At 39.3% G+C, this 72,089-nt stretch overlaps 1 protein-coding gene and 1 long non-coding RNA gene across 2 annotated transcripts; both read right to left on the bottom strand.

Moving 5' to 3' along the window:
• Nucleotides 1-21,631: 21,631 nt before the first annotated feature.
• On the bottom strand, nucleotides 21,632-33,522 carry LOC133592318 (uncharacterized). Its single transcript, XR_009814535.1, has 3 exons — nucleotides 33,472-33,522; nucleotides 33,299-33,384; nucleotides 21,632-22,445 (listed from the first exon to the last, which is right to left on the bottom strand). It is a non-coding gene; the product is annotated as an uncharacterized lncRNA (long non-coding RNA).
• Nucleotides 33,523-44,330: 10,808 nt separating this feature from the next.
• Nucleotides 44,331-69,425, bottom strand: LOC133592313 (basic helix-loop-helix transcription factor scleraxis). Its single transcript, XM_061944903.1, has 3 exons — nucleotides 68,724-69,425; nucleotides 68,422-68,638; nucleotides 44,331-44,882 (listed from the first exon to the last, which is right to left on the bottom strand). Exons 1-3 carry the CDS (start codon nucleotides 69,092-69,094, stop codon nucleotides 44,844-44,846), a joined length of 627 nt encoding a protein of 208 aa, XP_061800887.1. The 5' UTR covers nucleotides 69,095-69,425; the 3' UTR covers nucleotides 44,331-44,843.
• Between the last annotated feature and the right edge of the window lie 2,664 nt (nucleotides 69,426-72,089).

The following is a 72,089-nucleotide window of genomic DNA, read 5'->3' as shown; positions in this document are numbered from 1 at the left end:
CTCCAAACCCAGACTCGTCCATCAGATTGCCAGATGGAAAAGCGTGATTCATCACTCCAGAGAACGTGTCTCCACTGCTCTAGAGTCGAGTGCCGACGTGCTTTACACCACAGCATCCGATGCTATGCATTGGACTTGGTGATGTATGGCTTATAAGCAGCTGCTTGGCCATGGAAACCCATTCCATGAAGCTGTATGTGGGCTAATTGGAAGGTCACATGAAGTTTAGAGCTATGTAGCAACTGACTGTGCAGAAAGTCAGCGACCTCTTTGCACTATGCGCTTCAGCATCCGCTGCCCCCTCTCTGTCAGTTTACTGTCAGCGCTGCTGTTGTTCCCAAACTCTTCCATTTTCTTATAATAAAGCCAACAGTTGACTTTGGAATATTTAGGAGTGGGGAAATTTCACGACTAGATTTGTTGCACAGGTGGCATCCTATGACAGTTCCACGCAGGAAATCTCTGTGCTCCTGAGAGCGGCCCATTCTATCACAAATGTTTGTAGAAACAGTCTCCATGCCTAAGTGCTTGATTCTATACACCTGTGGCCAGGCCAAGTGATTAGGACACCTGATTCTGATCATTTGTATGGATGGCCAAATACTTTTGGCAATATAGTGTGTATATATATATATATATATATATATATATATATATATATATATATATATATACTGTACATTGATACACACACATCACCCTTCTGGTGATGGAGTATAAATATTTGGGGTTTTGGCATCAGCCGTTTTTTAAGGTAAACCAAACAGTCAAGTTGCAATCGATTGAATGCCCGAGAAAAAAAATTATTAAAACAACTTATCTCCGTGGTCGTGCTGCACCAAGGTGTTGTTGTTCCTCGTTTAGTGACCCCATTAGCGGTGAATCAATGTTTCCGGGATAATGTAACAAGCAAGCTACTTGGATACCAAACAGCCAATCAGAGTGTGCATTTCTCCCAGCTACATTATCGCGTGTTTTTTATGCTGAGTGTAAAGTCAAATATAAGAACTCCATACAGGAAACAGCGAAGAAAAATAGGAGCATGCGACTGTGAATTGTTCTTGTTTGCGGATGACTCGGCCCTGCTGGTATCAGACAAGGACAAGTCACAGGTGGAGAAAATCCTCAGTGCTGAACTCTGTAGTACTTGCACCTGGCTTGCTGACAACAAGCTATCCATACACTTGGGTAAAACACAATCCATCCTGTTTGGGTCCCACATCAGCCTTAAGAAAGTCAATGACTTCACTATAAAGGTGGGTGACATTGTTATCGCCAGGAAGGATGAGGTCACCTACCTAGGTTCCATTCTAGAGGCTAATCTTTCCTGTGATAAAATGGCAACCAAGGTAATCAAAAAGGTCAACCAACGAACTAAATTTCTCTATAGAATCTCCTCTCTGGTCAACAAAAGCACCATGAAGATTCTGGCGGGAACTCTCGTTCAACCCTTTTTCGATTACGCATGCACCTCCTGGTACCCTAGCACCTCCAAAACCCTCAAATCTAGACTCCAAACTAATCCAAGCTAGTCAGATTACTTCTAGACCTCCACCCCAGATCCCACCTCACTCCTACCCACTTCTCCAAAGTGGGCTGGCTCAGGGTGGAGGACAGAGTAAAACAACTTGCACTGAGCCTAGTCTATAAAATCCGCTACACCTCCCTGATACCGAAGTACATGTCAAACTACTTCCTTAACTGCCATAACCACAACAGGGGGAGCTCTACTAACCACGTTAAACCCAGATTCCGATCTAACAAATGTCTTAACTCATTCTCTTTCTATGCCACATCAATGTGGAATGCGCTCCCAACAGGTAAGCAATAAACCGCAATAAAAGTACACCTCCAGGCAACTTCAACCCTAAACTAACACCCTCCCTGGATTGTTGTTAATAATCAAATGCAGATATTTTTCTTATGCCTTCTGATCTCTCTCTATGTCCACTACTTGCTGTACATATCCTACCAAGTCAGACCTATACTGTTTCAATATCCATTTATCTGTTCTCAATTGTTGATGACTGATGATAACTACCAAACCTAACCCCCCCCCCACACCCCGAATTGTAAATAATGTAAATAATTCAGTGTATACACCCTGATGTTATCTTGTGTGATGACTGTATTATGATGATAGTATATATGATAGTATATATCTGTATCATGAATCAATTTAAGTGGACCCCGACTTAAACAAGTTGAACAACTTATTTGGGTGTTACCATTTAGTGGTCAATTGTACGGAATATGTACTTCACTGTGCAACCTACTAATAAAAGTCTCAATCAATCAATCAAAGCGCCAAAACAGAAAATAAAAGGTGAGAAAAGACAATACAACACAACAACACAAAAGACGGATTGTGCGGTATTTTATTCTGAGGCGAAGGGCTATGTTGTTTTTACCCTATCACCCTAAAAGTCAGCTGCGATAGGCTCTAGCTCAACTGTGACCCTAATGAGGACAAGCGGCATAGAGAACAATGAAAGAATGAATGGATTTGTGAGTTCACATTACCTTAATATGTTATATTTTGGAGTGTGTCTGCAAAGCAAAGCAATTTATCAGTTTGGTTCACATGTTGTTGGAAGTAGTCAACAAACACACTTTCAGTAAGTTTCTCTTTCTAATAATCTCTTTCGCACACGCACGCACACCCATGCAAACAAATGAATGACACTAAGGAGGCACACACAGAAGTGGTCAAAAATACACAGCATGCTCCCTCACATTCATAATTCATGATGATATAAATCACCTGCCCAATTTTTGTTTGGAGAGGGACATGGTTTTTTTTTCTCCCTGAAATTCTTTGAAATGATCGTCTGTGATTTATGTCGTGTTTTCCACCGAGGAGACTGATACTGGGGTCTGGACTGTAAACGTTACCTTGCCGTGTTTATTTTCATTTCATTTAGTTCCGCCTCCACTAATACTTTGCCTTGGTGATTTAAGGAGGCTGTGAGTGCTTTTGGAATTAAACCAGCTGGCTGTTTGTGTGTGTGTGTGTGCGTGCACAATTGTGTGTGTGCGTTTTTTGCACGCCTGTCTTGATTCTACTTCAGAAAAACATCAGTAAAAAAACAACTGGAAACAAATTACCTGGCACAGTTATGTCAAACTGTACACCTGCCATGAGAACACGACTAAGGAGAAGTTTTCAATTATTTCATCGAATATTTGGACCCAGTTCATTGCATGACTGGTAGGGATGTAACGGTATCAAAATCTCACAAAACGATATTATCATGGTATTAAGGGCAGGGTACGATATTATTGTGGTATATGTCCAAAAATGAAAAGATGCCGTAATGTGTAAAACAAAGTGGTAGGAATGTTTAGTATCAACTAGGGTTGTACGGTATACCAGTTTTAGTATAGTACCGCGATACTAATGAATCATATTCGGTACTATACCGCCTCTGAAAAGTACCGGTCCGTCACCCTCCCGCGGCCCCGTCGTTGTCACATTGTGTCATTACGAGCATGTTCGGTAGCGCACAATCACGAAGTACTTGCAAGCAGACACAGTGTGGAAACAGAAAAGGGCATTTTGGCTTAAAAACTAAAGATAAAGGTGAAGTTATAACACTGAAACGCCCTCAGGGAGAGGTGCATTAAGACATGGCTAGCTAGCAAGCGGCTAAAGTCCAGTCCCAGTCGACAGTGTTTTAGCTACTTCTAAATCACTAATGGCGACAAATAAAGTAAGTTTCTTACAAGTATCATCCCTGCAGGACGAGGAATAGCTGAACATGTTTCACTACACACCGTAGCTCACCGACGTCAAAATGTAAACAAACGCCATTGATGGATCTACACCTAACATCCACTGTAATGATACCAAGTACAGGATCGTATCTAGTCGATTCTACTATGATTACATCGATATTTTTTCCCATCACAACATCTTCTTTAATTTTTTATTTGTTTATATTATGTTTATAAACTCAGGAAATATGTCCCTGGACACATGGGTGTAGATAGAACATGTTAAAAGAGAAAGTAAGCAGATATGAACAGTAAATTAACAATTAGATTAATAATTAATTTTATACGACTTGTCCTTAATATTTTGACAAAATAATATAATGGAAAATGACAGAATATGTTACTGCATATGTCAGCAGACTAAATTAGGAGCCTTTGTTTGTTTACTTACTAAAAAGGGACAAGTTGTCTTGTATGTTCACTATTTTATTTAAGGACAAACTTGCAATGAAAAACATATGTTTAATGTTCCGTAAGATTTTTTGTTAAAATAAAGCCAATAATGCAATTGTTTGTGGTCCCCTTAATTTAGAAAAGTATCGAAAAGTACTGAAAAGTATCGAAATAATTTTGGTACCGGTACCAAAATATTGGTATCAGCACAACACTAATCCATCTTCTTTTTCACCTTCTTCCTGACAAGACCAATTCTTTATTTTTATTTCTGCCGGTGTTCAATTCTCGGAGACACAGAAAGGCTGCGGGCTGAAAATTGCTCTGCGGTTTGCTTGATACGTGAGAAAGAAGCGCCTCCTACTGACTTGTGATTGGTAAGAATGTGCCGAGCTCAAGCACATGGCTATTTAAATGTGATTTGCTTATGTCAAAGGGGGCGTGGTCTGGGCGGGACCTGGGCGTGTCAAGCCAAGAACAAGTCTGCGGAGGATTCCAATTAGATTGTGATGTAAAAAAGACATCTGCTTAAATGTGTGCCTGCGAACACACTATAACATTAAAAATGTTACTAGCGTACGCCATTTTCTGTATTTGATCGTAGGTCCATATCTGGTAGGAAAGCCTAGTGAACAGTTTTTTTGGCGATTTCCCTGTTTTTGCAGCGCGGTGACCAGCTGGCCGCGTCGGCTTAGAAACGTTTGAGACAAAAGTGGCGTGCTTTGCTTTGGAGACAGCAGACTTTCTTACCTCCGCCAAAAGGTTATGTTTTTGCGTGTTTGTTAACAACATAAGTCAAACAGACGTAGTTAGATGAAATCTCCAGGAAATATCCAAATTCCTTTTACCTTCTACAAACATTCACTTCCTGCTTACGGCATTCTACGCACCCACTTTGCTGCTCTTACACTGCGCAGAGGGTTCTGGGGGATGTAGTTCAATTTCAGGCCCGGCCAATGCTAGAGCACCAGAAAAAACTACACTCACCAAGTTTTTGTTTGATATGTCACACGTAACGGCATTATTGTGAAAACTTTGAAATCGTAATACCCGGGGACGATTACCTCTGTACAGTCCTTACCTTTGGGCTGGTACCGAGGGCGACTGTGTTGACCAGTTTGACGCGTGTAAATCTTAGAATGTCCAGTACTGTAGAACTGTGTTTGGATATGACAATCCGTTTATTACAGCTATCTAAATAAAATCAAATGTAAGTTGTATAACAAAGTATGCTAACCTTGAATGGCACATTATAACAGCATTGTCACCACAAGTCACGACAAGACACCACACGACACGACACGTGGCTACAAGACACCACACGGTCGAAAACTGTTTGTCCTCCAATCGCCCTGCCCATGCTCACACCTGAACCCAATTTAAGGAGGCTGCCATGGTAACCCCACCATAGCAACAGTCCCCTCCCTGTCGACACTTCCTGGTTCTTAACAGGAAGTGGGCGGAGCAATCTGCCAAAGAAGGAAATACATCATGCTGAACCAAACAATCAATTAGAGAAAATAAAATAAAAACAATATAAACAAATAAGGAATTTTGGCTCCAACACTCCGGCCCCCAATTGAGAAGGGCAGGATGCCATTAACAATTCAAAATAAATAACAATGGAGCCATAAATATAAACAAATAATCATCTTTGAGTTAGAGTTTTTCAGTTTTGATTTTAGCAGAACGCACCAATCCTTTTTTATATGGATAAGTCTCCATGACTCTTCCAAGTAACCAAGAGCCACGTGGAGCGGTATTGTCTGCGATGAGTACAATGTCATTTGGGACGAGACTTTTTCTCTGTTTGCTTCACCTTTGCCGCTCCAGTAGCAAAGGTAAGTACTCTCTTAACCAGAGTTTCCAGAATAGGTCAGAGATGTATTGGACTTGTCTCCATCTTTGTTTGAGACTTTGTCTGCAGGATTTTGAGTGGTATTATTGTACCGCCATTGTGTGACATCAGAAATCTTGCATCTTTCCCTCCTTTTCCGGCCAAATATGCGCTGCCTAGTAGCGCACTGATTATTGGGCAGAGACACATCATCCTTTTTAAAGGGAAGTTCCAAAGTGTAGTGTCCATCTTGAAGCTTGCACGTTTTAGTCATGACCTTCATGAACTTCATGTCATCTCTGGAAATGTCTTCTGATGACCTGTCGTGTAAATAATGGTTGTATTGATTGTGCAGTAGCTCCTCTTGCTTTGTTATGGAGATCCTGTTAACAGTAGTAGTGGAGCAGCCAATCTTACTCCTCTTCTTACTGTAATCAGGAAGGCCATTAATGACCCACCCCAATAGGGTCTTAACGGCATACGGTCCATTTCCATGACTGTTGACCACTTCCCAGGGTTCAAGCAATTTAGACGCATTGGTCCCAATCACTAGCTCTACATCGGCTTGAACACGAGGAAGAGTGACGCCATCCAAGTATGGCCATTTAGCCAACTCCTCTTCATTGATGAGGTTGTTTGTAGTTACGGGCATCCTTTTTTGGGTGTAGACCTTTGGAAGGTTGTAGAACTGTTGCCCAGTGAGGTTTGAAATCTTTAAGTCCGTCAGCATGTAACTGGAAACTGATGTTTTTGGGCCCATGGTTAGGAGATTGATTTTAGTTTTTCTTCCTTTCAAGTTGAGCTTTGTCATCAAGCTTTCAGAACAAAATGTATCTGTGCTGCCCGGATCCAGGAATGCATAGGTTTTTATGACTGTGTGTCCTTTGCTGGACTTTATCTGTACAGGCAGAATTGACAGAATTCCATTTCCAGCCCCCGTTTGTCCATATGTTTGCAGAGATACTTGTGCACTGCTCACAGATAGTCCCCTTGCCTTATTTTGGTTTGGAATTATGTTGCTTGCTCTTTCCTTCTGACCAATATGAAGCAGACTTGGATGGTTTTGCTTGCATATCTTGCAGGTCAAGCGCTTATCACAATGCCTGCTAAGATGTCCAACATGAAGACACCCAAAACAGATTCCTTTCTGTCTTATGAAAGTTATCTTTTCCCTGTGGGTCTTCTCCTCCAACTGAGGACACTGGTCAAGAGCATGATTATTGGAGCAACAAACACAGGTATTTGTGGTACGAGTAGATGCACTTTGCTTTGGAGCAGGTTTGTATCTGGTTTTCTCTGCCGCTTGAGGGGTTTCGATATTAATAGTTGTGGCAAAACTGCTACCTTGGAATTTGGGTTTACCTTGTGATTTTGTTGCTTTTACAGATTTACTTCCTGTACTCTGTGGTGCATTCTGGATGTCTCCAAAGACTGGGTCAGAGACAATTTTCACCTGTCGCTCAATAAATGCTACAATGTCTGAGAACCGAGGTCTGCGATGGTGGTTTTCTACTATGTTGCATGCAGAGACTCTCCAGCTTTCTCGCAGCCTGTACGGCAGCTTGGAGATCACAGTTTTCATGTGAGCTGACATATTAAGTTCCTGCATGTACTGCACGTTTTCCATGGCAGTGCAACATTCTCGAAGGTAAAGAGAGTAGGCTTGCAGAGCTCGTACGTCTTCAGACTTTACCAAAGGCCAGTTAAACACTTTCTCCATGTAAGCTGCTGTTATCTGGTACTGGTCACCAAAGTGTTTTTCCAATAAATACTTTGCCATCTCATAGCCTCTTTCTGGGGGCATGTGTTGACAGCTACGCACCAGTTCTTTAGGTTGACCCGTAGTGTACATTTCCAGGTAGTACAAACAGTCTCCTTTGTTGCTTGTGTTCTTCTCAATGCATTGCACAAATGCTCTGACAAAGGTTCTGTACAGTAATGGATCACCGTCAAAACAGGGAATCTCCCTTGGTGGGAGTAGATGAGAAGTTTGCAACGACATTTGCAATGTTGCAATCTCATTTTGCCTGTGCAATAATTCACATAAAGTGGGGGTACCATTGGTTGGAGGGGAAACGTTCGTTTGCCTTGATTGTTGTACAGGGGGGTCCATGTGGGCTTTAGGGCTATGGTACTGCACTGTATTCCAAGAGACCTGCTGCTGTTTTGGTACAGAAGGTGGTGGTTGCAGTGGTACCTGAATGGGTTTAGGGTGTGAAAGCATGGACTGTTGCTCTTGCCAAAAGGTGGGTGGTTGAATGGAAAGTGGTGTCCTATTTTGAAGTTGCCATGCTGTTATTTGTTGTTGCTCAGATGGATGGTGTATAGACTGTGGTGGAGGTGGTGGTGAAGCTTGGCTTGACTGCTGCTGTGTGAGGGGTTGATAGTCTTTAGCCTGGGGGTTGAGAGTGACTGGTGGTTCCTTGGTTCTCTTTAAGTAGGAGCTCATGCCATCAGATGCTGTATGGGAGGAAGCATGAAGGCTGGGAGCTTTTAAAACTGCTAATTTCGCATCAGCAGCTGCCAATTGAGCATCCAGATCCATCATTTCCTTTTTCTTTCTGATTCTTTCCCTCTCCTCTTCCAATTTCTTTTTGATCTTTTCCTCCTCCTCTTCCAATGCATGTTTTTCCTTTAGAGCTGTGTTATGTTGGGTGTGTAGTAGTAACCAACACGAACGCGTTACTTTCCAGTCAGCATCTTTATTCACGTACCTGTATTTACCTCCATTACATTCTTCTTCTCTCCTCACCTCACCGCACCTCCTCCGTCTGACTCACTACGCCATCTAGAGGCTGTACAATGTAACTGAACTAACTATATGGTTAACTCAATGCAGTAGTGAACACAACATCTCCCCCTTTCAATAAAAGTGAATTCCTTCATAACAAAACTTACAATTGCTTTTGAAATTGGATTCAAGTAACACCATGCCTATACTATTTTGGAAGTAATAAAATGACAACCAATCAACCATTACAGCAGCATTTAACCGTATGTAAATTTGCATACTAAACATTTTTCATGCATGCATTATTTATTTTCTTTAACAACCAGCAACATGCATGTTTATGCAACTTCTTTAGTACATGACACAGTCCTTAGTCCAGTTAGGCGGTTGCCTACACCTCTCAGGTCTACTGCTCACATTTGTCTCTTGTTTAGGTTCGGTCTGTTCAGTGTCATTGTCCATAGTGGTCACTTGTGGTAGTACAGAAAGGTGTGATGTATTCCAAACTCTACCATCATCCAACAGGTAGGTGTATGGGCCTTTCTTCCGCACCACAGTTCTTGGCTTTGTGAACTTTTGTTCTCCTTTCTTTACCTTCCATGGCTTCCGAATCCTGACCTGATCACCAGGGTTGAAGAATGTCTTCTTTGCACTCCTCTTCCTGTCTGTGTACTGTTTTGCGTATTCTTGTATCTTTTTAACTCGTTCACGCACCACATTCTCATTTACGTGGACAGGAGTCACATCCATGATTTGGAGTTTTGTTCTCATTTGTCTTCCATGAAGCAGCTGTGAGGGGCTCACCCCAGTGGTTGAGTGTGGAGTAGCTCTGTAGTCCATAAGAAAGGACCTTGTGAATGGCTTCCAGGGTGTCCCTTGTATAGAAGCAGTCTGCAGGCAGTCTTTGAGCACTCGGTTGAACCTCTCAACTTCTCCATTTGCACGGGGATAATATAGAGATGATTTCAGGTGCACAATTCCTCTTTGTTTTAGGAAATTTTCGAATTCAGCTGATGTGAACTGAGTACCATTGTCACTCACTAACTCTTTTGGATTACCTTCCCGTGAAAAGGTTGCTATGAGGAACTGGATGATTGTTACAGTATCAATCTGTGCCACAAAAGCTACTTCCGGCCATTTACTGAAGTAGTCCACAAGCGTTACAGCATATCTGCAGTTTCTTGGTGCAGATTCAAAAGGACCAACGATGTCAATTGACACTTTTTCCCATGCGGCATCAGGCAAAGGCACAGGTTGGAGTGGGGCATTGTAGGTAGTAACTGACTTGTCATTTTGTCTGCATGTAGTACAGTCTTTGATGAGTGATTCAACTTGTGCGTCCATTTTAGGCCACCAGTATAGTTCTCTGATGCGTTGTTTTGTTCTGACAATGCCCTGATGAGTCTCATGTGCAATATCTATGAGCCTTTTCTGTAGTGACCCTGGAACCACGAGACGGTGAGTGCCTCTGACCACGCAGTCATCCAAAACTGCCAGTTCGTCACGTATCAAGTAGTATGGCTGTAGGTCATGGTCAAGCACTTTTTTTTTTGTCTTGGCCAAGGCTTTTGTAGCTGTGCGCGAAGTTTGGTCAGCACAGGGCACAAGTTACTCTCTGCTTTGAAGTCCGCTTGAGTGACTGCTTGAATGTCGTCCAGTATTGTTGCGACTGACTCCACGGTCTCAGTATAATCCTTGTTTGTCGCAGGAAGTGGTAGTCTGGATAAGCAGTCGGCGACGCTGTTCAGTGTTCCAGCTCTGTACTGGACCTCATAGTCAAACTCCATTAAGCGAGCAGACCACCGGGCAACCCGAAGTCCAGCTCGATTATTTCCCTTGGTAGTCAGGAGTGTAGTTAGAGCTTGATGGTCAGTGCGTAACAGGAACTTCCTTCCCCAGAGCCACACACGCGACTTTTCAGCAGCCCAAACGCATGCGAGAGCCTCTTTTTCAACTATAGAGTACTTTCTTTCAGCATCTGATAAACTGCGGGAGGCAAAAGCGATTGTGTCTTCCTCTCCTGCCTCATTCACCTGTGTCAAAACAGCTCCAAGTCCATAATCAGAAGCGTCAGTTGAGACCACTGTTGGTTTGTTTGGGTCAAACAGTGTCAGTGCTGGGCTGTTGACAACCATGTTTTTGACTTGATCAAAGCTCTGTTGTGCTGCATCATTCCACTTGAAAATTGTATTCTTCCGCAACAGAGCTCTCATTGGCTCTACCAGGCTGGCGTAGTTAGATATAAATTTGCTATACCATGCACTTAAGCCCAGGAATGAGCGCAGGGTAGCTGCATCGGTAGGAGCAGGCGCATTCAGGATTGCAGTTACATGGCCATCGCTTGGCTGTAAGCCTTCAGGTGAGAGTCTGTGACCCAGGAATGTCAGTGTAGTCTGACTGAAGAGGCATTTTTCCTTGTTGAGCTGCAGACCCGCTTCCTGAATACAGTTCATTACAGCTTTCAGGTTAGCGTCATGTTCTTCCTGTGAGGGCCCATATATTATGACATCATCTAGGTAACACTTAACCCCCTTTAATCCACTGAGTATTTTTGTCATCATTTTCTGGAATGCTGCAGGAGCTGAACTTAGTCTATAAGGAACTCTGCGGTATCTGTACAATCCTTCGTGTGTAATGAAAGCAGTGAGATTTCTGCTCTCCTCATGCAGTTCCAGTTGATGGTATGCGCTTTTCAGATCCAAGATGGAGTACATCTTTGACCCGCGCAGCTCAGCAAGTACGTCCTCGATCAGTGGTAATGGATGGCTGTCAGGGACCACTGCCTTGTTAGGTTCCCTCATATCCACACACATGCGGATTTTCCCGTTCTTCCTCCGAGTGACTACAATAGGGGAAACCCATTTGGATGAATCAACTCCCTCTATGATTCCCTGCTTTTCCAGTTCATTCAGCTCTGCCGTGACGGTATCACGTACTGAAAGCGGCAGGCGTCTGAGTTTTTGTTGCACTGGTTTAACATCTGTGCGTATCTGCACCTTTTGTAGAAAACCTTTAGCATGTCCAATGTCCAACGTGGTTGTAGTTTCAGGGAGTTTAGGTAACTGTGAAAGCATGGCACAATCCACCGTTGGTTCCACCAACTTTCCTCCTTTAATCTCTATGTTGAGGTCTTCACATAGATCTAGCCCAATGAGGGGTGTACCGGACTTTACAATGTTGAAAAATCCAGTTGCAGTTCTCTGTTGGTATGTTACTGTCGCTTTAAGACGTCCAAAAACTTTTAGGTTCTGTCTTGAGTATGTCAACAGTTTTACTGTAGGTGGGCTAAGTTTACTTGTGCTGAAGTTTTCTCTGTACAGTTTTTCGGGTAGTATTGAAACAGCAGATCCTGTGTCAACTAACATGTCACTTGTATGTGTACTTGTAGGTGATGTAGCCAGAGTGAAAGTTCCAATTAGTTTTCCTTGTATATCAGTCTTCTTGCCAACATTGAGGACAGTCACTTCAGGCAAACTCACTTCATTGACTGATTTAGCAGAGGATTTGCACACTCTGGAATAGTGGCCTATCTTCCCACATGTTTTGCATTTAATTTCTTTAGCTGGGCATGACTGGTCGTTAGCAAGGTGATCAGCAGAGCCACATCTGTAACATTGTTGAATGGCGTCATTCCGTTTTCCCCCTTTGTGCTTATACTTGTCTTTGGGGTGTCCTGCCTTCTTGTTTCCCTGTCTGTAGACTGCAGAGACTAGCTTCGTTCCGCTGTCAGTGAATGTTTTTGCATCAGCAACGGCAATTTCAATTCGTCTGGCTAGTGTAAGTGCCTTGTCAAGAGTTAGCTCGGGTTCTAACAACAGTCTTTCACGTATACGAGGCACACACGTTTTCTCCACTATCTGATCACGTATCATTTCATTTTCCATTGCACTGAAATTGCACGTTTTCACTAGCTCACGCAGCGCTGCCACATAGTGATCCGTTGACTCACCCATAGCTTGAGCGCGCTGCCGAAAACGGTACCTCTTGGCGACCACGTTGACTTTCGGGGTGAAGAATGTTTGCAAAGCCAGTAAACTACCATTGTAGGTATCCTCAGTAAGCGGCAAGGTATTGTACAACCTTTGTCCTTCTGTTCCCAGACAGTGAATCAGCAGGGCTCTTTTCCTCTCCGCGGAAAATTCTTGACCTTCGATTGCTAGCAAGAAGTTGTCGAATAGCTTCCTCCAATCCTCGAACGTAATCTTCGGCTCTCCCGGGCACTCCAGGAACGCAGAGGGCGGTTGTAAACCGAGTAAAGCCATTCTTTTATTTCTTTATCCTCGTCGCCACTTGTTATGTTGGGTGTGTAGTAGTAACCAACACGAACGCGTTACTTTCCAGTCAGCATCTTTATTCACGTACCTGTATTTACCTCCATTACATTCTTCTTCTCTCCTCACCTCACCGCACCTCCTCCGTCTGACTCACTACGCCATCTAGAGGCTGTACAATGTAACTGAACTAACTATATGGTTAACTCAATGCAGTAGTGAACACAACAAGCTGCAGAGAGGACAGCGAGGGCAGCCCTTTCGGCCTCTGCCTGTCTGCGAGCTGAGGAGGTACTTGACCGACTAGAACCAGAGTGTGTGTGACTCCCATATGATTTGTGACTTATAACATTAGAAATGCTGTCATTTGGATTAATTTCGCTTTCTAAATACTCAATACCCTCCAGGATTGGCGCTTTTATCCAGGTGTTAACATGCTCAACAAATTCATGTACATTAATTAATTTGGCTTTGTACCATATGTCATGTTTGATTTGGTCCTCTGTAGGTAGAATTGGTAGGAGGGATTGGTGTGCACTTGCAGTTTCCTTTATAACATTGTGATATTTGGTGAAAGCACATTGCACTTCCATTTTGTCCTCTCCATTTTTCATCATCTCCATGATATGTTTCTGCATGTTGCTTGCCTTGTTTAATTTGGATCTTCTCTCCTTCTGAAGTGTTTCAATTCTCTCCATTAGGGCTTTTGGTGTCATTTTCACTGTGCGTTTTTTAACAACAGATGTTTGATTTGTGTCCACCTGATTTTCCATCTCTGCAGGCTGTGACTGATTTTCAGTCATTTCTGACAATTCAGCCTGTGAGGGTTCCATTTGACCTTTGATTGTGTCACCAATTGAATGCGTTAACTTTAACTCCTCCATTAACGCATGATCATGCATTTCCCAAGCATCATGTTTGCCTTTTCCAGGATCCATGATTGTACACAACCCACAATACATAGTTTTCACGCCCGACTGATTTCCCATGATGCTCCGCGCGATCCGCCATTTTAAAAGGCAAGCGCACCGGTACAACATCAGCAAATTCATCGAACCCGTTCACAAACGTATGCATAATGGCCGAGAAACCAGCAAAAAAGAAGTATAAAGAAGGCTTGGACAACCAGACGTTGGAAAGATACAACCAGAAGACACAATGCATAGGCGTTGACCCGTACGAAGTGCCGAAACAAAGTTTCACGTATGACCACAAATGCCTCCCGGCCATAACGTACATAGACATTTTGAACTACCTCGTCAATTACACCAGTGCCTATACAATGGAGGAATTGAGGGCATTCAAGTCTCTGGAGGCGTACAACCAGTATATTAACGGATGGGTCAGCGACGTTAAAAGCATGACTGCAAACGAGAAAGTGCTTGTAGTGGGCAGGGTATGTATATATAACGTACATTAAAACCATGTGTTTAGCGAGGACACGTCGGACTCCTCTAACTTATGACAAGGTTGATACCTAAATATTTTATCCATTGAGATCTACAACTCATTTCGTGTACAAGCAACCTGGGCTGAGATGGGCGCTATATATCCTGAGGGGGGGGGGCTTTCGCTTTCGTGGTCCATCCCATAAAGGGCTTCGAGAATAGCAAATTGACAAAAAAATAAACAATACATCGTTCTAAAATGTTTAATAAACAGATTGAGACGTAATCCTACCTGTTACAAAGTGATCAGAACATATTTTGGAATGTTGAGATGGCTCCTCTTTCCTGTTGATGCTTGCCAACCACAAGCGTCGTCTCTCCTCGCTGATTTTCCTTGTCTGTTCTCCTTCGTTGTGTCTAATTTTAGGAATACTGAAAAATCCTCGCTGCACTGATCCATCCCGTCGATTTGTACATCCATTCACCCAACAGGAAATAACCATTATGCGCCTTTCACCAGTGTTTGCTCGAAGCTATTGTCAATAATCGTGAAGCGTGTCAACTAGGCCAGGTGTGTTTTGTTTGCCTCCCAAGATGGCGGATGACCCGGGATAACCCGGATGTGTGACGTCACGTAAACACCATGTATTCAAAATCAGATCAAATATATGGAAACCTTGTAAATGTCAGTCAAAACACCAAAAATCAAAACCCGCAATTATTCAAACCAAACCTCACCCACGAACGGGCTTGCACAAGGAATCATAAACACCACCACAATTGAAATGTACCCACGAACGGGTTTGTCATGCACAAAACCTCATAGAAATGTACCCACGAACGGGTTAAATAACAATGAATATTAACCACCAATGCATTGGATTTTTTGTTTTTGTCTTTGTGTGCACACACTATTATATGGCCATACAGTATATTAACCCGTGTAGCGCGCTACATACCTTTATGTTGTTCTTGTCTTCGAAAAGAGTTCAGTATCTTCAAAAAGAGTACACAACTTCAAACAGCGTTGCGCGTCCTAGCGCTGCTCAGCTATTGCTCCAAACGGCGAGGCCCGCGGTGATGCTGTTGTTTGATCAGCGCGACGTCCTACGTTTGCCTGTCGCTGCGTTGCTCCTGGCCCCAAACGACGATCCCGTCTGCTGTCTGGCTCTTCTCCTGGTCCAATCGATGTGAAACAGCCCGGCCTGTGGCTGAACACCGTCCCAGCGTGCGCTCCAGGTGCACACAATGCGCGTTGATGCAATCTAATTACTTCCTGTTCCTAATGAAGTGTCCACTGTGTGTCTTACTGACATTCAAACTTAGTCCTTTTCCAAAACGAAGACTAAAGTTTTCGACTTATTGTACAGCCCTTACCTTTGGGCTGGTACCGAGGGCGACTGTGTTGACCAGTTTGACGCGTGAGAATCTTAGAATGTCCAGTACTGTAGAACTGTGTTTGGATATGACAATCCGTTTATTACAGCTATCTAAATTAAATCAAATGTAAGTTGTATAACAAAGTATGCTAACCTTGAATGGCACATTATAACAGCATTGTCACCACAAGTCACGACACGGTCGAAAACTGTTTGTCCTCCAATCGCCCTGCCCATGCTCACACCTGAACCCAATTTAAGGAGGCTGCCATGGTAACCCCACCATAGCAACAGTCCCCTCCCTGTCGACACTTCCTGGTTCTTAACAGGAAGTGGGCGGAGCAATCTGCCAAAGAAGGAAATACATCATGCTGAACCAAACAATCAATTAGAGAAAATAAAATAAAAACAATATAAACAAATAAGGAATTTTGGCTCCAACAACCTCCTTAATCACAAACTTTTATCGTTATTTAGCGACTCTGACATTTCCACTTAATATTATTGGGTCAGAGGGCACATGTACACAAACCTTTTTGCTTTACATCTGGTTTAAAATGTAGAAAAGATTATCACACCTGCAAGATAAGATATCTCATTAAAATACAAATGGTGTCCCCTCTATTCCAATTAAGTTATTTTCCAGGAACCAGAAAGTAAACTGCTAATTAACAATCAGAAGGACAACAAGAAAATATGGCGCTCCATGATGTATTTATTTAGAGATGCTATTTCAGTAGAAGCATTCAAGTCCAGCCATAAAACACATTTATGTACGCTAGCTTTTAAATAGACCCCTTTTTAGGCCAGCTGCTCTGCCCTTTTTCTGCTCTGTCCCCCTTCTCCTGCTTGGAGAGGATACTAGGTGGCCATGGATAATCCCTTGAGAGGTACCACTCTGGATGAAGTGCTAGCTGACCCGAGTTACCAATCTAACAATTCAATAATTATGCCCACTCGACATCCATTGCAGCCGATCACACCAGAAGGGGGTCCCTACATCTGCAGTCCCTTTTCAAGTTTTCTTCTTTTTCCCCAGCTGTGGTCTTTTAATTTGTTTCCCTGCCCAGATGTGGGTTTAGATCAGGGGATGTCTTTGTGAATTTTTGAAGCCCTTTGAGAGACGTGTGATTAAGGGCTTTATCAATACATTTTGATTGATCTTTTTTTTTTGCCATTTGATTTAACATTGAAACCATTCTTCCCTAATGTTGTTATACTGTCATCAACAATGTTTTTTTTTTTTTTGCTATTTGAGTCCTAAAACCTTTTTTTTTACATCATCAATTTTAAACAAGGAAGCGAGAAATAAATTCAAAAAGCGTTTTTCATGTTAACAGTTGAGCATGTCTCATTACCAGTGGCGTGCGTTACCCACCTGGGCCTTCAGTAATGTCCGACTTCAATGATTACCTCTTAAAATACCATCATTTATGTCACCATTGCTAGAGAAATACTATTCAGAAACACATTTAGGCACTACGCTGTATTGAATCACCTCAACAGTGTACAAAACAGGTTATTTTCTGGCGCATTTAAAAATCAATAAACCCGCATTAGCAATTAAAACATATCTTATGTGGTACTGTCAAAATTAAAACTGAAAAAACGTATTAATTGTGAAAAAATAAATAAATAAAATATCTGAACTCACAATTTGAAGAACCCATTTGAGCTTCTGGGGTTGGCCGACATCGTCTCAAAAGTTTCTCTTTAAATATCCTTCTTGAAAATGGCCTTGCTAATATATGTGTTGTCTTGTCTGATTATAAAATATGCAGAAGAGGCGTGTTGAGGCTGAGTTCTTAAAGTTTACTCCACAGCGTGCTCATCAAAAACACCGGCATGGCTACATTCAACGTAAACGGGCATACTGCGCATGCTCTTCATTACTGTGGCATGCTGGGTAATGGAGTTCTTTTGTTACCTAGCTCATAAAATCACAATATATATCTGCCTTAGGCCAGCTAGAAGGCTTTAGTGACAACAACTCATGATCTGATTGGCTATCCCAACTGTCTGTCAAATCTTTGTGTCCGTTCAATTACAGTGCACGGACGCCCGCATTGTTGATTCTGAAGACCCTGGCAGATTTCGTACAGCATGGCAACATAACCTACCTGAATTCTGATTGGATAAAAACTCTATAACCTAAAAACAACAGCACTGGAAGGAGCATAATAGGACATGAAGAGAATATGAATACTTTCAGATATTTAGGGAAGTAAATTAAAAAATAATTTTATCTTTAATTATGATCATGATTTCTGGTTATGTTAGGCCAGCAGAGAAGGCCTTGCTGGCCCTGATGGCACACCACTGCTCATTACTATTATAAAATACAATAACATAAACCAGCATTAACACACTGCAACATGCTCGTCAACATTGGCGTTGAATAATAAGGACAAATTCCTGGAAACCAGAGGAAACCCACACACTGCAGGCTGAAGGGAGCATGAGCGTGGACGAGGAAATAGACCATGGGTGAACAAAGCCAGGCAAAGCCAGGCAAAAGCAGATCACTGAACTGCAAACACAAACCAACAATGAACCAGTGTTGTCCCTCTGACGACGCTGGGCAAGAGAAGCCTCGTGATTGACAACCAGGAACAGGCGTGTCTGATTGTCAATCAGGTATAGGTGAGGTAACCAGTCACCTCAGACCAGAGGTGAAGTCACTGCAGGAAACAAGAACAGCACTGGACATAAAATAATTCAAAACACAGGGAAACCCAACGTAAAGATCATGACACCAGAATAGCAGTTGTCATTACTGATACCTGTGATTTTCTACGATTCTTGATACTTATTCGATAAAAATAAAAAACCTGAACCAATGTACTTTTAAATTCACTACTTTATTAAAAACTCTTTCAAACGGTCAAGTGTTTAAGCTCCCAGAGCTTCAACATCTTTTTGCACATCATTTAAACTGCAGTATCAGCTGCAAAGAGCAGTGACCTGTAACCTCCCAGTACAACAACACAATCAATACTGAGCTTATAAATATGTTCATAAACAACGATAGTCAACAATTTTAAATTCTAAAAAGAACAATATTGGCATGGAGCAGTGCCTCTAAGCTGCGTCTTCCTTCAACTTATAAAAGGGAAGCACACTCCCTGGGTTTGTGGTGGCGGATTTCCACTTGTGCGGCAAAATACTTTGCTTTTTGTAGCCGTATTTGATTACCGAATAAATGCATGATGCAAGAAACGATCATCTCTTTCACTTTTGATATAGATATAACAACCAAGTTGTTAAATTGGCAACACAGATCCCTTTTGCTGCGTTTTATTCTCTGCCAAACCAGGTGTTTGTGAAACAGAGTGACCATGCATACCATCACAGTGTCATAGGAAATTGTTTATGAGCGAGGGCGAACCGATAATAAAAACACAAATAAATAAATATGTCGGAAACAATTACTATTTTCTTAGGACAGCATGCATTCTTCTTCGACACTGACTGCCCAGGGCTCACGCCATACATCGGCATGGCTCGCAAAGGACAATATTTTGTACACTATTCAGTAATGACAATACTGGAAAAAGCAGGTATTTTTTGCGTGTTCAACTGGATTGTAAGCACTGTTTTAGGAATGATCTTATGCCAATTTAGTGAGTCATTATTTCAAACAGTGCCTCTGCTTATGATATTTTAACATATCCCCAATCTAAGTGTAAGAGTGAGCCCCACAGATGTATTCATAATGCTTTTCTAGACGACAATTGAACGCTAAAGCCCAAGGAGGCTTTACTAGTAAGCTCAATATAATTTATTCCATCAAAATAAAACCGGAATTCATTGGCTGACAAATCATGTGACGATCAATGTTTGGTGTTAGTCCACTATTTTAACTATAAAATATGCAGGCAGAAGGATAGTTGGCATTCATAGAAAATTCTAAAAGGAACACTTGGGGTGAATAAAGACCTTATTAATGATACATGTTGCGTTACCTGCCAGGTGCCACTCAGCGCTTTGCTCATCAGTCAGCAGATTAGGCCCTCATTCTAAGTTAGACCACCCAACAGGGCAATCAGGTAATCAACAAATCAGGGGGGGAAATGCATTATGCAGGATAAGGCCTTCCCCTTCTCAAATATGTGCAGTGTGAAGCATAAATTGACTCACGCCTGAACTGTCTTGAGAGCGTTCATAAAGATGTGCACAGTACGTAAGTGACTATCATATGTGAGCAGTGTGTACGTATACAAGCAGAACCTGGACTTATTTTCTCTAATACCCCCTTGTTTCATTCCTAGTTTGGTTTGGGTCCAGGTGGTTGGTGCTAATGTAGTCCAGATGGGAGACGCACAGCAAGAGAGTGGCCAAATTTTTCCAAAGTTTTGGTCAAACTCCGGGGCCGTGCTAATAAAAGCAGGAGAGATTTTCACAGTTCCGCAGACAAAACCTCGCATTCTTAATTCTCCAGGGAGACCGGAGAGCGAAAGGGGACCGCAATGTTAGACTTTGTTTTTATTAAAGCGAGGTGATTGACAGCTCAGAGAGAATTTTCCAGCATTAAACTGAGGGTCTTATTGGAGAGGACAGAGCCGAGAGCAGAGGGACCTGGCGAAGCACAGCAATGCTCTGGCAAGTTGCTACCGATGGAAGGCTTGGCCTCTCTTTGAATTCTCCCTACTCCCCATCCCCTCATTTCTTCCTGTCTCCAGCAGTTTGTACCTGCCTCCTTTAATGCTTGCCACATAATATATTTCCTGGTGGGCGTTTATATAAAAAGGTATAAACACCTGCTTGAGGCCATCAAGTGTTTTGTAAATGGTAACATCAATTAATGGAATAGGGTAAAACACTCTTGATGTGCATAAATTATATTGTGCTTGCATGCACCTGAGGCACCTTCAGGTGCAACACAACCTCTACCATCTCAACCATCTCTCAGTAGAAGCTCTAAGGTTCAACACAATAAATTCTAGAACTGTAGTTTATTTAAATGTAGTTTATAGTTTTGAAGGGGAATACAGTGGAAGCTCGATTTACGAACCCCTTAATGTACAGACTTTTCGATTAAATAAAAATATGTTTTGGTGTACAAACCTTGTCTCAAGGTAAAAACGTTAAACCGACCCATTGTGTGCCTCTCAGCGCAGCCATTCTTGTGCCCGGCAGCACATCCATTGTGGGCGGGCTGATCGATCTCTGGTGCTCATTCAGTCCACAGAGAACAGTGCTTCGGTTAGTACCACTGATAGTCACACACACACTAGGTGTGGTGAAATTACTCTCTGCATTTGATCCATCCCCTTGTTCCACCCCCTGGGAGGTGAGGGGAGCAGTGAGCAGCAGCGATGGCCGCGCTCGGGAATCATTTTGGTGATTTAACCCCCAATTGCAACCCTAGCGATGTGTGGTTTGAAACATTAGGAAATATCCAAAGCGTTGCTGCCACCGCCTTGCCCACCTCCCTTACGATACTCGCAAAAAAGATGAACCCACAAGGTAAAGTGGATTTTTTTTATTACCTAATCATTACAGCGACCTGGCTGTTAAAATTAAGGAGTTTTGTTATTTCAAACTGAGTGCACTGCAGGGATTGTGACATTGTGTGTGCTTGTGTGTCAGCAGGGCCGTTACAAATGAGCACAGTTCAGCTGGTTGTTGTTTTTTATAACTTTGTTTTAAACAGAACGTTGACCCATCACCACCTTGTTATGTTTATTTGATATACAGTCCTGTATAGTGCTTTATATTGTGTTCAAAGTGTACAAACGTTTCCTAAAATATGGACTTTTGTTGATGCCGGAGCGAGGTAAGTGAAGTGTCTTGCCCAAGGACACAATGGCAGTGACAAGGATGGCGGAAGCCGAAATCGAACCAGGATCTCAAGTAGCTGGCCCAGCCAGTCTACCATCTGAGCCACATCGTCCCACAACTGAGTAGGCTTTTCAGATTTCAGTCCCAGACATCAATAAGCTGCTTTATTAAATAAATATCTTTGGAGCACTTTATACAGTTTCATGTGAATTACAAATTCATTTTTCTCATTCATAATGGATAGACTTATTTCTACTAATACTGTTAGTCTTAGGAAATTACTGTTCTAGCAGATCTAGTTACTTTCACGCAGCTGTATTATGTGTCTACGGTTCAGGATAAGAGCTGATGCCCTCAGGTTTTCTTTTGAAATTACGAACATGTGGAATCCAGTCCAAGCCCGACATTAGAAACTAGTAATGGTACTGCAGTTGCTGACATCACCAGTGGGCTCATAATCACATTTGTTCTCATTTTTGCTTTTTTTTTTGTTCAAAGAGGACCAAACCTGCTTATTTCAGTGGCTTTTAAGATATTGGGTCCAAGTGGGGCACTGTAGTAATAGCAATAGTGAATAAAATACTGCATAATTGTCAAGGTTGTGCACAGGATAATCTGCATTCTTCTCCTCTTGGCAGAAACCTTTGGATTCCACAGCCTCCTTCCCAATCATACCTAGGCTGTTAGGATTGATCAGGGGTCGGCTCCAGCCCCTTACTACAGCTCAGAGCTGCATAGCAACACGCCCTTGTCAAATGAATGCGTGCTAATAGCAAAGAAGAATTAGATAAACTTGCATGAATATTGGAGAATCTGGTGTCCAACTGGGCCTTGTTCACAGAAACAGTAGAGGAGCAATGACCGTGGAAGGATGTCTTTAGCTTCCTGGAAAACAAAAAATATTCCCATTGCTTTCTTACTACAATTTATTTGGAAAGATCATGGAAATATACACAATTTTTCCACTCCAAAAAAATGTATGCAACACTGTTTTAAGTGCGCCAGAAAAACCAAGAGCACACTTCCGGCCTGTATAATAACATTGCTGTGTTATATCCTGTGTGACTAATAAGTGCTAATAAGATAAACATTTCAGAAGAACAGCTTACATGTTTATTGTTATCAGTTTGCACTGAAAGAAACAATATCTTAATGCAATTTGTAGTAATTGCAACACTAGTACACCATCACTTGCAATTATTTTCTTATTTGAAAATTGCACTTTTGAGACTCTCTAAAGTTGTGAAGAGAAACAACTAAGCACATTTGTACTTTGCAATCGACAGAGTGCACATCATATCAATTTGAATCGATCATGATTAATCGATTTAAAATTTTATGAAACAAAATCAAATTGATTTGGGAAATTGGCCATCATACCCAGCCCTAATTAGGAGTAGTATTAAAAATAAACCTGACTTTTGACCATTCAATACATTTTTATGTATTTTTGGTCATAGATTTTGTTGCGTTACTACATTTTAGACTACGTTTACACAGCAGGCCAAAGTGGCCCAAATCGGATTATTGCAAACTCAGTTTTTTTCCAGCTGACTGTTTACAGTGCAAGTAAAAGGTCATTTTTATCAAAGTCCAGTGTCCCCAGTGTGGCCTTAATACGGCCTTGACGTCACTTGCATTCGCAGTTCTATAAAGTGAAAACAAAGGAAGTTGACCGGATTCCATAAATGAACAAGGAAGTCGCTACTACTACTACAAAATATAATAAAAGTCTCCACGCTAAAAATTAGTGTAAGTAAAATAATGAATGAATGGATATATGTAGTGTAATATATTTGGCGGGTTCTAATCTTTTAATGGCTGTTCAGTAGAAGTGTCATGGACATCAGCATGGATTTACGTTAGTTTTATTTTTTAACTCACTTACGTAAACAATGTACGTAACATGTAAGCAAATGCGCCGCAGCGTCATTTCCGATACGCCCCATACACGTGTGCGTGCCTGAGGCAGCAACATTCGGTTTGGTTTTGTAGAAGTTTATTTTGAACATGTATAGTTTCAATATGATTCATCACATAATTGACATGTTTTCCTTTTTTTTTCTTTCCATGTACGAAAAGGAGTAGGAAGAAGCAACGCTTTTTTAATCTAACCCCGTTTCTACTTCATAGCAATTATTAACACGTTCCCTTCCACAACCGTTATATTCATAAATAGTTAAGTCAAGTTATGATTCACTAATGAGATGAATAGTAAGTTATCAACAAGTTCATGACGTTTTTAGTTTTTTTCTGTGTACTTTGTGAACACTTGTATCTTGAACAACCTCTTAAACTGCATCATATTAGTATATTATTTGACTTTGTATTTCAATCCCACTTACTGATATGCTAAAGGTCTTAAGTGTTGTACGTGCATTTTTCTCTAAGGATACATTTCTCCTCTTTTGTTGAGAAGAATTGTTGTATATTCTATTGTTGTACGTTGGGTAAAGGGTGGGTCAGAGGGCCTTTGAGTCTTTTTTGTGATGATCCGTTGTTTAGTTCTGTTTCAGCACCCTTTTTGGGCTTCCTTTGTTGCCATGGGTGCTGATTATTGTCACCTGCCTCTGATTAGTGGTTGGAACGCTCACCTGCTCCTGGTCACTAATCAGAGAGCTATTTATTCCTGCCTCTCGCCACACTCGGCCTGGCTGTTTTACGATGGTAATCCTAGCGTCTTGTTCCTGTGATTAGCTTTTCTATCGCTTCCCGTGCCGTCGGCGCATTCCTATTTTGGTATTCTTGCCTTGTTATGGTAATAAACCATCTTTCCTACCTGCACGCTGCTTCTGAACTTCCATCTGCATCTTGGGGAAACAACCAGTGCATAACCATGAGACCCCGACGTAACATTTTTGTCCGAAAAAGGGCCCTCCAAACTGTGGGGTGTTACGCTTTTACTCCAGAGGAGAATCCAAGAAATACCAGCGGGGCCAACATACAAAAAAGGTCCATTTAATGTCACCAAAGAGCGAATGATAACAAAAGATGATGATCCAGGTCGGATGGGCCAGGATAATACAAGCCTGCAAACTATGCTAGACTAGGAGGGGGGGAACAAAAGACAATACCACTGGCGGGAGACAGTCAGTGGCACAAAAAGTGCAAATAAAACAAGTAACAAACAAAAGCAGACCACAAGTGGAAAACGGGAGGGTTGAGCACTCAAAAATACAACATTACAGAATAGAGAAGTCACAAAAATAAACTCAACAAGCAGCAGGACTGAAAGTAAGCTGAATTGGCGTGGAATAACGTGAAAAGATCCTGCACCAACAGATGGGTGAAATCAGACTAGTTAAGTAATCTATAGATGTATTAATAATGATGATTTCAGTTAAATTAAAAGACCAACATTTTTTAATTATGACTCTGTTTTGAGTGTCCACTATGCCCTGTTAATATAATGAGTAAATATATATTTATATACTGTAATTATATATATCAAAATATATTCCTATTCCAATAATAGTTAGACTAACTATACTTATCTATTGCTAAAAAGGCCATATAACAGCACTATTTGAGCATGCAAGCTAATACCCATGATTATTATCCGTTATTTTCTCTTGCAGCATGACGTTATTGGTAATAAAATACATTTAAGCACTCATTTTAATGCAGCCGAAGTAAGACAACTATTTCAGATGAATAGACCAGGATGACTTGAGAGTATTTAAAAATGATTGTGACAAAAAATAATCTGATATTGAATACAATGTATTATCATCGAACATATATGTTGTATACTTTTTAATTGAAAAAATGTTGTTACTACAGTCTTGTTACAAATAACAAACGCTCACCTGGATCTAAATGTTAAGTTTGTCCCTCACCAGCAAATGTGCTGCTTGCTGTTTAAATGGCTTCTGTAGTGTACAACACAAAATGGCACAAATGTCATCTCTTCATGCATTGTAACTGTGAAGTACTTTTTCTACATTCAAATCGTATTTATTCATGAGTAAAACATAGATAATGAGAATAAATTGCCCTGCAATCATATTCCAAAACTGAACAACGTACATGTTTCTTCACGGCAAGGCTTAGGTAAACACAGTATCACCTCCTCCTCTGTAGCAGCATCTCCTTGTGTGCCTGTTGTTGCTGCAAATATATTTTGATTGCATTTAGAACATCGCAAATAGTATCCATTTTTTTGTTTAAATAATAGCTTATATTGCAGCCAAATGAGCCAAGAACTACAGAAATACAGTTTAAATTTGCATTAGCAACTTTTTCACAAATCATGCATTTCTGGAGTTTCTGCTTTACAGATGTTGCTTACCAGTATTTGCTTTCTGTTTACTTAAGAAGTTCACCCGATTGACCTTAATTAATTATCGTATGCGAACAACTCTTGCTGTCCCTGAATAAGAATAACAGCAACAACAGCCTGTTGCTGTTAGCCCGTATAAGAAAAACCCTAATGCTAATGCAAAAAATTAATTAGCTAAATGTACATAAATACCTCTGCTTTAAGACCATATTTCCTCCTCCTTCTTCCTTCACTTTATATGCCAGAGCGGATAACGTTAATGTCCCTCTTTTCATCGTAAAATATTATCAATCAGATAAAATGCAGCAGTTTCAGCAGGTTCACAGCGTAGGCGGCAGGTAGCAAAGACGTCACGTCAAAGTCATATTTTTTTTTTTTTAAAGAAAACGTGAATAAAACGAAAATTAAGTGTACAATATACAAAGATTTTCATTTCCGTATTTTTTTATTTTGGTATTTCTTTTTTTCTGCAATTTGGCGCCCTCTCCTAAGGACGGTGCCCCAGGCCTGTTTCGCCTGTCACTCTATACTTTGGCTTTAATCAGTCCTCCACTCGCCGTTTACAACTAATCCAATACGCAGCTACATGCCTGCTCACAGGAACAAGAAAACATGAGCACATCACTCCTGCACTGGTTTCTCTCCAAAGGCTGCCTGTTGTTTTTTGGATTCTTTTAACATTTTATAATTTGTCTTTAAATCACTCCGTGGGCTGGCTCCACCATATTTATCTGACTTACGTATTTGGTACACCCCAGTCAGAACTCTAAGATGATCTCACCAGTACTTTTTAGAGTGCCCAAGGTCGAAAATGAAGACCAGAGGAGACATAGTTTTTGCGGTAGCAGGCCTTAAACTCTGGAACTCTGAATCTTAGAGCTGCTACCTCCCGAGACAATTAAAATTTCTTTAAAAACACATTTATTTGCGCAGGCATTTAAAACAAGCTGAGCTGGACGTATTTATGGACATTTTTATGTTTTTATCCATACTTTTTTACTATTCTTATGGATGTTCTTAATTTTATTTTATTTACAGTGCTTATTTTTTAAGTATATATAGAGCTAATTTGTTTTTTATTGATTACGTTGTCTTTGGAGGTGGGAGGAAGCCGGAGTACCCGGAGGGAACCCACGCAGTCACGGGGAGAACATGCAAACTCCACACAGAAAGACACCGAGCCCAAGATCGAACCCAGGACCTTCGTATTGTGAGGCACATGCACCTGGGGATAGGTTAATTGTCAACACTAAATTGGCCATAGTGTGTGAATGTGAGTGTGAATGTTGTCTGTCTATCTGTGTTGGCCCTGCGATGAGGTGGTGACTTGTCCAGGGTGTACCCCGCCTTCCGCCCGAATGCAGCTGAGATAGGCTCCAGCACCCCCAGCAACCCCAAAAGGGACAAGCGGTAAAAAAATGGATGGATGGATGATTGGGTTGTTTTGCTGTGTTTTGGACATAGAATGTTCTGGACTTAATGTCATTTTTATTCTTTTTCTATTTTGTTGCCTTTTACCTTTCTGTTTTAATCTGTACAGCACTTTGGGGCAGCAGTGGCTGTTTTTAAATTGTGCTATATAAATAAACAAACCTTGACATTTACATTTTTTTGGTGTTGTCAGAATTTGCTGCTGTGCCCCTGTTGATGGATAGCACCCAATTTCGCTGTTGCCTTTGAAAACAATGGCAATGAAGAGATTCTATTATTTTATATTTTATTCTAAGATCATCAAAAATATTTGAATTTTTTAGAGTTTAAATTCAAGAGTAAAAGGGAATTTCTCAACGGGTATCCATATCGTAAAAAAGTATAGTAATTACTGGATTGGAACAGGCTTCAGCTCAGCCTGGAATATCTTTTCCAGACAGACATTAATTCCGAGTCTAGACAATCAGAGGATACCATACTGATGAATGTGGAAAACTGAGCAGAATAACAATGAATGAGACCATCGGGAAGCAAGGCACTCTGGATAAATTGAGAACAACAGCTTTGTTGGCAGGATCGCCTTCAACCACAGGCTCTGCTGCGTGAAAAGATTCTTAACTAGCTGGTAGAAAAAAGAAACAAGACATCTTGCAAAGTGTGCAATGATGATTGATGATCATATGAGTGAGAGACACTGGAATGTATGGAAGTGAGTAAGTGGCTAGAGGCACACACACACAGACACACACACACACACAGACACACACACACACACGCACAGACACACACATAACACTGCTCCCTCCTGATGGTCATCAGGAGGAAATGTCTTTTTAACAAGCAATTAAAGGTGATATAAGCTGGGAGCAAACAGGAATGTTCACAAGATGTAGAAAAAGAGGAGAGATAGAAGGATGTACTGATGGAGGTGGAGTCAGCATTCGACACTTTCACAGGTGTGCACATCAGGGGGATTGCAGAGGAAGGAGTTTTCTGTTGGTGTGCGTGTGTGTGCGTGTGTGTGTGTGTGTGTGCGTGTGTGTGTGTGTATGGAGCAGCCAAAAGTGGCCACCTGTCTTTGCCTCATTGTAGTTTTAGTGTTTCCTTTCATCCGGCCCTCAGCAACACAGCTCCCACTCGGAGCAGTTAGCCTCCCGCCGAGAGTGAGCGTGTGTGTCTCAGTGTGTGTGCGTGTGTGTGTGTGTGTGTGTGTGTGTGTATGTCTGCGTGTTTGCATAGCACTGATCCCAGTTGGCTTGGAAAGACGAATGCTCCTAAAGGTGCATTTCGCTCCTTCCTGCACGTTTTATATCTTTGTTCTTTTTGGTTTATTGAGACAGTTTGAGTGGAGGCAGGAAGTTGGCCATCAAGCCTACAGAGCAGGAGAGTACACCGGAGGAAACGTATGCTCTAAAGTCAACAAGGTTATGCTCCACGAACATCCCAGCTGCCAATCCATCATTAATTAATATATCATACTCAATGAGTACCATGCACTGGACTGCACTTTTGAATGAGATTCTCAGGGAAAACCTATAATCAGTGCAATATTGCAAGGAACTTTAAGTTCAGTAAGTACCAAAGAACACATTATTTTGCTTTTGGCAATTTGCGTATTCTATTTTGGAGCACCGCAACAAAAAACAGCTTCAAAAAGAAGGATGAACAACGAATAATAAATGTTTTATTAAAGTGAAGTGTGAAGTGAATTATATTTATATAGTGCCTTTCTCTTGTGACTCAAAGCGCTTTACATAGTGAAACCCAATATATAAGTTACAATTAAACCAGTGTGGGTGGCACTGGGAGCAGGTGGGTAAAGTGTCTTGCCCAAGGACACACGGCAGTTACTAGGATGACGGAAGCGGGGATCGAACCTGGAACTCTCAAGTTGCTGGCACGGCCGCTCTACCAACCGAGCTATGCCGCTCCAAAAATATTAGTATTCAATAAGCTACTTGTTTTATTCATTTGATAGGGAAATCATAAAACAGGTACTGAGAAAACAAACACTTTTTTTTTGTTGCCCCCCACCCCAAAAAATACAAAAGAAAATTACAAAAAAATTACAAAAGTAAAATAATAACACCCCGTCCAACTCCCAGTCCTACATTTCAGTCACAGTGGGTAGCAATGTACTGCCTTCCTCTTCACCACAAGCAGATAGACAATCACACTAACATAGTAAAAGGGAAAAAAAGTAACAACAACAATAAAAATCACAAACATACAAAGAAGTGTCACTGAATAAAAACAACAACAACAAAAATAGAGTTGAGGTAAGTGAAAAGGTTCATTGTCAACAGTGTCACATTTATCCTATAGTGTCTTTAATTTAGCTATGTAACTAATGATGCAGCTCCAGGTCAAGTCAAATTGTTTTGGTGTACCACTCAGATTATATTTAATTTTCTCTAAATCTAAGAACAACATGAGGTCCTTAAGCCATAAGGAGGCCTTGGGGGCAAACTGTGATTTCCACTCCAATAAAATCCTTCTACGAGCTATTAATGATGCAAAGGTGATATTATCACACACACTACGTGTGGTGAAATTTGTCCTCTGCATTTAACCCATCCCCTTGTTCACCCCCTGGGAGGTGAGGGGAGCAGTGGGCTGCAGCGGTTCCGCGCCCAGGAATCATTTTTGGTGATTTAACCCCCAATTCCAACCCTTGATGCTGAGTGTCAAGCAGGGAGGTAATGGGTCCCATTTTTATAGTCTTTGGTATGACTCGGCCGGGATTTGAACTCACAACCTACCGATCTCAGGGCGGACACTCTAACCACTAGGCCACTGAGTAGGTAGAACTGGAGCCCATTTCCATACATAGCCGGTGTGGATAAAGGGATATAAACTATTATTTTGCTGACTTTAATACATATTTTTGTCACCATGGTCCATGATTACTTCGAAACTGATGCGGTTAACAGTATGGGCAAAAATATAAAAGAATCCCTGCTCTTCCGTAGACACCATAACTTGTATTTCATCATGCTCTTTCAGCATTTCCTCAAGTATCCTGAGGAAAACATCACTAGAAGAGGACGCAATATTGAATAGTGGCAGGTTATTTTGTTTTACTCTCGTTTTTAAGTCTGCTTTTGGTAAAATTATAGCTCCAAGTTACACTCGCTTTGTCTGTCCCACTTTGTGAGAGTCCATTTGAATGGAGAGGTCTATATTGTCCTCATATTCCGATCATTTGGAAATGGATGCAGGCTGACCCCTTCTTTGGTTGTATTGCTACAGCCTGCCACAGCCATATTTGCTAATTCCCTTAAAAATTTTGCGCGGAAATATAGTTATTTAGGATGAAGATGCTACCAAAACTCATACTACACAATATGAAACAAATGTGAATGTTGTTAGCATTAGAAGGGCCCTTTAAGGTTTGCACATGTATTACGGTACAGTGACACTACCTGAGATCCGCGTGGACCCACATCAAAGCAGTAGGACTAAATACTTAGTTGTTATCAAATATACTTTGATGATATAAATGGGAAAAACGTATTCTGGCAATAAACATAATTCTTTATTGCCTGTCTGGTTTTAGTAAATCAATCGGGTTTTCCATAGACAAGTTCTGTTAGCTTCAGAAGACAGTTGGATGAGGAAGGAAAGAAAAAACGTGACGTGCAGGCCGCAATCATGCATTTAGGATTTGGTGTTATTTTTCTTCTTACCAGAGGGAAGTTGAATGCGTAATCATCTGAGTGTGTTACAGTTTTCCATATTAATCATGTTTTTAATATTGTTTCATTGTTGAAATGAACTTAGCAGCATCTCTTTTACTTCCTCAGCAGCCAGATTTCCATGAGGGCATCTTCTTTAGAGACCATTTTATTGTTATTAAGCCTGCCAATCGTCCACCTCCGGTTCACCTTAGTCCAAAAACGCCCACTGAAATACGCAACAACCGTCTGCCCCTCAGCTGATCTGTTTTCATCACAGTAAAAAAATCAGAGATCATTAGACCGCTAAACTGTATCACAGATCCAGTAAAGTCTACACGTATGTGCATGTGTCCATTTATTTATGCACGCACGTTCGTCGGCGCGCACACGGTCATCTGTGTGCGTTTGTGTGCGCGTGTAGGCGTAGGGGAATCTGATCTGGTCTATGTGTGGGAGGAAACGATACACCCCCCCCCACCCCCCCTTTTTGCTGCTCAGACAGACGGCCTGTTAGAGAGATCAGACTCTCAGACCAACTGAACTAGAAGCCATTAGGATGCAATCGACATCAGCGCTTTTTGTGGTCACTCAGTGCACTGTCTGTGTGTCATCGCTTCATAACACAACAAAAGGGCCTGCTAAAGTGTCAGTATAGAGCAGTGGTTCTCAAACTTTTTCAACCAAGTACCACTTCAGACAACACTTGGCCCACCAAGTACTGTCATAAAGACCAACTTTAAAATACAGTAGCATAGTAGGCCTAAGCGTTCATTGAAAACAAGGCAGAGGTTTTATTTCAACAAGTATATTTAATATTTTTGGCCACTTTAACATTACACACAGTTTGAACAGCAACACTGTGTTGTATATAGGAAAACATGTTTTTAGTACTTTTTAATTTTATTTCTATTGTAACGGACGGGCTCCTATGTAATGTTATGTTTCACATGTAGTTTATTCCAAGATGTATTACAATACGTGGAGCTTTCTCTGCCAATGTTTGCCTTTGTGTACATGTGTTCTGCGTGTTGATTGGCTGGGTGTTGATGTCACATCCGGAAAAGTTTGCTGCCACTCGCTGCTGGCTAAGTACTACCTTTCTATCTGTATGCTTTTAATTGTTTTACAGCTTTCTTTATCCATCCATCCATCCATTCATTTTCTACCGCTTATCCCTTTCGTTTATTTCTTCTAAAACATATTTAGTAGCCTTATCAAACTTGCAAAGCACCCACTCTCTGTTAATTATTATTTGCAAAAAAAAATAAAGTTTATGAGTTTGAACATCAAATATATTGTCTTTGTAGTTCATTCAATTGAATATGGGTTGAAAAGGATTTGCAAATCATTGTATTCCGTTTATATTTACAACTTACACAATTTCCCAACTCATATGGAAACGGGGTTTGTACTTACGTATAAAATACCAAACGGTCTAGCTCCATCCTAGCTTGCTGATTGTACTGTACCATATGTCCCGGCCAGAAATTTGTGTTCAAAAAACTCCTGCTCATTAGTGATTCTCACATTATTAACTGTACCTACGCGGCATCCATTGCACCGGTCAGCCAGGGGGGCGGGGCGGTCCCAACTTCTGCGGTCCCTTCCGAGGTGGGAAAGGGCGGAAGTAAGTAGAGAATCTGGATAAACATTCAGTTCCCACCCGTGCTGAGTGATAGAAATGACTAAGTAAGACAGTTCGGTTTGTGTCCTGATTGTTTGTTTGGGTGTCGACTTACGGCCTATAGTAGTCGGATTGTAACCGCTTCCATTGAAAGCTGATAAACCCTTGACATTGGCTCGAGTCACGTCATTACAATATTTATGTAGCAGTGTTGAGTTCGACTGGTACAACTTTTATTTCTCACATTGTCTTTTGTACTTTTTTGTTCCGTGAAACTAAAACAAAAACACATTCCAAAACCATTACTATAATCTCTTGACATAATATCACAGTCATCCAACACTTCACAAATCCATCCATCCATTTTCTACCGCTTGTCCCTTTCGAGGTCGTGGGGGGGTGCTGGAGCCTATCTCAGCTGCATTCGGGCGGTAGGCGGGTTACACCCTCGACAAGTCGGCACCTCATCACAGGGCCAACACAGCTTGAGAGACAACATTCACACTCACATTCACACACTAGGGCCAATTTATCGATAATCAAATGTTGACGTTTTAAACACATATTCAAAATTAACCTCCACTTGAATTCAATATATTAATCACTTTTCTTTAAAATCACAACATTGGAAGAACTTTGAATGACTTCAGTGTCACGCACACTCATGTAACTTTTTAACCCGGACTATATGACACGCCAGTAATATGTTTAAGCCACATACCTCTCTTCACCCACCGAGGGAGCAAACTGGTTGTTTGATGATCCTTGTTGAATGACGACATCCTGTACTTCCTTAGACCAACTGCCCTCAGTGACGAAACAAAAACAAGCTCACATAAGTATTAGGCTTATGGTACTTCTATTTTAACCTTTATTGATACACATTATACTTACTTTAGCCATCTGCTGTCCTGACCAGAGCCTGCTTGTGCATGTTGACTAGTGTGGCGAAACTGGCATGTCAAACAGGCGTGTGACTATTTATCTTCTTCCTTTAACTCTATGGCAGAGTGGGCAAATTAAGGCCCGGGGGCCGCATGCTTTTCAATCTCGCCCGCCGGATATTCCTAAATAATTTTTTTAGGTCTTTAAGATGGAAACTGTAGCTGCCATTATGATGTGCAGTGATGTTTTCAAATGACCGTAAGTCTTGAACTGTACAAAAGTATTTTAATGGTTGGAATCTGTGCTTTTGCATGATATACTAGTTACTATGGTAATCTAAGTCACAGCCGCTCAGACGAGGCAACAAGCAGTGTGAGTGGGGAGCGTTTCCACAGAGTGTTTCTAGAGCGGCTAGCCTGAAATGCGGGTGTCAGGGACAGATGCGGAAGGAGATTTTTACAACAAAGTTCTAAAGCTTTGTGATGTATCAGATTGTAGGTGGGTTGTAAAATATGTTTATCGAGAGGGGGTGTGACGTTCATATGTTGTCAATATTCAGTGTTTTATCACTCATAGTTAATATTGTTATCTCGCATTTTTTATTTTCATGTACATTCTGGGTGTCTCATTCAGTAAAAAAATTAAAAATTCCATTCCGTTTTTTAAGGCGATCTGTCATAACGTTTTTAGCATTCAATCAGACATTATTGTGAGGTTTTTTATTAGTGTTCCTAAAAATAGATATTCCGGCCCCCAGACACATTTTTTTCTCCAAATCTGGCCCCCCGAGTGAAAATAATTGCCCAGGCCTGCTCTACAGGGTGTGCCCAGCCGGGAACATGAATACAAAATAACAATCAGCTCTGTTGAACATTTCACAACCCGGGAACATCCATCCATCCATTCATTTTCTACCGCTTGACCCTTTCGGGGTCGCGGGGCGTGCTGGAGCCTATCTCAGCAGCATGATTATATAATAATTTTGCTGTGTGGGTGACCTACAATTTAATTAAGTGATTCTTTGACATACCACTTGATAGAGCGTGCGTACCACTAGTGGTACAACTTTTAAGAATCACTGGTATACAAACATTGTTTTTTTTTATTTGGTTCCTCCTACGGTTGTGAGATGCACCTAAGTAATTTCTGTAAACACGATGCAACATTGGTTCAATAATATTGTTCTTAGATGATGATCTGGTAAGTCTATGAATTCATATATTAGTGATACGATACAACGTCTTCACTTCTGATAGGATATTGGAGTATTGAGTATTGGCCAATACCGATATTAATCTGATGTAAAATCAGCATCAGGTATAATACATACTTTTATATGTAGTGCATAATTGTTGAGTATTAAACTCTGATGAGGATACTGACCATGTTGGGGTTCCGATCAGACAACACATGGTCATCAGTTGGAATTGTCAACTTTAATGGTGCATATTGAAATATACACAGTGACACTTTCATTTAGGTTAGTATCTGTAATACAACATTAAAATACTTATTAATATTTCTCTTATCTAATTTAACAAAGATACTGTATGTATCTTATGCATATAGATATATTTAAAGTATATATGTACAAGAGAAATAATATAAAGGTCAGAAAACATGCATGCACAAACAAGCTGTCAATATGTTGCAGTTTCACAATTAGCATGTGTGAACTAGCCACATTAGCAGCAGCAATGCAATCATTAACAGTGAGATGTTAGCTAGTAGCTTCTTAACAACACAGCACCAATAATGTTCTTAAAACACAACTAAACAGTACACAAACACAGCAATGTCTATTAGTAGTATAAATGAGTCTTATACACTCGTCAGAATACTCACATAGTCAAAGACCAGAGCACAGATTGAACGAAGAGAAAACAAGTTAACACACATTAACCCAAGTCAGAAAGGAAGCGGAATAAATGCTTCAAAATAAAAGTCTCCGGAAAACGTACGTAAACATGGAGAATTATTAACAGTAATGTTAGAAAAGGTTTGATCAAGAAAAAATACTCAGAACAATAGAAGGTATGAAAAAAAAAGGAACCTCATGACAGATTTATATTTTTGCAATAGCGTAAATTAAAAATGTCGCGACACCTTGGGGTTAAAATTATTCATTAAATAAAGCTCATGACACAGTACGTTAAATGATGCAGACATATTTGTTACTGGATACTTTCTAATATGCCTCTGCATTGGGAAACATATGTGTAAGTAATATGCAACTATAATCATTTGGTATTTGTTTATATTGAGTTGTCATTTACATTGTTTTAGACTGCAATATTGTTCAATTAAGGATACCTCTTATTAAGGATGTCTAGATCGTGTGTTATTTTGAGCTTAACTATTGTGTAGCTGCTAGCGCCTAGGAGCCTATAGCCTACCATGTTTACCTTTTGTAAATGACTTCACTAAATTAAATACAAGAAATTACCAATCTTGTGTGCATGTTGGAGGACATTTAAATTGGCTGTCCATCTTTGCACAAGTAAACACGCTGCAGGACTGCTTGTATTGGAACTTATGTTGGAGATTTTTGGTGCAAGCCGATATCAACTGATAGATGTTTATTTTTTTGCTGATATCAGACAGATATGAATATTGGATGGGGATACCCCTATGTTATACATTAATTGTTGTATTTATATATTTCAATTAGAGATGTCTCGATTCGGGGCCTTTTTTTAGTGATCAGGAATCAGCTGATGAACATCTGATCTTTACCACAGCTGTGTCCCAGTGTTTACATGGCTAATCATCGCACTCACGGGAAAGATTCCTTCAAAAGCGATGCACGCTCAGGGAGACACAACTACAATTTCCATATTCCTAGTTATGCACAGGCAGGATTTGCATGAATTCCATGAGGTTGCGTGTCTTGCCAGATCATGGGCTGGAAATTTGATAGCGAGCTGCAAAGAATGCGTCGTCTATCTACAGTGCGAGGCCGCTTCTAAAATACTAAACCTCACCACCGTGGCGTAAAATAAACTTTTTTTTTTTTTTTACAGGTACAGGACTAGACAAAAAGGAATGGCTAAGCATGCAATACACACACACACACACACACACACACACACACACACACACACACACACACACACACACACACACACACACTCTTGTATTTGTTACCTTCTTGAGACCTCCGGAAAATGCCTACCTCTTTAGGACCACCTTTTCGAGATATATAAAGACTTGTATTTACAAAATTAATAATACGTACATACTATGCAAATTTAAAAAAGGTTTTTTGAATTTTCGGTTTGTAATTGGTTTTTAATCTTCATTATTTTGAAGTTATTACAGTATGTCTCTATATACATATTTATTTATTTATTTTTAATAGATTTTGGCCAAAGGGGGCACATTTCAATTTCTCACACACACTTGTTATTACATATGTTGGCCAGAGGGGGAGCACTTAAAAAAAAAACATTTTTTTAATTTTTTTTTTTAATTTATTTATTTATTTTTTTTTGTCCTGTCCAGCTTCTCAGGCAAATCATATAGTTGATGTAAATGCCCATATCGGCTGTTCAGATTTACTTTACAAAAGAGAAGTGTAGGGTACTTCTCTTGTTGCCTTATTTGTATTTTACTTTATTAAATGTATTTATATTATCATTTGGTGCAGCCGGGCTGGAGCAGGAGGGGATAGAAAGAGAAAAAAAGGAAGACAGAGGGGGAAATTGTGGGGACAAGAGGGGGATTAGACTGAGAGACAAAAAAAACAACAGCAAACACAACAAAATAACAACAACAACAACAACAATAGAGCAATGTACAAATATGACATTTTTACACACACTTGTCATTTCATATGTTTTAAAACCGACACACAGTCAATTTTAAAAATCCCTCCTTTTTGGGACCACCCTAATGTTAATAGATTTCACCACCAGGGGTGCAAATGAGACATTCTCTATTAGATGCAATGGTTTTCCGCATTGGGACCATGATTTCGGTCCTAACTTGTTCACCGGTCCTCATAAGGAAAGTACTTTTCCTTGTTGGTGTCTCAGGAAGGGTAGAAATACAAGAACACACACACACACACACACACACACACACACACACACACACACACACACACACACACACACACACACACACACCTAGCAGGACAACCACTAAAGTTTAGATGTAAAGTAGGGGTGATGGGTCCAGATGTCATACCATTGATACCTAGTATTGTAACATATAAACGATGCTAAAGTGATTGGATCAATATTTTTGTTGCTTTTATTACAAAATCATTGTTTTGGCCATGTTTGTCATTGTTTACAAAGTATGTATTGGATAAAGGAAAGCTTTGAGGGCAAACCCCAAATGATTTACAAGGGAACTACTAGTAGTTTTTGCTTTTGTATAGTTATTGTGCTCTAGCCACTTTATTTTGTTAAAAAAATGTGTATGCAGCATTCAATACCACACATTTATTACATGATCTGATTTACAACAATACTAGCAAAAACTTAAATTTAAAAAGGTATTTGTCAGGAACATATCTGCAGGTAAAACATTATTATATTTTCTAAAGCAGTAGCAAAGCAGGGGCGAAAGAAAATACTTGTGCACATTCAAAAACAGAAACCCACTAAGTTGTGCACACAACAACGCACCAGCCCAGCTGGCATATAAAGCACTCCTGATGGTGATAGTCAACAGGTGTGTCTGAATCACCAAACGAAGGCAGGTGTGGCAGTCGACGCTCTACACTGGCAGTGACGAGGCAGGTGAAGTGCACAGGAATTTAACAAAACAAATTTTGCTCCAAGCAAGACATTATTTAAAAAATATATTTAAAAGATAAAGACACGGCACAGCGGTTGGAAATCACTGCATTAAACATAAATGCATATTTTGGTACAATACATTGTGACTTAGCCTTTTGTTTCTACCGCTTAGTAAAGCAAGAACCTCTCTGGCAATCGAGTTTACAGGAACAGGGAATTTCAAGCATAATATGCTTTAACTGCATTTTTTTTGTTGACTTTCCCAAGAGGATTCTGCAACTGTCCGTAGTTTATTTTCTGGCCACAACTCTCCCACTTTTACTGGACTTCTAAACTACTTTTTAACATAGCGTTATACTTTTCTCTAAAATGAAACACGTCCATGTTTCTCCCTTAGTCACCGTTTAGTTATGTTTTTGTGCATGTGTGTATGTGTGTGCGTTAGTATGTGCTGATGTGTGTGTCTTTCTCGTTGCTTTCAGATTTTCTTTGGTGGTTAACCCATTTCTACACAAGCAATTTATGTTTTGATGCATTGCTTGACGGCAAACATTGGAATTAATTTCAATGTTCTGTTCCGCACTACAGATTGTCTTAATGAGCTTTTCCTTTGTTGAAAGGTCCTGATGATTTTGCCCCAAAATGTGCAAAGACTTAAAGTTGCTTTGTTGTGGGTACTATGTGACTCCACATATCATCACATGGTTGCCATTTGGATCATATACTTTGATGTTGTTTGGTTTATAACAGCAATACTTTGGTGACCCTGAATAATAACGATATGATACTTGCTGTTTTAGATGAGCTCAGGGTTGAATTGGAACAAATCTAGGCAAAATAATGAGCCTTGCTCCTTACAATCTGACTTCTTTAATCATATTTTGAGACATGCAGTATAACTTCAATCACAGTCTTTAATAGTTATTCAGTATACAGTAATCCCTCACTGTTAATTGGTTTTGGACTTGACCGTGGGAAATTATTTTCCACAAAGTAGAATATTTTAATAGCTTGAGCATAAAAAACCTGTTTACGACATTCTAAATACATTGTTTTAGACATAATGAGAGCCCTCTAGACATGAAATAACACACTTTAGTCACCTTTACACTCGTTTAATCCGATACAATAATGCTTCCTGAGGCTGAGCCAATCAGTGGCCACGATACTGAAGCTTGTGATCTGGTTGGTTCGGTCTCATTTAGTGGCCAATTAATAATTAATTGATATTTTTAGTCTGTTAAGACATTTTTATGCTTGAAAATGCTCAACTCAAGCCAAAATATGTAGAAGATTCTTAAAAAAAAAAAACAGGCAAATCCGCAGTAGAGTGAAGCCACAGACTACAAAGTGCGATGCAGAGAGAATTGACTGTAATATTTCTTCTTTGACATAACATCACGCAACCATATTGTTGTGACATATTTACAGCATTTATCTATTCAATGTGGTTATTTGGAAATAGAAACTAAATGTTTTGTTGTTATTGTTGTTGCTTGTGATGTTGACAGACGGATATGGATTTTGTTGTTGATTAATTGTTTTGATTAATTGTGTTATTTGGCCCAATTTACAGTAGTGCACAACTTGGCTGTAACCAGTTGATTTTGACTTAGTTTTTTCTCAGTTGCTCACATCATATGACTGATAACATTTGAGCAACACTTAGTGCATTTTTGCTAAACAATTTGTACAATCTCCAAAATCTAGTAGATAAGCTGCGAAAACATGTCACTTGCTCAAAATGGATAGATCCTCCCTAAAAAAGCCAGTGTCATCAAGATGAAAAGTAATCACATTATGGTTTATGAACAAGGTAGTCAATGTATTTGTCAAGTTTTCTTTTTCATCAATAACACATTTTAGGAGACCTTTTCAGTAAAACATTTTTTTCCTGGTACCATAACTGGTTCAACATGTTTGTATGTAATGACTCAAGTATTAATTTTATAAGGACTGACTATTGAGCATTCATAAATATACTGCTGTTGATTTCGACTGACATGACATCAAACTGTTGAAACAGCAAAGAATTGTATGCAGATAATTGATGCATGTCCTACATTTTTTTTGAAAGAAATGAGAAACTGTTTCCATGATGTGCACTTATGAGTGAATGTTTTGGAGATTGAGAATTTAAATTCTGATCAGAGAAATGCACCAACACGACTGAGAATAACTATAACTACGTCACAGTCTAAACACGAAGCTAACTAAAGCTCAATAGCAGGGGTGTCAAACTCAAATACAGAGTGGGCCAACATTTAAAACTGAACAAAGCCGCGGGCCAAGGTTGAAAAAATTAACCTTTTTAATGGGGACCCAAACAAGTTTTGAATTAAATATTGAACAAGCAAGGCTTATATAATTTTTTAGTGATATGCAAAATCCACTTTCAAATAATAATAATAATAATTACAAAATATCAATGGCATATCAAATACAATTTAAATAAAAATTTAATGCCTCTTTTCTATTTGCAGCCTTCTGAGGTAAATATCAACATTAACTTTTTCCACAGGCTAATAAATTTGAAAATAAAATAACGAATAAACCAACCATTCAGGACTTTAAATGGCTCAGTTTGCAACACACTGATCTAATCTGATGTGCCCAAGCCAGATACCTGCCATCTTTTCTTGGATGCTAGTACATTAATGTCGGGGCTCAGGCTTTGAGCTGAAGCATCCCTCATTATCGAACAAAGGTGTTCATCAGTCATTATATCTCGTATTCCACAGTCTTGGGGGCGTGCCTTACAGGCACTGCTTTTAACGTTCCCTACGAGCTAACGTCACGTCCGCTTTTTATCCCTTCTAACAACGTGCTCGCCCAGTCACAAGATATGAGCGGCTTCTGTACACACACACACGTAAATGCAAAGCATACTTCATCAACAGCTATACAGTTTACACTGAGAGTGGCCGTATAAGCAACTGTAACATTGTTAGAAATAACGCCACACTGTGAATGCACACCAAACAAGAATGACAAATACATTTTGGGAGAACATCCGCACAGTAACACAACATAACACAACACAACAAATACCCAGAACCCTTTGCAGCACTAACTCTTCCGGTGTGGTGTGGATTCACAGTGTGGCGTATATTTCTAACAATGTTAAAGGTTTTTATACTGGCACCCTCAGTGTAACATGTATCGCTGAAGGTCAAGTATGCGTTGCATTCACGTGTGTGTGCGTGCTAGAGCCGCACGTATTTTGTAACTGAGCCGGCACTCGTTGGACTGGACGAAAAGAGGATGTTACAACTCTCGGGAGGGGCACTGAAATTTGGAAGTCTCCCGGGAGATTTGGCAAGTATGAGAATTAGCGGTATACCGCGGAACCGCCGCTGTATATAATCGGCAGGCCAGCTCTAGTGTTAATTTGATATCACCTCACGGGCCAAGTGAAATTACACGGCGGGCCAAATTTGGCCCGCGGGCCACAGTTTGACACCCATGCTCAAGAGACACACAGACAGAGAAACAGAAATTAATAATGAAATTCTAATTGAACAAAATTAAATTCCATATTTTTGGTTTATTCCAGAATCATGCTTTATAGTACGTTCCATACATTACTGTTCTACACATTTAATAGAAATTACTATAAACCTCATGGACATGTTATATGTTGAGTTTCTTTTACTTTGACAAGTTTTACATATAATTGATGGGGTGTTTTACCTCATGTACACATTATATTGTATTTACAACAAATGTTTTTCATCAACTATTAAGAGTTAAAGCATCTTCTATAAATCCGATTTAATTCAATGTAGGCTATAATGATGACTTTCAAATTTTGGAAAATGGTAAAAAAAAATATCTACATTTCCAAAATGCTTTATAATATCAAAGTATTTTAAAAGGATGGAATGTGTGTTTAATCTTAATTTGAGAATTATTGTTTAGTAGGGGTGCTAAAAATCAAATCACATCTGAATTGCGATTCTTATTCATCACGATTCTAAACGATTTATTGAAATCAATTTTTAAAAAAACAAGCGTCTTTTCGTGTTGTCCTTGCCTGTTTCGGGTCCTAAATGGCTGTCAAAGTGTACCAACTTGTCGGAATACCTACTCAGATATCTTCTGTCCAGGTGAGATGCATGATTTATGATCTAGAATACTCTTACAGGGAGGAAGGAAGCGAGAAAGCAGCAGACCACTTGATGATGTAAACATAGTGACACACGGAAGAGATCATGGCGCTGCTATAAATGGTTTGTCTGCGTTAGCGCTTATAATAACAATATCACTAATACTTGGTTAATATTCAAGTCACAAAATGTAAATCGAGTATTGTTGGTGCTTTTTGAATGATTATTTACTGGATTTTATGGGTGAAATGTAGGAGTTCCCATTGGTTCCACTGTAGCAGACTTTTATTTACAAGTTAAAAAGGTTAAACAAAAAATTTCCATCCGTCATTGTGTCTTTCATAATGATTGCGAAAGATAGGCAACATAAAAAAAAAAAAAAAGTGCAGTTCCCCTTTCAGCCGTCTCGACGTGTCCTTCGTCAGCAGCCAAAAAGAGATTTTGTGTTTTGTAAAGGTTTTTATTGTAATTTTTATACCAAATAATACCAGCGAGAATCTGTTTGAATGGTGTTGAATCTATTCTGAATCGAATCGTCACCCCGAGAATCGAAATCGAATTGTGAGTTGTTACATGAAAATCGAAGGAATTTCTCTAAATTGCAATGAATTGAATTCCACTTTATATGAGATAGATACATAGATAGATAGATAGAGAAGGTAACAAGTACTGCGAGGCTACACACACCCTGGAAAGTCATCACCAACCCTAGGCTTGTGGCACTCCAGGGAAAAGAGAGGAAGAGCCAAAGAGGAGGAGAGAGAAAAAGAGAAAGAGCATGTGTGGAGGTAAAGAAGAGGACACTGAGGGGACACAAGCAGATGTCCAAGTAGCTATACCTGCAATTTCAATTCCACCTCATCCATCCCAACTTTTTTTTTCTTCTGTACACATTCCTCTTATCCGTCCCATCCTGTATCCTTCTGTCTCCCTCAGCTCTGATCTTGCTGCCCCCAAAGAGGAGAAAAAAGGAAAAAGGGGGAGGCAGGAAGAGCAAAACAAGAGAGAAAGCAGGTGTGGGACGAAAAGAGGCATCTGAAAGTGTTACCTAGTGCTACCTCACTCGTGTTACCATGTCTGAGTTACTGTGTAGCAATATGGGGAAACAACTACAAATGTGCGCTTTTTCCACTATCTGTGTTACAAAAAAGATCAATTAGAGTAAAACATAATGTTGGATATAGAGAACATACAAACCCTTTATTTATGAATCACAATTATTGAAATTCAACAATTTGGTGCATTTGCAAACAGCTAAAATGATGTACAAAGCTAACTATAACCTGCTACCCAAGAATGTACAACAATTCTTCTCAACAAAAGAGGATAAATATAACCTTAGAGGAAAATCTAATTTAAAACATTTGTATTCTCGTACAACACTTAAAACCTTTAGCATATCTGTATGTGGAATTAAGTTATGGAATGGATTAACCAAAGAAATCAAACAAAGCACCAATATGATTCAGTTTAAGAGACTGTTCAAACTACAAGTGTTCACAAAGTACACAAAACAAGAATTGAGATGAACATCTTGAAACCTTTTTTTCCCCTTTTTGTATTGAGACAAAGATTATTTAAATATTTAATATTTGTTTGCTTAATTTGGTATATTATTTATTTATTATTTATTTGTTCACTGTTCTGTTACAGAGAACGAGGACATTGGATAACATTGCTATGGTATGAAAAAAAGTGGGATTAAATAAGCTCCGCTTCTTCCTACTCTTTTTCGGGCGTGCTCTAATGAAACAACTGGAATTGTGTGATGCATTACATTGTATGGTATGCATGTTCGAAATAAACTGAAACTGAACTGAACTGAACTGAACAGGACTGAAAGTCAAAGTAGAAATGAGGTACTCAGTTGCAACTGTAATTAGTTTCTTCTGTGCCATTAATGGCAACACGCTGTATAGCACAAACTATTTACAGTGAGACTGCAAATATGACATTTAGGCGTGAGTACAAAACAATTTATTGACCATCTTTCATTATTTGCCAACAAAACACAAAATATATTCTCACATTAAAAAAAAACTTCCCGCATGTAACTGCCAGATAATGCCATAAACTTGTGAGTAGTGGCAACACTTTGCACGCAGGCCACTCTTCATTATTATTTTCCAAGATTGTGATATGCCTGTTAAATAACATAGTTTCATTATATAATGTTATGTCACATAAATATCAATCTATATTACAGTTTACACAATAATAACACAGCTTTTGATGAAAACACATTTGTCCTGTTCCTGTGACCATGGGCCAAAAGCTCTTTACACCGCAGTCCTGAAGTCCCACAATTAAACGGTTTTATATGCGTGTCAAAGACAAGCTCTCTTTTCCAAGGTGAAAAACTCAAAGGGTTCCTTAAGGGCGCTGTAGAAAGAGTTATACAAAGAAAGTTCCTGTACAAAGTCCGAGAAGTGCTGTAGTACTTGTTGAAAAGTCTCAGAAATGCATCATCGCACGTCTGACGAGTCCTAAAAAAAATAAATGCCCAGGTGCTGCATGGTTGTTAACTTCTGATGGCCGTCTTCCTGTCTCTGTCTTTGTTCTGGAAGAGAGAAAACAACTTGACTTAAAGACGGAGGGACTTAAACGTCAATCGTTCCACACTTTTATACATATCACCTTCATTTAAAACTTTCCGATGATAGGTGGCGTTCTTTTTTTAATAAACATATTGAAAACAGCTTTCAGGTATTTTGTACGTTGATTTTACTATTTGCACGTGCAAACAAAAGTTAACGAATGTATCCCCTTTCATATACCAGCTTATTGATTAAAAGAAGCTAAACATTTTGAAAAAAGAAAAAAAAAATCAAATATGAATAATATGATGAAAAGACGACACACTACATAGCAATAATAAGTAAAGTGGTAATATTGATTCATAGAGGCACATGGAGAGAAAGTAGATGATCAATTTCACATTTCTGATAGTCAGTGGTTATACAGGTATCTGGCAGCAGTTTTGAATTTTGATTAACTAATATTCACAAATGTTTTTATTAAAATGTTTTTTTTTCCCCTTTAGTTACCTGTCCCCTCTCATAGCTGGTTACGGTATTACGTTTTAGTTCATTACGAACATGCGTACAATTACAATATTGTACATCACATATTTCCAGTTTCTCATTGCAACTTGTCCGAAAAGGAGTAGGAAGAAGCAGAATTTATTTCATCCGATCCCTCCTCCGTTTCAAAACACATTTGTTATGTTCACTTCCTGTGCTCAATATGTAACACAAAAAAACAATTTAAAAATAGTTAAATAAATCACGAATGAAAAATATTTAAAACAAATACTGTATGGCCGTGATTGGAAACATTCCTAACTTGTCCAAATCGTCTTGATTTAATTTGTGTCAAATTGGTTTTGATTGATTGATAGAGACTTTTATTAGTAGGTTGCACAGTGAAGTACATATCCCGTACAATTGACCACTAAATGGTAACACCCGAATAAGTTTTTCAACTTGTTTAAGTCGTTTTTTATTCTTTGACTAATTTTTTGTCAGGGGGAAAAATGTTGTTGATGAAAACTACAGCAGGGTAGGGATGTGTATGGCCCCATTCCTGGGTGGATCTTGCATGAGAGGAATGTAGGTGGTTAATCATTTTTATAAGGCCTGCATTGTCTGCTGAAAATGATGGAAAGTGCCACTCTACATAGCAACTGACGCTGTGGTCAAAGTTGAGATTGCGACACAACACATTTTAAAATATTAAACGCTTTACTGCCATCTGGTGGCTAAAGTAGATAGTGACCCCCCCCCCCCCCCCTCCCCCAATTCGTCATGTTTCATGTGTCAGGTGAACCGCGACAAAAGGGGCCATATGAATCCCCTTCCTACTGTATATGACGCATATTAGTCATAAATTAATTAACACTGCTACTACATTGGTGAGAAACATTTGCCAGGTTACATTTATTTTTGTATTTCATAGCTCATTTTCATAGGGCAGTAGTATAGAATGAGGTGAAGCGTATTTGTAAAATATCAGTGTCACCACTATATTATTAGTTTTGACTGACCCCGAGAAGGACAAGCAACAGAAAATAGATGGATGGATGGATGGACTGCCTTGTCCCCTTCCCTACCCATTTAAGATTTGTATAGGTAATTGCAGTAGCAAGATAGGCTTTCAAAGTTGGGTATTCTTTTGTTCTTTTTGACTGCTTCCTGGCCTGACCTATAGTGTAACGGTATGCCATAATCATTGTCACGGTTTTCTTAAGTACAGTAAGGGAAGAAAAAACAAAAAACTAAACCGCTTAGCTTAACTGATTTTAAAATGAAATATACAAAACTACAAACTTTCCAACAAATACAAATCTCAAATAAAAGATGTAAAAATATATAGAGTATACCGAACATATTGGTGGGTGTGGAGTGGCACTCTCATACTTCCCTGAACCTCATTTCAATGTGCCTCAGAACCAAACCAAAGGTTTCGTACTGTTACACCCCAAATGCTTTAAAGGGAGTGAACGCAACACTTCTACTTCTGCATTGTTGTATAAGCCTAACAACCAAAGTGGCCCTCAAAGGGATCCTCTAATGCTGAAAACATTGGCACTTATTTCATAGTCCTGGATCTAAAATTGATGTGTACAGGTATAACATGTAGAATTCTCCCCCAAATAGTCACAGTAGTGATTTTAGGCTCGTTTTCTAACAAGTTTCAGCACTTTTCGGAATGCCCAAAATGTCGAAGATTGGAGGCAGTTTAATATTGCTAAATGTGTGTTTTGGTAGCGTCTTTATCCTGAATAATGTTATTTTCATGCGGAATTTGATGGAATGATCAAATATGGCTGTCAGAAGCATTGTTGCAGGCTGCAGCAATACAACCAAAGAAGGGGTCAGCCTGCATACATTTCCGAATGATGGAAATATGAGGAGAGTATGGACCTCTCCAGTCAAATTGTCTTGCATAAAATGGGACGAACCAAGCGAGAGGGGTGTAATTTGCGATGATTTCGACTTTGAAGAAAGATGGTTTTGGTCGGTTTGGATGGAAAACAATGTAAAAGACTCAAGCCAAATGCGATCCTGAAAATCAGGAGCACCCTCGGGGCAGAAAAACAAAATAGAAATGCAAGCAAACCAGTTGCTCAAAAACAAGAGAAAAAATACGTAAACTGCTATTTTTTTTTATGGATGGATGGATGAATCTTTATATTAATTGCACAAGTACAACAACATTTTGTTTTCAGCACAAACTCGCTCAAGATTAGACAAACAAATATTGTGCAGGGTTACAGAACAGAAACACTGATTGGTTGCCACTACGGCGCCCCGTAGAAGTTGGGAAAAGGTATAAAGGTAGATGCTGGGGGAGGATGATTAAAAAAAAAAAAGTTAATCTCAGACTGGGCTCCTGAGGGCCCCCAGTCTGGAGTGAGACAAAAAATAAAAATTCATGTTTTCTTCAAGACGCTTGAGGAAATGCTGAAAGAACATGAGTCTATGGAAAAAGAGATGGAAGAGCAGGGAACTGCAAAAATGTTTTGCTAATAATCTTAACCATATCCGTTTTGAAGTATAAACACAAAAACATGCAATTAGGTGATAGAAATAACAGTTTTACATGCCATTATCAACACTGTCTATGCAGAGAAATGGGCTCAAGTACTGTAGATGGCATCACACTAAGAGGGAGCAGAATTTTGAGGAATAATTGTTCCAACTACAGTTAGATACTGTATCTCCCAATTACTCTAAAACTAACTGAAATTAGTTTTAGAGATTATTTTTCATGAGCAAAAAATACATAAAGAAAACGTGTTCATGAATTTTTTGTCATCTGGACACAATAGGGCCTTTTAATATATGAAAATATATGAAAAAAACGCTGGTGGTCCAAGGGAATACTACAGGTTCACAGGTTTTGTGCTGACAACGCTCACCACTTTATTGGATAATTGTAGTCAAATCGTAAAAAGTTAGACAAGAATCACAAAACCATCATTGCTTGTTAAAATTTGATGTCAGTCTTCCGAATGGCATCGTTATAACCTCCGCGTAACGGTTCACAGATGTGGATCTTTTCAGCTTCAAAGTGAAAGTTATGGATGACAATATGTGATGTAAAAAAAAAAGCACGCACTTATTGCGGCATGAACTCTTAGAAAAGGTAGCAGAGGATATTTCATCTTAATTTCATGTGATTGCAGTCTGACATCATGAGCTGGCATTTGACACGCGAGTATTTATCTGTGGTATCAGAGCAGTGCACTCTTGATTTCCTGGCTGCCGGATGGTTTCTCTATCTGGCCAGGAAAATAAGCTCACTTTTTCCCTCCCGCTCCCACCCCCAACTTTGCTTGGCTACCATTAAACTTTCAAGTAGCGCTCGAGGGATTTCATCCAACGGACTACTGAGTGATATGCAACACATCATCCCCACTTGGTTTATTGTTTTTTCAAGGCCAATGTTTCATAGATCAACTCACAGCTGACAAAAGATATGCAGCCTTTCACAAACAAGAGAACTAATACCCTTTAGTTTTGCCAGAGAAAACACAGATCTCATTTAATGTGTCTGTAAATGTATTAGTAAGTAGAAAGGTTAAAATGATTGCCTCAGGTGAGGTCATCAATGAATCAGAGCTCTTTCTTCCCCCCCTCGTCTGTCCTCTCGTGAATTTCGTGCCGTCTTGCTTCCCTCTCATCAGACCAACACCTGTTCCACATTTCCTCCTAGACCGTGCACAAGGTGTAGGTGTTTGACAGACATCAACAAAAGGTGGGTAGGTGTTTGGAAGGATATCAGGCCGGAATGAGGGGGTGAGATCATTGGACTCTGGGCAGGAACTACTGTAGTCCTCCCACAGACTGAGGTGAGAGGAAGGAGACAATCTTTTATCCAGGCTACTATTAGACTGATATTATCTGGCTGATGCTTTGTTTACATGTGGATAACACACACTGCGGAATAAAGGAGTTTCTGGACTACATGGATCAGCAGCAAAGACTGTAGTGTTCTAAATGGAGTTCTGCCACTAAAGACTGTGGCTTTGTTACGCAATCAAGCATCAGCCAAGTTGAACCATAAGAGAATTTCATAATATTACTGTGATTAATGTGTTAAAGACATTTTAAACTATGTGATGTTGTTTAAAACCCTAGTGAGTAATCGTAGTAGTAGTACCACTCGAACAAAAATCAACCATTGACTTTACTGAGTGTTTTTCTGTCAATTTTGGTAAACACAAATTAAGTTATTGTTGGATCAACTAAATATTTTAATGTTTAACGTCATTTCACATGGTGGAATCCTCCAAGAATATTTGAAAATGTCATTTATAAGACTTGCTAAGAGTTTTTGTTGCTCTGCTATTTTTTACTGTTTATGGAGAAGATAATTTTCCAGAGCACACACTAGCATTGAGCATCATTTAGATTTGAATGATTCCTTGTTTTGATTACGGTCCATAACGATTATTGATTTAGATTCTTTAATAAGCAAGGTCATCATAAAGATTTGGTTTAAAAGAGGGCGCTAACCACAATTCTTTTATTGACAAAATATCCCATTTAATAACTAAACAAAAATGTCCACTTTAAAAATAAATGGTGGTGGGTGGCTATTTTTTCTTTGTTATTCGGCGCATTTACGGTGTTATTTATTTTGGTCGGGCATCAAAATTAGCAATCTAAATTTAAAAAAATGTTGAACGATTCCGGGAGAATTGAAATGTTATCCCCGGTTCCCATCGATGCTCGATGGCCAAGCCTCGTGCACACATGCCCACACTCTAACACACACACGCACGCACACACACACATTTTTATATGTTATAAATATTTGAACGTGCTGCAACTATTATATACGGACCTCTCTCTGCTATCCCCACGTAACACGCACATGCATGCAGGTATTGAAAAATTACCTGGAAATGAATTGAAAAATAAACACCAAAAAAACCCACAATAGTTTTTGTTGCTCTTTTTTGCATTACGATATGTTTTTTTAAAGTCAATCTTCAGATTTTTTTTACACAGCAATTTTCTTTTTTTATTGTGACAGGTTTTTAAATTTCTGGTTTTTTAGATGAACTTCTCTGGCAGCACGGTGGAACAGGGGTTATTGCACGTGCCTCACAATACGAAGGTTCTCGCTGTCGATCGACATTAGGGGTTCAAATAGTGATTCCTATTTGAATTTTAAAAAATCAATAAATTAAAAAAAAAAAAAACCTGTAAAATGGAAAATAGAATATAAAAACCTGTAAGCCTTAAAAAACAACAATAACTGTGTAAAATAAGTAAAGATTGGCATTTAAAAACATAATATAACAAAAATATACAAACACTTTTAGTTTTTTACATGGTCTTAATGTGTCATGTCTGTATTATCATGTTTTGTTTTAAGTCATGTTTTGTTTAGTTTCTGTCTTTTCACTCCCTTGTCTGGTCACCATAGCAACCATTAGTTTTCACATGTCACGTCACGCACCTGTTTCACGTCTTGAGTCACGCACCTGTTTTCGTTAATCATGTCTGCAGTATTTAAGTTCAGTGTTTTTCAGTTTGTTTTTCTGACGACCTCGCACCCCATACCACTCCACATTTATGCTCCGTCCATTGTTTCATGTCCATGTTCACGCTGCTCCTTTTTTGTCCAAGCCAAGTAAGTTTTTGTTCCATGTTTATAATCTTTTTGTTTTTCATAGTTTATTCTCCGCCACTGTGCGTGCTTTTCATTTGTACTTTTTGCTATAGTCTTTTGTTTTTCATAGTTTATTCTCCGCCACTGTGCGCGCTTTCATTTATTCCTTTTTTTTTGATAAATATAAATAAATCATGTACCTTCATTCCCGTCTCGCCCGTGCCAACTTCCCGTTGCATCCAGGAAAAGCAAACTCCCAAGATCAAGTCCTGACATAATGTTTGTATTTTTTTATTTTTAATCAAACATTTTACAATACTATACTGTATGATTTACCGTATTTTTCGGATAATAAGGCGCTCCGGAGTATACGTCGCACCAGCCGAAAATGCATAATAAAGAAGGAAAAAAACATATACACGTCACACTCGAGTATAAGTCGCATTTTTGGGGGAAATTTATTTGATAAAATCCAACACCAAGAATAGACATTTGAAAGGCAATTCAAAATAAATAAAGAATAGTGAACAACAGGCTGAATAAGTGTACGTTATATGACGCATAAATAACCAACTGAGAACGTGCCTGGTATGTTAACGTAACATATTATGGTAAGAGTCATTCAAATAACTATAACATATAGAACATGCTATACGTTTACCAAACAATCTGTCACTCCTGATCGCTAAAACCGATGAAATCTTCTTTCTCGTTGTCGCTCCTGGTATGCGCCGCTCCCTTTCTTTTTGCTGCTCAATCGCCGTTCTCTGCTGCATATTTCACTACGTCCAGCTTGTAATCTGCAGTATATGATTTCCTTTTCGATGCCATTTTTGTTCAGCCCTTCTCAGTTTTTATAAGTTACCGCCAATGTTGAAATGATCCATTTTAATAGCTACAGACATAGCAGCAGTTAGCATCCCATGACCCACAATGCACTTCTGCCATGACGCATAATGCACTTCTGCTATGACCCGTCCTCGCTGAATTCTTATTGGTCGACGTGTGTGTGTCGATTGCTGACATTTGCTTCGTCTCTTACGCGAATGAGATAAATAATATTATTTGATATTTTACGGTAATGTGTTAATAATTTCACACATAAATCGCTCCGGAGTATATGTCGCACCCCCGGCCAAACTATGAAAAAAACTGCGACTTACAATCCGAAAAATACGGTAATTGTTTTAGTGTCAATACTACAATGCCTTGCACACGCAAGTTGCTTCTATGTATGTAAAAGTGTACCAGACAGCTGTGATAATTTGGGCCGACTGTCAATTTTTATTCAATTTAATTTGTAATTGAGAAATATACATACATGTATCTTTTACTCTGTTCTTTCAAACCACACATGGTAACATATGAACATAAAACAGTGACATAGACTACCCTGATTCTAACTCATTCATGAATCATAGTATTATTCTTAAATTAACGTTTTGATTTAAGAATAGGGTATTCATTAAAATAATTGCCACCCGAGACTGTTACTGGTGTGTGTTTAAATTTTCCATGCACTATATTTAATTTCAAACTGCTTCATAGCGAGGTGTGCGGGTCCATTTGTAACACCAGATGAATGATCGTGCCTGATAAAGAATAATTACTTCACCTAATACCATAATGACAGTACGCCCGCAGCAGACTGTGGGAACGTTGGCACCCAAATTACAGTATATGGCCCGACAATTTGTACATTTATTCATTTAGCGCCGTCACTTGGACACATGCTGCCTCTGTGTGCATGCTGAGTGACGGTGGTACATATGTGGGTGGGGGAGGGCGGCGGTTGGGCTGGGGGGCGGGGTGTTAAAGGCCAACTGCGTAGTCAAAACAATTCCTTGAAGACTAACATTGCAGGGTCGCGCTCTCTCTCTCTCTCCAAACACACACACACACACACACACACACACACACACACACACACACACACACACACACACACACACACACACACACACACACACACAATTTCCCCATGGAGTGATTTGTCCGAGACTAATACGGTTACCTGATGACGTTTTCTTTAGATAGGATGTGATGATATTACCACATTTTATCAGGATAAAAGAAAGTTGTCCAACATTAATGCGCAGACAATAAACACTTTTTCTTATCAATGGTACAATTTTACTTTGTTATCACGTGAAACTCAATCTGTGTCCTGTGGATTTTCCATGCTCTCGCTCTATTTCCCTGCGTTAATCCATCCTGTCAAACGCAAACATCTAATTTAGCTCCTGGCGGCACGACGAGAGGAAAGACTCGGGTTGGAAAATATCTTTTCATTTGGGCACGGCTCTGTAAATCATATAAGGAGATTGGTATTTAAGCGTGAAATGAAAACGGCTCGTTTTTTTTTTTCGGTTGGAGAGTGAGAATATTTTGGAATAAATGTAAGTCAGCACCTGAAGTGTGTCATACAGAATGGGATTTTGTCCACTAGGCAGCAAATGGTGCAATAAATTACACATCACAAGTTAAGTAATACGCTAACTACGCCACTGTGTGCCATTATGTGGCTTGGACACATCAGGCGTGCACTGTGGTTTGAAAAACACAGGGTTTGTGTTAGCTGGCCTAATCCACCACGGTTTAATACGGTCCCGTAGCATAAACACTATGTTTGTTGTTTAGGGCCACAACCACGAGGAGGGCCACATTGGGCTTTGATTATGTTTTTGCTTTCATTTATTTAGAATCAAAGCGATATAACATACGACATCATAAAGTTCAGGTAAGACCAATTTTACTGTCAAGAATCAATAATAAGGTTGTTTAAATAAAATGAGGAATATGTAACACAACCTACAACCCCTCCCAAAAATGCAAAATGGCTCATTCCTTGAGGTAGCGACAAACCGCGCATGGGTACTTCACTGCTGACACAACACAGGAGCATTCAAAGCTCACCTTAATGCATTCACACACATGTGATGTTTACGTTACACTTTTGCATTGCATAAAACAGGGGAGTCCAAAGTGGGGCACAGGGGACAATTTTGGTTCGCAGTACATACTAAACATATATAATTACTAAAAATGAAAATAAAAACATTAATAAAAGTGGTATAAAAGATCAAACAAGTGTAATTTAACGAGAAAAAATGTGAACATTGACGCTAATAACACAAAGCTGACATGCAGGCTGGTATTTGATTTAGGGCTGCAACAACTAATCGATTAAATTGTATAAAATCGATTAACAAAATAGTTGGCGATTAATTTAGTCATCGATTCGTTGGAACTATTCTATGCGCATGCGCAGAGGCTTTTATATATATATATATATATATATTTTTTTTTTTTTTGGGGGGGGGGGGGTTTTTCTTTGTTTTTTTTTTTATAAACCTTTATTTATAAACTGCAACATTTACAAACATCTGAGAAACTTTATATATATATATATATTTTTTTTGGGGGGGGGTGATTTTTTTTCTTTGTTTTTTTTGTTTTATAAACCTTTATTTATAAACTGCAACATTTACAAACAGCTGAGAAACAATAATCAGAGTAAGTACAAAAACAGTACAAAACAGCGCCAGGGCGGCGCTGAGGCTACGTCTCATGAGGTGGAGGTAAGCTAGCCAACGATGTGTCATGTGCAGCTCACGTGACGACGCCGTCTCCTTTGCTGGAAACATTCGAAAAATAGCGCAGAAAAACAGTACGGATAGTTTAGCGGAGAAACATCTTGAGGTTATTGCTTCAATGGAGAAAAGTGTACCACCTATGTCGTCAAAAGTGTGGGAACACTTCACTTTAAAGACTTCAAAGAAGACCGTTTCCTGCAAAATGGCACGGAAGTACAACATTGCTTCAGGAGCACCTGAAAAGGAAACATGTTGGAGCCATGGATGAAGGGAATAACTCACAGTGCGTAACTTTTTAAGTCCATAGTGGCAACAGGCATTCATGAGTTCAGCTTTTTTGTGAGTAACTTTAACGTTATCCCTTTGTTGCAACGCGGGGCTGATAATGTGTCTCGGCACATTTGACTCCGTTTTGAGAGAGAAAACGCACGGTTACCAATTTCGAAATAAACGTAACAGACAGAAATATCTCAGGTTGGTTTCATAATGGATCAATGTAGCCGGGCCCGATAAAGCTATATAAATATATTTAGATTTGAGTGACGCTTTAGTATAACTAAACGTTATGAAGGTGCTGGAATATTTCATGCTATTATTCAGAGGCAGCCTAAAATTAATCATTTATTATTCACAACAGAAACGTGTACAATGTCTGATCCAGTTCTGATCTGATGAGTTACATTTCTGTGTTATTATTGGTGTATGCTGCATCCCCAATGTCCAGAACATTGTCCCAGTATGCTGTTTTTTTTCAATAAAATACTGGAAAGGATAGAAATGTAGATAGTCTCTTTTATCCGATTATTAATCGATTAATCAAAGTAATAATCGACAGATTAATCGATTATCAAATTAATCGTTAGTTGCAGCCCTAATTTGATTTTAAACAATCTTCATATTTATTGATTTTAATAGTGAGAAATATTAAAATGGCCCCTGCATTCTTTTTTACTTTTTAGTGGAACAAGTTTGGACTTCCCTGTCATAGCACATAACTGTGGTGCGTTCAAAGAACCTTGATTAAAATTCGAAATAGAGAATTGCTCGTTTTTAAAGACAAGGGAGGCTTAACCCCCAATAGATGCACTAATAATTATAATTATAATGTATCATTATGATAATTATCTATTGATAAAATCCTACATGAATCAAATCTTACAAAAAATGTTTCCCTTTAAAACTTGGAGACATTACAATCTGTATGCTGCATGCAAAAACAGTATGTTGTGTTTTTAAAAAAAAAAGCTAGGTTTCAACCATATTAAGTGAATTTTGCGCATACTGAGTGTGTCTATGTGGCCGGTGACATTAGGTTAAGGGCGTTGTTTTACGATAATAATAAATAAGTTATATTAAATTCTTGTTTAAGGCAACACAAAGCCTGAACACTGTGTTATAATTATTCCACAATTAAAGATGTGCACTGTGTGAGGCCATCAATGTAGCCACTAACTTTAGTAGCTTTTTTAAAACGCACAATTTCGAAAGTAGTTCCGTTCAAAGCAAATGTGTGAACGAGCTTTTCCCCCTTGAGAGCAAACGACAACAAAATGATATCTTTACTAATAGATTTTGTAAGTTATCTGACCCGACTTCATCTGTTGGTGGTAAATTGGGCTTTAACCGCTTCCATCTGTGCTGAGAACATGCAGACAGGTCCGCGTGTGACGACACAAAGTCACACTCATGCACGATCAAGGCAAACACACACACACACACACACCAGACATGGGTGTGAATAAATGTGAAAATGTCCCCTCCTGTAGCCACCTTCAATGCACCTCATTAACATCGCTTGAAATTAGACGCAAAGTGGCAACAGCGGCAGTATCAGAAAATGAGGGCAATTTACTTTTCATCTATGGCCTCGAAACGTCTACTTTCATGCGCTCAAGTGATGTCATGCTTCTTTCCACCCAAAAACAGACTATTAACCAAATGACTGTAAAAACCACAGTCATTAGTGCGCTCCTAAAAGTGCTATCCGTGCAGTTAGGCTCACATGGACGCATGCTCCATTAGATGTCTGTAAAGAAGCAAAAGTGGAGTTTTAGGCCCACAACAAAAACTGTCCAACCTGGAGGACAAATGGCAGTCTGATTATCCCACAGAGTCTGCGGCTATTTCTCTGACTTGTTTTCTCTCCCTCGCCATGCCTGTTTGCACAACTTCCTGCACGCCATTAGTTAGGACGTGTTGAAAGCGCTGTCGTGATCCAGACCTCCTTAACTGAGTAATCATATTTGAGGGTTTTTTGGGGGGGGGGGGGGTGTCTCGAAAGCAGCATTGTGCATAGCTGTCTGGCTCTCGGAGGAAAAACGAGGAGACTTGGAGCGACATGGTTTTGATCAAGTCTGTGCGCTGCTTGGTGTGTCCAATGGCTGCCTGGTTAGGAGCGTAGGAGTGTGTGTGTGGGTGTGTACGTGTACGTGTGAGAGGGTGTGAGGGCATTTTTATTAAAGCACTTTCCAGGCTTTTTTTAACATACCATCAAAGCTTAACGTCAATGTGTTTCTAATAGTGGCAGCTGAATTAAGCACTGGCTGTACAGGCCTCAGCGTAGGATAAATCATTTTCAGAACAATTAGCTCATTTGTTGCTGTGCTCTGCACCGCCAATGACTTCCAGACACAGAGCAAGTGTGTGTGTGTGTGTGTGTGTGTGTGTGTGTGTGTGTGTGTGTGTGTGTGTGTGTGTGTGTGTGTGTGTGTGCGCGCGCATACTAAACTTCAATGACGGTGTCACCAAATACACTCTCGAGCACATTTGCTGTCATTCACTCTGATTCATACGAACCGTAAGCATTCAAATGTATTCACATTGTCGCGTCACATGCCCGAACCCACAAAAAGAGATAAGTCACTTTCCAGCCGGGCTGACTTTCCAAAGAGACGCCCAAAAAGAGTCATCACATGAAGACTTTTACTGCAAATTAAAAGCGTTTAACCAATTAGGAACATGACTCGCCTTGTTATGAAATGTCAGACCTTAATAGGTTTTGGATTTAAATTGAAAACATCACAAAGAACTACTAGGATTGCTTTTTTTTTTGGCCTTTGGATTTCCAAACATAGATTCTTGGTTGAACTTTATGAAAGAAACATAATTTTGGCGGGGAAATAATTGAGGTTTTTATATTTAGATTAGTGCTGTCAAATGATTATTTTTTAATCAGATTAATCACACTTTTGAATCTGGATTCATCATGATTAATCACAGGTTATTACTTGCTTGCATAATTCAAATTAACTTAAAAATAAATAATAATAAATATATAAAGTTTGATTAAGTCTAAAAAAAATAAATAAAAAAAAATAAAAAAAATTACGGAGCCCTACGGAGCCCCTAAAGGGACATGGGGATTTATTTATTTTTAGATATGTATCTCGTGCGCACGAGAAACTAACTTGTGCTTACGCAAAAGTTTCTCGTGCGCTCGAGATGTTTTCCCGTGAGCACAAGAAACGTATCTAAAAAAATATTTTCCCCATGTCCCGAGATGTTTCTTGTGCTCACGGGAGAACATCTCGTGCGCACGAGAAACTATCTCGAGTAGGGATGTCTGATAATGGCTTTTTGCCGATATCCGATACTCCGATATTGTCCAACTTTTTAATTACCGATACCGATATTAACCGATATATACAGTCGTGGAATTAACACATTATTATGCCTAATTTGGACAACCAGGCATGGTGAAGATAAGGTACTTTTAAAAAAAAATTATAAAATAAAATAAGATTAATAAATGAAAAACATTTTCTTGAATGAAAAAGAAAGTAAAACAATATAAAAAATAGTTACATAGAAACTAGTAATAAATGAAAATTGGTCAAATTAACTGTTAAAGGTTAGTACTATTAGTGGACCAGCAGCACGCACAATCATGTGTGCTTACGGACTGTATCCCTTGCAGACTGTATTGATATACATTGATATATAATGTAAGAACCAGAATATTAATAACAGAAAGAAACAACCCCTTTGAGTGAATGAGTGTGAATGAGTGTAAATGGGGGAGGGAGTTTTTTTTGGGTTGGTGCACTAATTGTAAGTGTATCTTGTGTTTTTTATGTTGATTTAATAAAATAAAAATAATTTTTAAAAAAAACCCAAAAAACGATACCGATAATAAAAAAAACGATACCGATAATTTCCGATATTACATTTTAACGCATTTGTCGGCCGATAATATCGGCAAGCCGATATTATCGGACATCTCTAATCTCGAGCGCACGAGATACTTTTGCGTGCGCACGAGATACATATCTAAAAAAAAAAAAAACATGTCCCTTTTAGGGGCTCCGTAGGGCTCCGTAAAATGTTTTTTTTTTTGTTTGTTTTTTACTACCAGTACATGTTTGTATGTCAGAAACTGACATTTGGGCTTTATGTTTTATGTTTTTTTTTAATTGTTTTTATGTTTTATTGTTTTGTTTTTAATGTATTGTATTCTGTTTTTATATGTTTAATGGATCTTAAAGGTCTGCAATAAAGATTGATGTTTGATGATGATGATGATATTTGCTCAAAACGTAGCAACAGTGTCATCTAAAGTTTGGAGTGAAATGTGCCACAAGTCCGTGTCTCCACACTCATAACAACCAGCACCGCCTTTCAGGTGACCATCCACGGTTAAGGTAAAAGAGCATGTATGGTCAAAATAAATTGCTTGATTAATCTGTGTATATACAGTCCATGATTAATGCAATAATTTTGGTGATTAATCACAACTCACACACAGCCCTAAGTTAAATGTTTTACCAACTGTAAATACGTGAGAATCTCTCCTTAGCAAGGTTGCACAGCCGTCACATAAATATAGTTTTGACTAATATTTCATGTAAAAAAATGTTGTCGACCACAATCCATTCCAAAACAAACAATGGAAATAGAAATCACACAATTTTTGTTATTTTGAGGGAAAAAAAGTTAATGACGACTAACAGTAGGATTGTCACGCTACATTAGGCCTGGGCTGATTATCAGTAAGTCATAAACGAATTGCCAAGTTTTTGCACATTTTGTTTTCTCTGTGTCTTGCTTTCTAACAAGGTGCAGAAGGTTTTACTCTGTGCAGCGCTCTCAGCACCTGAGCGAGTTCATTCAATAGTAGAATTAAATGAAGGGAGTGAACCCACTTGTTAGTCATCCACAGTCTTTGTCTCTGTGGGGGGAGGCGGGACTGCTAGCTTCCAAACAGCGTTCGCTGGTGAGAAGCACCGCAAGGTAACACAAACTAAGAGAAAAAAGATGATTGCAGATCCAAATGTATCTGTGGAGGGAGGTGTGGCCACCGCTGCTTGCAGGAGCGAAAGTCACCGCCTCTCTCCATGGAACTGAGGAAAGAGTGCCATCAGATGGGTGGCGTGGCAGTGCTGACGGTGAGACACAGCTGAACAGGTGATTAGATCTCCCAGGTGGTACGAGTTATCTAATCATCTGTTGTCTTTAACAGTGAGCGGCCGGAAACAGGAGGGGAGAGAGGATACGGACGTGACTGAAAAGCCACGTCCTGCTGGAGAAAACTTTGATAAAATCTATGTACGTTAAAACCTGGTTAAAAACTGCACGCTTGGCTCCGGTGCTGTGTCTAACAGTGGAACTGCTAGGGAAGCAACCTCCACAGTATCGTTGTGGTAATAGATGGGCTTTAAACCCGATGAGCAAGATTAGCCTATCGACAAGAACAAAGTAGTCAAATTTACAGTGGCCAACAAAAAAAAAAAAACCTCCTAGAACACCTGATCCTGGAGAAAAAAAATGCACTTGAAAGAGGTTTTCGATATTTATTTAAGTGCATTTTTAACTAACAGTTATAGAGTCAATTGTATTTGTTATAATTTGTTTACTTAATTAAGATAATGAAAAGTTATTGACCTTCCAATTACAATGGGGGAAAAAATACCAATGTCTATTGCGTTTGAAAAGGTTACTTGCATTATTATTACTATCATATATTTTGATTACATTAGTGTTTAAATTGGTCTTAAAATAATGCTGACAACAATATAATTTTTCGTCAAAGAATAGCTGCACAGAATATTGTGCTGTAAAATGTGTTATCGGCACAAACATATGTTACATTATTTTGTATAATGCTTCAGTTTTGTACAAAAAAGTATTGATTTAACACCCCAAGGACAGGAAGTGTGCCTCGTGTCACGCAGTAGCCTTTGACTCACAATAGTACCAAGGAGAAACCAGAGCTTGAAAATCCTCCTTTGACGTTAAAGCCTCCTGTTGGGGAACACTTTGCCTTCCCGGGGAAATATGTAAAGGGACTCAGACCAGGTAAACAATGTGTGCTTGCAGCAACCGTGGCTTTTAAGATTGTTTATCGAGAATCAACCAAAGCAGAACAAATTGAGAAAGTGGTAGGTGCCAAGTGGTGTGACAGCTGCGATGAACCTCAACGACCATACAAATGAACAAAGAGTGCTCTAAGGACACCAGGTCTCCTTTTACCTTCTCAATCGTTTCCGCTCTGTAATCACCCGCTCCGACTCTGCCCTCTAGTCCACTTAAATACACCGTAGAGCCACTTTTCCGGGGAAATGAAAAGGTCTCGGATCCAACCAATCAAATTTAACCCTCCAAATGCCAAACGAGTTAGGGCTTCCATTTTTTTGTTCCGCTCCTTGAAAAAACTGCATGAGCACTAACTCCATTCTGGCAGCTACGCTTTCAATATTTTCATTGCGGGGACGCGGCTTTACTGTGGAAGCGCGGCTCAGATGCAATTATAAGGTTTTTTCAGTGGTAAATCTACCTCACTATATTATTATAGAAGGCGCTGATGCAGAAAACGTAGCTGAGTAGCTTATTTTTCTCAGCTAAAGAAGTTTACTATACTGTTAAAAACTATCAGAGGCATTATAGAGTGCACCCAGTTATATATGGATCAACTTGACAATTTACTAAGCAACACTGGTAAGTTATACTAAAGTTTTAGAACACCTCGTTTACAGCAATGAGTAAGTATGTCAAACATTTCATTGGTACTTCAAATAATAACCACCATTTTAATACTTAACATCCCTTCATGTCAATTACTATAAGGTCCACAATCATTTGGAGACCGATCGTTGTTTTAATGCTTTTGCCTTTACGGTACAGTTGTGCCTGTCATCACTCTATTTTTTAAAATATATATATTTATCAAAAAACATATTACAGTTCCTTGCTGTTCCACGTTTCATTAAGACAGGGGTGTCAAACTAATTTTAGATCGGGGGCCACATGGAGAAAAATCTACTCCCAAGTGGGCCGGACTGATAAAATTACGGCACGATAACTTAAAAATAAAGACAACTTCAGATTGTTTTCTTCGTTAAAAAAATAGAACAAGCGCATTCTGAAAATGTACAAATCATAATCTTGTTTTTTTTTTTTTTACACTTACATGTTGCGGTTAATTTGTCGTTATTTATATTTTCCGAATAAATTATGTGATAATGTTCATCGGTCAACTCATTGGTGTTCCTTTTCAATCTATCAATATAAAAAAATAATATCAAAATCAAATTACAGGATGTTATTTATGTAGTTTGATCATTTTCCTCGACTGATGTACCAACATCATGTGGTTTATTTTGTACATATGTAGCATCATCTACAAAGATACAAAGAATTGCTATTGCGACATCCAGTGGACACATTTAGAACAGCCGTTACTTTCATTTAAAAATGTCATGTTAATTTTTATACTTAGCAAACTCATACCGCGGGCCAGATAAAACCTGTTTGCTGGCCTGATCCGGTCCTCGGGCCGTACGTTTGATACTTCTGCCTTAAGTTAAAGTACCAATGATAGTCACACACACACTAGGTGTGGCGAAATTATTCTCTGCATTTGACCCATCACCCTTGATCACCCCCTGGGACGTGAGGGGAGCAGTGGGCAGCAGCGGTGGCCACGCCCGGGAATCATTTTTGATGATTTAACCCCCAATTCCAACCCTTGATGCTGGGTACCAAGCAGGGAGGTAATGGGTCCCATTTTTATAGTCTTTGGTATGACTCAGCCGGGGTTTGATCTCACAACCTACCGATCTCAGGGCGGACACTCCAACCTGAGTAGGGCTGATCATTATTCAAAAATATAGGCTCCAACACCTCACGGCCCCGAGAGAGACAAGTGGTAGAAAATGGATGGATGGATGGATCTATATTTAACCCGCGGGGGAATACTTGATCTATTAGAGTACCGAAAGGATGAAAAAGTCCTCAGGGAGTGTATAAAACATGTTTGGATTCATAATTGTTTCTACTTTTTTTGCTCAAATCTGTCAATCAACTTCATGTCAAGTTTTTAATTAATTGTAACCCTTTGACTGCAATGTGATCTAATTATGTCAGTGTTTTTATTTTTGAAAGCTTTGCATAAAATGAGTTGCTCTGCAAATCCATTTCTCCCCAGAACGAGGCAGAAGAAACTTTGCTCACGCTCTTAATCATTTGCTTTGGTTTTTGTTGCATTTTCAACGCGTCATCGCTGTCATCGACTGTTACGTCATCACGTCATCACGTACCACCCCCTTCCCCCTGCAAGCCACCACCGTATCAAATCCCTGTGAGAAACACTTGACCCAAATTGTCCCATCTAATGCCAGCAAGCAAATATGATTAAGTGTACACTTTTTCTCCAAAATGAAACCATGAAAATAGAAAATATGTGGTTATATTGTGTAATGACTTTACAATTAAAATGTGTAGTTATAATGGTAGTCAATGGGGACTTTTTGTCCCCATGATATTACACCGCTATAGAGTTTGGAATCTGACCCGTACAACAAATATAGCAATGCATAAAATGTATTTGATTACTAATCTTATGTATATTTAGGCTTGATCTTTACATCAGTACCTCAGTCCTCTAACACAGTGGTTCTCAAATGGGGGTGCGCGTACCCCTGGGGGTACTTGAAGGTATGCCAAGGGGTACGTGAGATTTTTTTTAAATATTCTAAAAAATAGCAACAATTCAAAAATCCTTTATAGATATAAATAAAAACCTTTTTTTCCCAAATAGTTCAAAAAAGACCACTACAAATGAGCAATATTTTGCACTGTTATACAATTTAATAAATCAGAAACTGATGACATAGTGCTGTATTTTACTTCTTTATCTCTTTTTTTCAACCAAAAATGCTTTGCTCTGATTAGGGGGTACTTGAATTAAAAAAAATTTCACAGGGAGTACATCACTGAAAAAACGTCGAGAACCACTGCTCTAACATGTACCATATGGACGATAACTCATGTTGTGAACATTTTTCTAAATACAAATTAATAATTGGATCAAATGGGCGTTTAAAGTGTAAAATATAAAATAAAGGCATGTGTACTATTTGTATTTAGGACTAAAGTTGATTTAGAGAGTTGAGCAAAAAAATACTATATTCTTAACTCCCTGAGAACTTTTTTCGTCCTTTTTGCTACTCTATTGGGCTAAAATTATTTCCCCGTGTATTGTTGATATCAGTAAGTATTCGAAATAAAAATATTGAAATCAAACATGAAAAAAACTTTCTTAGAACATATCATTCCATTGAAGGAACACAACCAAAGTGGCCAAAAATAGAGCAAAAGTTGACCTCAAAGGGCACAAAACCCTCCCTAAATTAGGTATTTTCACGCACAAAAATAGCTTAATTAATTTGAATGAATAAACTGAAGGTACTGTACTGTGTTGTACAGCAGATCCTCCTCATGGTCGAACCAGTTGCAGTATTTTCACAGTTTAGTGGTTGTGTTTAAGAAATGTGTGTGACTCAATAATACTGTACTGTACAGTATTATTACATTGTATGTGTATCTTATTTATGTATTATATATGTATTACAGTCCAGTATATATTCATATTTTTTATTTTTATGTCCACTATTTTGGGTCAAATGAGTGTAACGGTGAATATTTGGGTTTTATTTTATGGCTAGAGAGCTTTCATAATGTTAAACATTTAGATATTCTGAAACAGTTTGTTGTACTGCAACTATTAAAATATTGGATTTATAAACAAGAATCCCAAACCTTTCCAAATTCCATTCACTCATTGCGGTCAAGTCTGGAACCACTTAATAGTGATAAACGAGGGATGACTGTCTACACCGTTCGCAATGGATAAGAAATTATACAAGAGAAAAAAAACAACAGCTTGCGAGTGTACCTTTTTAACTTTAAATAAATAGCTGTGATGAAATAATGTAATTTTGTATTTATGAATTAAAGCTACAAGTCGAGGATAGCATTGAGTGTGCACAAACATACTAACACACATTTGCAGTAAATGAAACCATGGATATAATTAAATGATGAGTATTAAACAAGATTAATAGATTTACAGATATATCAGTTTACTTACATGTTTGTCATCTGCATAATGTATGTGTAGTCGTAATTCCTAAATGGTACTGTAATTGGTATATTTTGTCAAACCTCTTAATTAAAGCTGACATTCAACACTTCAATCACATGCTGATTTTTTATTTATTGATTAATTTCAAATCCATTGCAGTTGTGTAACAGTGTATAGTGTTAAGGCAAAATCATAAAAACATGCCACATTCCTAATACTTCTAGACTTTACTGTTGCTAGATTTACAAACACAAAAAATGATAGCAACGAATGTAAAGTTGTGGTTGTATTTATAATACCACTTAAATGTTTGGACATACTACTATAAATGAATCGCTCAACATGAAAACAGAGTCTTGTGGGCTGTTTTAACCCTAAAAGGCATTAAAATTACATTTCACACCATCTATGAAAAGTAAAATAACATTTTACATCATGAACATCCACACAGTGCTATTGTCAGAATCTGTGCACGCTATTGGATAGACCTTTCAAACAATCTTATAGACAGCCCTATCTGACATGTTTTTGAGAATTACTGATGTATACGAACATGTTAGGCGGCGCTGTTCAATGCATTGCATGTCCTGTAGGTGGCAGTAATGCACATACAGCCGGAAAAAGTGAACATTATTAAATCTGGATCTGCAAAAACAACACGGGAACAATTTTTTGGGGGGCTGCAGTCTACTTTACTGCAGAGGGCTGCTCCTGGCTAAATTTTATTTTGAGGCCCCTTCCCTCACTTTGCAAAAAAAAAAAAAAAATAATAATTTATTTACAACATATACTTTTTTTTTTTTTTTTAAATACAATTTTAATTAAATTTAATGCATGCTTGTACTACAACAAATTAATGGGAAATAAAAAGTGTTCAATAGTTTATGTTTGTAGAGCTAAATAACAAATATAACACAATAAAAACAAAGTTGCAGTATTTTATTTATTTTTTATTATCACTAACTCTAATAACTCTTACGAATGACAGAGCAGGAAGGGCCTAGGAATATATGTGCGGTATAATTTCATATTAAGCGCCCTGTCATTCATTAATTGACATTTGCATGTGCTTATTCATGCAATGCTTTGCCTCTAGGGAAGGGCGGCCCTGTCGCTAGAATGCACCTCTCATAATATTGTCAAATTTGTATTCTCCTGACATTGATTCACTATTGGTCCAGGCTGCCATGCAAACAATGTATTTTTTCCAAGATGTCAGCAAAGTAACTTTAAATACATACAGTATATACATATAAAATACACATACATCTATATATATATATATATATATATATATATATATATATATATATATATATATATATATATATATATATATATATATATATATAAATATATATATATATATATATATATTGATGTATGTATATTGATGTATATATATATATATATATATATACCAATACTGGAGTAGAGCGGAATATCCCTTAGGTCAGGAAAAAACAGGGAAACCTGTAAAACAGACCTGTAGGGATGACATAGCTTCCGTGTGTTTTTTCATGACCTAAGGAATATATATTATATATACACACAAAGGATAGATTTAATGATCGTTGTAAGCGCCTCATAGCAAACTTATTTCTGTGCATTTCAAACTTAAAAGACATTTCAGCTGCGCCTCAGCAAGAACACACTGAATGCATGTCCAGCCTACAAAAGGCTAATGGGAAACAGAATAACGTGACACAGACGTTTCAAAACCGTTTTCTACCCAGCATGCATTTTTCCAGGTCCAGCGTGCATGGGCAGCAGTGAGTTGACAGCAGCAGATAGTATTACACAGATCCTACTGACAGCTTTGACCTCCACCAGGCTAATCGATATAGGGGCGGTGGAAGAAGAGAGGCTTAGGGAAAGGCTTGTGTGGAAAGATATGAAATAGAGACGTATTTGTGAGCCGTGGGCGCGTGTGTATGAAAGGAGACAGTGGAAGGTTGAGGTCAAGGAAAGGTTTAAGGGTCTTTTTTTAACTCAAACCTGAATTAGACTGATGTTCCATTTGTTGATTGCACAGTTACTGTGTCCAGAGTGGCAACAAGTATGTATATATTTAAATACACTAACAAATGGCTTTCAATAGATTGTATAATAAGTATGTATTTGTACATTACATGACAGTATTCTGCTATTGTCAGGGTTTTATTTTCGACACTAAGCACATCCATGGTTTTAACTCATCCAAGAGGAGGAGGAGGTCTGCTGAGATTTAGGTTATCCCTCAGCTGAAGGGTCTCTGGGTTTAGACACTGAGGAGAGTATTAGCTTTCACACACTGCTGGGGCAAAAGGGGGAGTCTGCCAGATGTCAGCTCCTTACCCATAAATCCTGCTAAATGGGCAACGTCCAGGTTAGAGAGGCAAAGTTCATACGTCACCTTTCTATCACTTCCAGTGCATAATGGAAGTAAACTTGACTGGGATACGAATAGTTGCTAACAGTCTTCTCCAATATGTCTATTTCCGGTGCTGAATGAAATAAATGTAGTTTAAACCGCAACTCAACAGAGTTCCTACTAATGTGGTCAGCAGTGCGGCAGACTCGGTAGAATCAAACCCTCCAAATGGTTGTTTTACAAATGTTGTTTTTCCTTCACTACTTTAAGTCAAATCCTGAAATATTCAAACTGTAAGAGGGTACATGTGTAAAATGTAGTAAATATTACATTTTCAATACACCGTACTTGCCAGTGGTGTTAAATTAAAAATGTCTAAATTGGATCTGTTGATTCGTCTAATATAAGAAATAGTCCAAAACATGTTACATTTAAGTTTCAGCTGTTTAACAGCAACGACCACCTATTTCAACCCTTTACTTTTCACCCATCCTAGACCTCTTTAGGCTCAAACAATCCCTTTTATCCCAAATTCTACATCTACACACCACCGTGATCCTTCAAGCCACCTGCCTGATGAGATCAAACTCCCAACAGCGCAATTATACAGAGTTTTTCCTCCCCAAAAGAAAACTTTAAAGAGTTTCTGCTTTTAATACCCCCAGAGGGCCAATCAGGTTTATAGGCTCGGTCCCTGATCTCATATCAGCTTTAAATGCCCAAATGACCCTAAACCGTGACACACTTCTAAGCCACATCTTTGCATCAAAAGGCTATTTGATTATCATTTTAAGAATATTTTTGAGGGTGTTTATATTGTGAAACATAAGTTAAAGTTAAAGTACCAAAGATTGTCACACACACACACTAGGTGTGGTTAAATTTGTCCTCTGCATTTGACCCATCCCCTTGTTCACCCCCTGGGAGGTGAGGGGAGCAGTGAGCAGCAGCGGTGGCCGCACTGGGGAATCATTTTTGGTGATTTAACCCCCAATTCCAACCCTTGATGCTGAGTGCCAAGCAGGGAGGTAATGGGTCCAAGTTTTATAGTCTTTAGTATGACTCGACCTACCGATCTCAGGGCGGACACTCTAACCACAAGGCCACTGAGCAGGTCATAATAAAACATCAACATTTCCTCGTATTTTCTTGATATGCTTACCATTTTCCTCTGGTTGCTGAGGCAGAATGTGCAGATGTGCTTGGGCTGGCCTGATGGATCGGAGCCTCTGTTCGGGGAGGAGCTGACGTGGAAGAACGGTGGCGATGGGGCGTGGCAGGGCTGTCCGTCATGAAGCCCCTCGCCCAGGAGCAAAACGTTCCCCAGATGACTGATGTAGCTGCTGGCCAAGCGCAGTGTCTCGATCTTTGACAGCTTCCTAATTATGTCATTCAAAGGGAGAATTGTCATTATAATCAACAGATAACTGAGCAGAAGTACTGGATGTAATCAAGAAGCCATACCTGTCTGCAGGCTCAGTAGGAATGAGCGTGCGCAGGGCGGTAAACGCTGTGTTGACGGAATTGGTCCGATCCCTCTCGCGAGCATTGGCCGCTGTCCTCTGGCGGATTTCAGTAGGGGGGGATGAGCCTGGGACCCCGAGCCTCTCGAGCACAGCCTCCACCCCTGCACTTCCCACGCAGAGCTTCCTCTTCCTGTTCACCTTGATGTGAAAGGCAGACGGGGATGAAGACGACAGGCGGAAGGCGGCCGAGCGCTCCTCCGAACCCGATCCCTCGCTACCGTTCTCGTCATCATCCTCGGAGAGGAGAGCGATGTCACCATACAAGAAGCGGCCTGCTGGAGGCGCCGTGCGCAGCATCGCAAAGGTCATCTTTACCGAAGTTGGTCAGCCGGAGGTCAAGACTGTCGGATATCTATGACAGGTTTGTTACTATTCAATAAACTACAGTCTGCGTCAAAATATTTCTAGCTTGTGCAGTGCAACAGGTGGCCGCAGCTTCCAAAATCCTCTTTTTTCTCTTCACATCCCAAGAATCAGTTTGTCTAGGTAAATCCTTCGGAAGAGCTAGAATGGCACGCAGAAGCCTCACCAGCGGATGTGCTGTTGATTTACACCAAACAGCCTTCAAGTCAATTTTGGCCGCTTCGGTCCCGACTGCAGAAATGACTCACCGCCTGTGGCAGCAGTTTGACTTTCTCTCTCTTTGCCGCTATGCTCCACGTGTGCCTGCTGTCTGAGTGTTTCCGTCTGCCTCAGGGTTTATAGCCGGTGGGAGGGCCCGAAAACTCCCCTGCTCCTCCTTCGGAGACGCGAGGGTCCCTCGGCTGCTGTCTCGAAGTAGGCCAGAGAGACCAGAGGCATGAGGCAAACCGTCGGCGGGAGTTTGTTTTGGCAGCACACCAGTAGGTTTCAGAGGGAATCCACCCTTTAACACCAGCTGCATTACTCTCGTTTACGGACACTCGTTTCCGTCAATGAGCGGCGACACAGATTGTTCAAGTTCGCCAAACTCACATTAAAAATCATCTTCAAGCCAGCGTGACTACTTTGGAAAAACATCGCCTAAACAAACATATTTTTGTTGAGAGTTGATTGCCTGACGAAGAGACTTTATAATTAGAAGCCTCCAGTTAAGCTACATTCACACAAAGCATGTAGAGCAAGGGTGTCAAATGGAGAAAAAAATCTACTCCCAAGTGGGCCGGACTGGTAAAATCACGGCACGATAACTTAAAAATAAAGACAACTTCAGATTGTTTTCTTTGTTTAAAAATAGAACAAGCACATTCTGAAAGTGTACAAATCATAATGCTGTTGTTGTTGTTTTTTACACTTACATGTTGCGGTTAATAGTATTCTATCTTTATTTGCCGTTATTTATACTTTCTACTCAGTGGCCTAGTGCAGTCGTTCTCAACCTTTTTTCAGTGATGTACCCCCTGTGAAATTTTTTTAAATTCAAGTACCCCCTACTCAGAGCAAAGCCTTTTTGGTTGAAAAAAAAAGAGATAAAGAAGTAAAATACAGCACTATGTCATCAGCTTCTGATTTATTAAATTGTATAACAGTGCAAAATATTGCTAATTGTAGTGGTCTTTCTTGAACTATTTGGAAAAAAAGATAGGTTTTTATTTATATTTATAAAGGATTTTTGAATTGTTGCTATTTTTAGAATATTTAAAAAAAATCTCACGTACCCCTTGGCATACCTTCGCGTACCCCCATTTGAGAACCACTGGCCTAGTGGTTAGAGTGTCCACCCTGAGATCGGTAGGTTGTGAGTTCAAACCCCGGCCGAGTCATACCAAAGACTATAAAAATGGGACCCATTACCTCCCTGTTTGGCACTCAGCATCAAGGGTTGGAATTGGGGGTTAAATCACCAAAAATGATTCCCGGACGCAGAGTTGCTGCTGCCCACTGCTCCCTTCACCTCCCAGGGGGTGATCAAGGGGATGGGTCAAATGCAGAGAACACATTTCACCACACCTAGTGTGTGTGTGAGACACTCATTGGTACTTTAACTTTAACAATGTTCATCAGTCAACTCATTGGTATTAATTTTCAATCCATCAAGATAAAAAAAATAATATCAAAACTAAATTACAGTATATTAAATATGTAGTTTGCTCATTCTCCATCATGTCTTTTATTTTATTTTATTTTTTACATATGTAGCATAATCTACAAAGATACAAATAATTGCTACTGCGATATCTAGTGGACACATTTAGAACAGCGGTTTCTTTCATTCAAAAATTTCGGCTAATTTTTATACTTAGCAAACTCATCCCGCGGGCCGGATAAAACCTGTTGGCAGGCCAGATCCGACCAGCGGGCCGTACGTTTGACACCCCTGCTGTAGAGTATGCACAAGTTTGGTTTATCTCACCACTGTCGGGTTTAATGCAGGAAACCTGACCTAACATTTACACTGCAACATCAGTATGCAGGATGGAATAAGCCCAGTAACTACAGTGGTACCTCAACTTAAAGGGGTCCTATCATGCAAAACCAACGTTTTATACCTGTTGGTGTCTGATATTTTTGTTTATTTGGGATCCCCAAAACTCATGGAATTGTTAACTCAAATCATGGATTCAAGGGGTAGAGATTAAACAACTATTCTGCCTCCTTCCAAACAAACTATTTGGAATGTAAGACGATTGTGATGTACTCCAACAGGCTCCTTCAACTTCCTTCCCGCACTGTGTCATTCAAGAACTCCTTCATTCCACACTCCATTCAGCTGTATAATCACTCGCCATACAGCAATAGATGACATCTGCCTATTACCTGACACCTGACATGTTAGCTACTTGTCTTTGTTTATAATGTTTATAATGTCTATTTTCTATTTCCTGCTGGATCTACTCTCTATTTTATGCTGCTGCTGTCACATATACTGTATATACTGTAATATTGTACATGGTCATTGGTATATATTGTATATATGTTATAGACATAATATAATATATCTGTATATATATTATTCTGTACACATATGTATATATTCGTATATATGTTAGATTTTTTCATCGCTATATTAGTCTATTTATACCTGCATTGTCCTTTCCATCCTTACACTTTCCATCATTGTAACTGAGCTACTGTGTTGAACAAGTTCCCTTGTGGATCATTAAAGTTTGTCAAAAGTCTAAGTCTAAGTCTATTTTGCCTTAGATATTGCCATAGATTGTAGAGTAGGTTTACCTGAAGAGCTTTGCATGAGTCTGCCTTTTTTTATTTAGTTGCAGTTAAAGGTTGTAGTCTGATTGAGATTGATTGATTGAGACTTTTATTAGTAGGTTGCACAGTGAAGTACATATTCCGTACAATTGACCACTAAATGGTAACACCCGAA

Source organism: Nerophis lumbriciformis, linkage group LG04 (genome assembly GCF_033978685.3).
Source record: "Nerophis lumbriciformis linkage group LG04, RoL_Nlum_v2.1, whole genome shotgun sequence".
Classification (NCBI taxonomy): Eukaryota; Metazoa; Chordata; class Actinopteri; order Syngnathiformes; family Syngnathidae; genus Nerophis; species Nerophis lumbriciformis.
This window is presented reverse-complemented; position numbering and strand designations above follow the sequence as displayed.

Excerpts from the sequence above, each read along its gene's own strand:
- LOC133592313 (XM_061944903.1), bottom strand. The coding sequence starts at position 69,094 with ATGACCTTTGCGATGCTGCGCACGGCGCCTCCAGCAGGCCGCTTCTTG. Across the intron at positions 68,639-68,723 it reads CCTACTGAGCCTGCAGACAG|GAAGCTGTCAAAGATCGAGA; the intron begins GTATGGCTTCTT and ends TGACATAATTAG. Across the intron at positions 44,883-68,421 it reads TCAGCAACCAGAGGAAAATG|AACAAAGACAGAGACAGGAA; the intron begins GTAAGCATATCA and ends TCTCTCTTCCAG.